At 33.3% G+C, this 69,184-nt stretch overlaps 7 protein-coding genes across 7 annotated transcripts; 1 reads left to right on the top strand and 6 right to left on the bottom strand.

The window, feature by feature from the left end:
- The first annotated feature begins 9,169 nt into the window (after positions 1–9,169).
- Positions 9,170–13,250, top strand: LOC138338653 (uncharacterized). The gene is made up of 4 exons (XM_069289631.1): positions 9,170–12,428; positions 12,528–12,699; positions 12,945–13,122; positions 13,224–13,250. The coding sequence occupies exons 1-4, from the start codon at positions 9,170–9,172 to the stop codon at positions 13,248–13,250; spliced, it is 3,636 nt and encodes a 1,211-aa protein (XP_069145732.1).
- A 13,956-nt stretch (positions 13,251–27,206) lies between these two features.
- Positions 27,207–28,965, bottom strand: LOC101248423 (wound-induced proteinase inhibitor 1-like). The gene is made up of 3 exons (XM_004247611.5): positions 28,770–28,965; positions 28,058–28,144; positions 27,207–27,533 (listed from the first exon to the last, which is right to left on the bottom strand). Exons 1-3 carry the CDS (start codon positions 28,816–28,818, stop codon positions 27,337–27,339), a joined length of 333 nt encoding a protein of 110 aa, XP_004247659.1. The 5' UTR covers positions 28,819–28,965; the 3' UTR covers positions 27,207–27,336.
- A 1,681-nt stretch (positions 28,966–30,646) lies between these two features.
- On the bottom strand, positions 30,647–32,320 carry LOC101247857 (wound-induced proteinase inhibitor 1-like). The gene is made up of 3 exons (XM_004247609.5): positions 32,164–32,320; positions 31,479–31,568; positions 30,647–30,966 (listed from the first exon to the last, which is right to left on the bottom strand). Exons 1-3 carry the CDS (start codon positions 32,210–32,212, stop codon positions 30,770–30,772), a joined length of 336 nt encoding a protein of 111 aa, XP_004247657.1. The 5' UTR covers positions 32,213–32,320; the 3' UTR covers positions 30,647–30,769.
- Positions 32,321–35,322: 3,002 nt separating this feature from the next.
- LOC543954 (wound-induced proteinase inhibitor 1) lies at positions 35,323–36,712 on the bottom strand. Its single transcript, NM_001308941.1, has 3 exons — positions 36,635–36,712; positions 36,100–36,189; positions 35,323–35,695 (listed from the first exon to the last, which is right to left on the bottom strand). The coding sequence occupies exons 1-3, from the start codon at positions 36,681–36,683 to the stop codon at positions 35,499–35,501; spliced, it is 336 nt and encodes a 111-aa protein (NP_001295870.1). The 5' UTR covers positions 36,684–36,712; the 3' UTR covers positions 35,323–35,498.
- A 3,216-nt stretch (positions 36,713–39,928) lies between these two features.
- LOC101247257 (wound-induced proteinase inhibitor 1-like) lies at positions 39,929–41,627 on the bottom strand. The gene is made up of 3 exons (XM_004247607.4): positions 41,471–41,627; positions 40,781–40,870; positions 39,929–40,257 (listed from the first exon to the last, which is right to left on the bottom strand). The coding sequence occupies exons 1-3, from the start codon at positions 41,517–41,519 to the stop codon at positions 40,061–40,063; spliced, it is 336 nt and encodes a 111-aa protein (XP_004247655.1). The 5' UTR covers positions 41,520–41,627; the 3' UTR covers positions 39,929–40,060.
- A 2,780-nt stretch (positions 41,628–44,407) lies between these two features.
- Positions 44,408–46,017, bottom strand: LOC101247557 (proteinase inhibitor I). The gene is made up of 3 exons (NM_001328505.1): positions 45,936–46,017; positions 45,243–45,332; positions 44,408–44,732 (listed from the first exon to the last, which is right to left on the bottom strand). The coding sequence occupies exons 1-3, from the start codon at positions 45,982–45,984 to the stop codon at positions 44,536–44,538; spliced, it is 336 nt and encodes a 111-aa protein (NP_001315434.1). The 5' UTR covers positions 45,985–46,017; the 3' UTR covers positions 44,408–44,535.
- A 9,475-nt stretch (positions 46,018–55,492) lies between these two features.
- LOC101248138 (wound-induced proteinase inhibitor 1) lies at positions 55,493–56,853 on the bottom strand. Its single transcript, XM_004247610.5, has 3 exons — positions 56,696–56,853; positions 56,209–56,298; positions 55,493–55,823 (listed from the first exon to the last, which is right to left on the bottom strand). The coding sequence occupies exons 1-3, from the start codon at positions 56,742–56,744 to the stop codon at positions 55,627–55,629; spliced, it is 336 nt and encodes a 111-aa protein (XP_004247658.1). The 5' UTR covers positions 56,745–56,853; the 3' UTR covers positions 55,493–55,626.
- Positions 56,854–69,184: the final 12,331 nt, after the last annotated feature.

The following is a 69,184-nucleotide window of genomic DNA, read 5'->3' as shown; positions in this document are numbered from 1 at the left end:
CCCTGTAATTGATCAAATAGATCATCAATACGAGGTATCGGATACTTATTTCTAATGGTTACCTTGTTCAACTGTCGATAGTCAATACACATACGCATAGATCCATCCTTTTTCTTCACAAATAATACTGGAGCACCCCAAGGAGATACACTTGGTCTAATAAAACCTTTGCTCAACAAATCCTGCAATTGCACCTTCAACTCTTTCAATTCAGCCGGTGCCATACGATAAGGAGGAATAGAAATAGGCCGAGTGCCTGGCTCCACATCGATACAAAAATCAATATCACGATCTGGTGGAAGACCTGGCAAATCGGTCGGGAATACCTCTGAAAATTCACTCACCACTGGAATAGACTCAAGCATAGGAGTCTCAATACTAGTATCTCGAATATGGGCCAAGTAAGCCAAACATCCTCTCTGTACCAACTGACGAGCCTTAAGGAATGATATCACACCCTTAGAAGGATGACTAAGAGTACCTCTCCATTCTACTATAGGAATTCCAGGCATAGCTAAAGTGATGGTCTTGGCATGACAATTTAAAATTGCGTGGTAAGAAGATAACCAATCCATACCAAGAATCACATCAAAATCTATCATTTCTAAGACCTTTAGATCTGCATGAGTGTCATACCCCATCAAAGTAATAGTACATAAACGATACACTTGATCTACAACTACAGAATCCCCGACAGGAGTAGAAACAAGTATCGGCAAATCAAGAGACTCACACAATATATCCAGACTAGGAGCAAAATATGTGGACACATAAGAATAAGTAGAGCCTGGATCAAATAATATAGTAGCTGGTCGATGACAAACCAGAATAATACCTGTGATAACAGCGTCTGAGGCTTCAGCCTCTGGCCTACCTGGAAAAGCATAACAGTGAGAACGACTTCCATCAGATTGTGGACCTCCACGACCACCACCTCGACCAGAAGGAGAACCACCTCTACCTGAATGAGAACCACCTCTACCATTCTGTGCACCACCCCTAGCTGGAGGTTGTGCAGCCCTGGAAGTCGAAACCTGAGAACCCTGATGTAAGCCACCACGTCTGGTCCTAGGGCAGTCTCTCACAAAGTGTCCCATATCACCACACTCAAAGCAACCCCTACGAGACGCCGGCTGATGAGAGGAACCGGAATGTCCAGAATGCCCTCCACGAACTACAGGTCTAGAAGATGAACCCTGCGAAGTATGTACCGAGCTCGAAGAGTTATGCCCAGCGTAACCAGCCTCAGACGCTGGTATGGCAGCATGAATGGGTCTGCTAGACTGAGGGTGATAACCTCTGCCCGAGTAACCCCGACTCCTAGACGGAGCACCACCATAATCACCTGAATAACGAGTCCTCTTGCCCTCTCGCTGCTCAAATCCCTCACGTCGAATCATCTCCAACTCCTTAGCAGCATCTACCACTTTCTGGAATGTAACACCAGAAGCAGCAACCTGAGACACTCCTAGACGAATTGGAATAATCAGCCCCTTAACAAACCTCCTCACTCTCTCAGCCTCTGTGGGAAGTATCATCGAAGCATGCCTAGCCAAGGCATGGAATTTACCCTCATACTCTGCAACTGACATACCATTTTGCTGCAAACCCTCAAACTCGGCCCTCTTGCGCTCCCTCTCACTGCGTGGAACAAAATCCATCAAAATCTGAAGAAATAAATAAATGAACTAGTCGAAGGGATTCAAAATTTACCATACAACAGCATATCCATATGATAAGATTCCTCTATTCTTAATTAGTAATATCGAATTTGAGCCTTAAATATACAAAAATCATATTAGGACGGCTTGCCGGTTAAATAAACCTTACTAATCAGTAAAAAATTAAAGTAATCGGATCAAAAGAGAATTAAGGGGCTAATTACATATGTGATGCAAGAAGGGGTTGGTGAATTTAATAGTAAATATTATGATATGTATCGAGTAACTCAGACATCAATAATTGATGGTATATAATTTCAAAAGATTTATTTTTTTAAAAAGAAAATGTAAAGGTAATTTTTAGCTGGTGAAAAGTGGGGAAATTTCAGAAAAATGAAATGACACGTTTTATTTATGTTTTCAAAGTCTTTCTCAATGCATTAGATATACATTGCATTAGGTATAGTGACAATATAAAATGAAATATAAAAAGATTTACTAGCAAAAGTAGAGATGCTATGGTCCCTAGTTATGATATGTTCCTATTGATGAATCATTTGGTGTATTAGAATTTAAATATAATAATTTTAAATTTTACTATAATGAATTTAAGTAATGATACATGAATTTCAAATGTAAATTTAAATATATGTATTTTCAAAATAAATATAAGATTTATGATAAATCTATTAAATTATATTTTGGGTAAAAAAGATAAAAGTTGGTTAAATTATTGAGATGAAGCCACATGTACATTAGTTAGTTTTAAGGGTATACTGAATCCAAAAATTAACGATAAGAGTGTATAGAAATTTTTAAGTATAACAGAAAATATTAACATATTATTTGTGATAGTTTAGAGATCTATTTATTATTTTTCGTTAAAAATATAATATGAAAAATTATTCTTAATTCTTTTTACATGCAACACTAATAATCCTCATTTATTTTTTTTCAAAGTTGGTGCACTTCTGTCCCCAGGCTTTTTGTTATTTTACTCACGGAAAAATTATCTAGAGAGTTGTTGACACCCAATTTTGACCCGCGTCGGTATGAGTTAGTTAGTTTTATAAACCTTGCGAAAATAAATATATGTACATATATACATATATGTATATGTGTATATCTTAAACCCATTCCTTTACCCCAGGCCCAGCCCCTCTTAATCTTCAGCCCCAACATTAATTCCCAGGCCCAATTACCTCAACCCAACCCAATTCAAACCCAAAAACCACCCAAAAAACCCGACCCAACACCTGACCCAACCCCAATAACCCGTTTCCCCCCCCCTTTCTTCTTCAGCACATTCAATCTGTTCCCAACAGAAAACCAGAACAAAATAGAAACCCAGAACAACAAACGAAACTCGGAAAACCCCGCGTCTCCCCCACGCTCTCGTCTCCCTCACGCGTCTCTCCCCACGCGACCTCCCTCTTCTTCTTTCCCTTCTCCCATCTTCCCCACGTCTGTTTTCAGAAAACAGAAATACACCAAATTCCCAAGAAACAGACGCGCGACAGCCCCAAATCGGAAATCTCTCCAAAATGCTCCGCGTCTCTCCCTCACGCTCTCTCCCTTTCTCTCCCCATCCCATCGCAGCCTGTAAAAAATGCAGAAAACAGCAGCCCCACCCGCGTTTCTCACGCGACCTCTCTCCCTCGCGCGTCCCTCTCTCCTCGCCAGTACGCCTCGCAGCAGACCTGCTTTCGGCGGTGGCAGACCTGTTTTCGGCTGTAGCAGACACGCTAGCCATCCCTTCCCCTTTTTTCCGTTTCCGCAAAGGACGAACCTTTTCAGAAGGGATGGTGCACCATTAATGGAAGAGATTTCAAATTTTGAAATCAAAGGTCACGTCCCCGCCCTCCCTCTTCCGCAACCTTTTCCCTTTCTATTTAAACCCCTCTTCTCCTTCAGAAAAGGGGTTGGAATTTTCGGAATTGAAGAATCGTTAAACATTTAGAGATTTTTATCAAAATTTCAGAGGGGTTAGAATTTTGAGCGCTAGAAATTTTGGGAGTTGAAAAATTGTTAGATATTTGAGATTTTTGAAAAGAAAAGGAAAACACAGAAAAAGACATCATAGCGCAGTCTCCCTGCTTTCCGTCGCCTCTGTGCTGCTTGTTGGAACTCTTAAACTCGCGTCGTGGTGGAAGTTGCTGTCGTCTTGCTCGCGCCGTCCCAGTCGCTGCTCCTCAACAGGTAATATCTCTTCCGTTTTGGATATGTTTTGTTGCGAATGTATTTAGCCATTTGGCCTCTCCCGAATCCGACGCATAGGGTGATTTCTCGTGTGGTTTTGCTGTTCGTCAACTGTTGTTCCTATGCTTTCATCTCTGTTTCTCCTCATGTCAAGCTTGTTTAATTGTTGTTTGCTTAATCTGCTGGCCATGTTTTTTTTTGTTTGTTTATAAATTCGATTCTGTTGACGAGTATTGCTTGTTATTTAGGGTCATCATAGGTGTTGTTTCGTCCTTTTAAATTAAATGTTCGCTGTATCCTCACGTCATCCATGCCCGCTGGTTATTCTGTAGCTCTCTCAGGATTTGGTTTCTTTAAGAGATTCAGTGGCATCGATATTTTATTGATGGTATTGTTGAGTTATGTTATAGTTTCTTTACTCCAAGTATTTTGTTGCTCCCAAGCTGTTAAGTGTGTTGCTTTCGAGGTGGAATTGTATCTTAGAATTGCATCAGTTTTTTTTCTTTCGTGAGATTTGATTAAGTGTGATAGCTTTGTTGGGGTCCGTTTGTTCAATAAGACTGTTGCTCATTTTTGTTAAATAGTGGTGGTATAATCTCTGTATATGACAAGTGCATCAGTATGTGTGTGTGCACGACATGTCACCATTTGTTTCATGTCTCGGTTCTTTGGAAATTATGTTTAAGTTTTCTGTTTCTCTTAATTTTTGACTTCGTAATAGTCTGTTTTTTTTATCTCCGTTTATTCAAGATGCGTGTTATTAGTCCATCTTTCGCATACTAATTCGTTTCTACTTTGTTGCATGGGAAACTTCTTCTCGAGTCCATTTTGGGACTCCCCTTTATCCGTCCTCCTCCGTGCATCTCGGAAGGGCCTTAAAGGCTAAAATTCCCTTCATTCGAGTCATATATAATCAAGCGTAGCGGAGATTGAAGAAATCAAAGAAAGCGAAATTGGATTTTTATTTACTTTCTTTTGTATTCTGTTTGTAATGGGCATAAGCCCTTGTTGCTTTCTTTTCTCGTATTTATTTTATATGTTTAGATTAGGACAGGTTGAAACGGGTTAAAACCCAAAAGCAGGTGGGTCCAAAATTCGGTCAAGGCGAACAGAATCCGAATTTGGACCCAAAAATTTCTCTCTCCCTCTCTCTCTCTATCTCTCTTTGCTACTTGTTTACGTTTTATTTTGAATGTCGTTAGCTTAAGATTAGAAAACTCCAAACCCCCTTCGAAGCGCCTTCTATTTTATCAAATCTCAAAACTAAAATGGAATCTCAAAACGATAAATATTTCAACTCGTAAGTTGTTTAAAACTCTAACATGTTCAAAATTCAAATTCTAAGTTAGTTTGAATTTAAAGAGCTTTAAAATCTGAAAATTCGCCTAAGTAAATTTCTCATAAGTTTAATGATTTCAAAATTGCAAAGTTAAAATAAATAATAGTCAAATAAGTTAATCGCTGGAAAACCGTAATTAGCGGAGTGTCTTAGGTGCCTTTAACACCTTCCTAAGACACTAATATGAATCCCGAACCCTTAAAAGTTTTCAAACAATTTTCTGTTTAATTATTTGAAAACAAGTTTTCTTAATTTTCGCAAAATTAAGTGGCGACTCCTAAAAGTCAAAAATACCCTCTTTCGAAAATCACCTCTTTTCGATAAAACAGAAATGGCGACTCCGCTGGGGAATATTTGGAGGATTCTAACCTTAAGACTAACTTGTTTGACTAATTGTGATAATTGTTCACTTGCTTAAATACTTTAGTTTTCGAATAATTGCATTTCATGGCATAACTTCCGCCAAACGGCAAATAGACTGCATTAGGAAACGGAAGTTACGCGGCTTACCGCGACTTCTCTCAGAAATACCTCAAGAAATCATTTGGGAGTATCGAATAAATAGTTGGAATGCGGTCATCCGACGTTATTCGATAGCTTCACCCCGATGTTTGTCCGACTCGGGTAACCGTCTATTTGAAAACAATTCTAGAAAAGCCTAAGTTAAAGCGAAACCAAAACCAAAATTAGGCATTAGCCTAGGATGACTTAATACCCAAGGCGTATTAAGTCCATTTTAGTAGAAAACCACCAAAACCGCGTCTAAGGTCTTCGACCTCACGACGCATCATGTTATTTGACATTCGAAAGTGTATGTGTGAAAACCAACTTGGGGGTAGGGGAAAGTCTAACGAGTTTTTGTTTTGCAGGTATGGACCGCTTCCCCAAATTCAACATGGTCATCTCAGCGCCACCCCAACTAACAATGTGGCACAACGACTTAGACGGAGATCATAGGCGGACTCTCAACAAGTATGTAGGGGCCTTGACCGAGCTAATCAACATGAATGGTTAGCCAGAGTTGATAGAGGTACTCACGGGGTATTGGGACAGCCAAAGAATGGTCTTCCATTTTGGAACGGCCGAAATCACCCCTACATTAGAAGAGATAAGGGATTGCATAGACACCGTGGGAACGGGCCTAGAAAGAAGAGCCCGAAAACAAGAGGACGTGTTTATTCCCAACAAACCTTCCGTTGAGGACATCTCGGATTGGTTAGGACTAAGAAAAGATTTCACTTATTGGTGTCAAGATTCCCACATAATGTTCAGAGATCTATACGTTAGATTTGGACACGCGAGTTTCTATGCCGCGTATAATTGGGAATTTAGAATTTCCTACAGGGAATGGAACGAGCTCCGCCCATTGGCGTTTGCCATAGCCTTGTTGGGAACAATGGTCTTCCCGCACGGCCCGAGCCTGAGTATCAACACTAGAGTCATAACACTCGTCCAGACGCTATTCAAAGGGTACGAGAATCAAGGAACGACAAAGTACTACTCCGTAGCCCCAGTCATATTATCAGACATATATCGCGCTTTGGGTAAGTGCAAAGAGGGACATCGGTACTTCCAGGGCTGTAATCTGCTCCTCCAATGGTGGATTCTCAGCCACTTGGCGAAGCGTGCCGGAACTCGAGAGCTGCACACTCTCGACAACAAGAACACCCTCAAGGACTTGAACGACTTGTTATTCTGGGCAAACATGAACAATCGGAAGACGAGAGGGAAATGGGCCCAAATTTTCTCCGAGTTGAGAGAAGAGGACCTCCAATGGATGCTCGACCGCTTCATATCCAAAGAGGTTGTCGTAGAAAGTCGAAGATGTGTCGTGCTTCCTTTACCTGGTATCCGAGGGATCCGCCCTTACGCGCCGTTTCGAGTCTTGCGACAGTTCGGAAGAGAGCAGACTGTGCCTAGAGAAGCGTATTATGGTGCTTATGTATATGACATTGGGGACGACAGGGTGGACGATGCTACAGAGATGCTCAGAGAATGGAAGAATGCCAAGCGCATGGGCAAAGACAGTATCGCCCCTGACCGATTCAACGCTGGATGTGACGAAGGCTACAAAGCATGGTTGAAGAGGGATATACAAAACATCTTCTTTCAAATTCCGCGTAGCTTTCGTAGTGTGACAGACAAAGAGGCGAAAGCAGAGGCCGAATTACGAGAATTAAAGGAAGAAGCTAATGAGGTCTACGCCAAATTTGTAGAGAATCAAGACGCACTCGAGAGGGCAACTCGAGAGATCGAGAGACTGAAGCAAGGGTATGAAGAGTTCGACAACTGGATCCAGCAGAAAATTGAGAGGATGCGATACGAGAGCCTGGAAGACAAAGGGCGTCTGGGCGAAGGCTTTCTGTTGATGCTGAGGTACATGTTCCAACAGCACAAAAACCAGAAAAACGACGACGGAGCGGGATCGTCCGGAGCAGCATAGTGGATATCGCCCCTACGCGGGTTTTTCCTTGTTGTATTCGCATTGCTTTAGCCCCTGCGTGGGCCCAATATTATCGCACTTTCTAAATAGCCCCTGCGTGGGTTTGTTTATTTCCCTTTTAAAACATTTCACTCATTGTTAAATATTATTCTGGGGGGAATCATTTGACTGGTTTAAACTCACACGTACATCATTCGAATGCGTTAGGCCTACCCTTGGCACAAAAGGGTCCCCATGCATGATTAGGACGCGTTACCTATGTGCACTTAAATGCTTATGTGTTACGTTGCTTTGAATGAAGATATTGTAAACCCACTCCAAGCCCAAAACTCCAAAGAGTATACAGAAGCCACTATTAAAATGTCCGACCAAAATTTCCGAGTCTCTAGTTTCTCACGCAAAATCCATCTCCCACCACAAATCCTAAATACCGCTCTATCATCCCAGGGAAGTTGAATCACCGCTATGGACAAAGGCAAGAACATCCAGACGGAGCTCACTGAGGAGGAACTACGAAGAAAGATCGAACGAATCACTCGAGAGATTCAGAGGGTTGAAGAAGAGGGACTCAAAGTAGACGTGACCACAGCGATCTACAAAGCTGCGGTCTCAACCTTGGATGAAGATCTGGCGTCACAGATAAAGAGAAAGAAGGAGGTTGAGATGGAAACCGAAAGCCTAAGGAAAAGGTTGAACCTGCTTCGTTTGGAGATACACGAAGGAAAGGCGAGAGAAGCGAAAATAGATATCGAGACTGCCGTGTCGTTGGCCAGAAGTGCGGCACTCGACGAAGAATTGGCAACCCATAACCACTTAAAAGGCGGAAGACATCCCGCCCGTGAACAGGGAACAGATAACAGTAGCCCCGTCTATGAAGTAATTGAGCAGGACGTTGAAGAAGAAATCGTCTACAAGCCTCCGTTTCCGACTGTCTGAAAGGAAAGGAAAGACGCCACCACAAGACAAGAAATTGCCAAATGTTGTTTTCCAGAAATTTCAATGTTGTTTTCCAATTCCCTTGTAATCATAATGAAAGAATGAATGGAAAATTTTCATCCTAAATTCGAACTACGTTGGGCCTGAATTCTCCTCGTGAGATACGTAGGCAGCCTTTCCCGGCCCGGCCCCTATCACCAAAAATTTTCATTCTCCTCCGTGTTTCGGAGATACGAAGATAAGATCAACGGACGACGAAAAGCAGCTGCAAGAAAACCATAGCTCAACGTGATTCAGCTTTCCCGAGATGACGTCAAAACAAACAAATTCCTGTTTGTTCAAAATATATTTCCGTCCTCATTCGCGGGTTAAGATGTCCTCAAACAAAGTGACTTGTGTGTTTATCTGTTTTATGTGCGATATTATGCATTTTGTACTCCGGATATGCACTGACAAATTTGCCTTTGAGTTGTTTTTTTCATCACAGGTACCTCTTACTGATCTGTGTCGATAAAGCTGGCAGATCACCACTACTTCACCAGATCAAAAGGTCGCGCAGATTCCTTCCCCAGATCAAACGCAAATACAGACATGGGCGACAACAATGAACAAATCAGCCTCACAGATGTCGTGGTGGCTCAGCCAACTGTGGCAGAGCAGAATGAGCTTATTGCGCAGTTGATGCAGCAAATAGCTGACATGAGGGTAGAGATGCAACGGAGGCAAGACACCCCTCCGCCCGGATTCGGCCCCAACTTTCTCGACGCAAGACCCCCTACATACTTCCCCTCGTCCAGCTCGGATCCTACTCAGCAACGTCCATCGACACCCGTGTATAACCCCTCCAGAATAGATATAACCACCCAAAACCCCCAATACGCGTCAGTCTCCTATCAGACTCCCTCACCACCCCCAGACAATCCTCCACAAATACCACCACACCCCCAAAGCATTCCAATAGCCCCATTACCCCAAAATCAAACCCAAAATCCCGCCGCCTTCAATTCCCAAACACCGCATCCCCACTTTAACCAAAATACCAATCCACAAAATTTCCCGCAAAATTATCAAACCGCACAGAACGTTCCAAGCCCTTCCATAGCTCCACCCCTCCCCAAAAGAACCACTTTTCAAGTCCCAATCCCAGTCGAGCATGAGGTGCACGGCTCCGAGTTGGACCACTATGAGGAGCAAGAAAGAGAGTGGAGGTCGAGGGAAGAAGCAAAGGTAGACATAAAGGAGGAGATCCGGAAGGCAATGAGGGAATTGCAATGTACTCCAGACGTCGCCGGGTTAAGCTACGCAGAACTATGCATCCACCCAGACTTGAACCTGTCTGAAGGGTTCAAGATCCCGAAGTTTGATACCTTCGGTGGGGCGGGCAACCCCATGGCACACCTCAGAGCGTACTGTGACCAACTCGTGGGAGTTGGCAAAGATGAAGCCTTGCTAATGAGGTTATTCAGCCGGAGCCTATGCGGTGAAGCCCTGGAGTGGTTCACGTCACATGAGACTCGACAGTGGCCCAGTTGGAGTGCACTGGCTAAGGAGTTCATCGACAGATTCGCGTACAACGTCGAAATAGTCCCTGATCGGTACTCCTTGGAGAAGATGAAGCAGAAGCCCACAGAAAGCTATCGCGAGTTCGCGTACAGATGGAGGAAGGAGGCAGCGAGGGTGAGGCCTCCAATGACCGAGAAGGAGATTGTGGAGGTGTTCGTGCGGGTGCAGGAGCCCGAGTATTATGACAGAGTCATCTTATTAATCGGCGCCAAGTTCGCCGAGATAGTCAAGGTGGGTGAGACTATTGAAGATGGCCTGAAGTTGGGGAAGATAGCCCGAGTGTCTGCATCACCTGGGTCTTCCGGACTGGTAAGGAAGAAAAGAGAAGAGGTTAACGCTATCTCACACGGGGGAAGAAAGGCCCCTAGAAACTTACCACGTCCCCAAGGCCGCCCTTACCCTCCATCACAGCCTCATCAAGCCTACCGTCCAAACTCAAATCATTCCAGCCACTACAATGCCGGCCCCACTTATCCAGAAGCCCATATTGCGTCGTATCAGAATCCACCCCCGATTCCCCAAAATTTTCCAAACTACCCCCAAGCCTATCAAGTCCCTCTCCACTACCAGAATGTCGCTCCCAGCTGCGCTAATGTACAGCCAAACTATCAAGCGCCATTCCCCGCATATCAAATACAAACCCCAGCATATCAAAGCCCCCATCCAAATTACCAAGCCCCAAGGCCAAACCACCAAACAAATCCCTACCCCAGAACCCAAGCTCCACAACCAAACGCCCGCAATTACCAACAAGTCCCTCCCCCACAGCAGGGCGGGTATGATCCCCCTCGCCCCAGGTCTGAGAAGAAGCCCTCCAGAAGCTTCACCGTGTTGGCTGAAAGTAGAACTAAATTGTTCGAAAGGTTATCCGCGGCCGGATACATCCACCCTGTGGGCCCCAAGCCCGTGGATGTCCATTCCAGATTCTACAGACCGGAGCAGAGATGTGCTTACCATTCCAACAGTGTTGGACATGATACAGAAGATTGTATCAATCTCAAGCACAAGATCCAGGACTTGATTGACCAGGAAGTGGTCTCTCTTCAGCCCGCGGCGCCAAACGTCAACACGAATCCGTTGCCAAATCATGGGGGTGGAAACATCAACATGATAGAAATTGACGATGATAAGCGTGAAGCCAAGAGAATTACTCCTATTGTTCAGGAAGACTTGGAGAGGGCTGTCGCTTCTTTGAGCGTCAGGGAGAAAGGAGAGTTTGTCATTCTGACACCTGCAAAGGCTGTTGCCTTGGTGCCCTCAAGGACTCTCCCCAAACCCAAGTTTGTGATAGAAACGGCCGTGGCTCAAGGCATGACTAGGTCCGGAAGGTGCTACACCCCTTATGAGCTTGCTCTCGGAGGACAGAAGAAGGACCATGCTAAGAGGCCGATAAGCGAGGGGGAAGCAGAAGAGTTCTGGAGAAGGATGCAGCCGAAGGACTATTCCATCGTCAAACATTTAGAGAAGACTCCAGCTCAGATATCTGTATGGGCCCTGCTGATGAGCTCTCAGTCCCACAGGCAGGCCTTAATGAAAGCTCTTGATGATACATACGTGCCCTCAGGCACAAGCAGCGACAATGTAGCTGCTATGATTCACCGAGTCATTCAGGGACACCGTATCAACTTCTGCGATGATGAGTTGCCATCCGAAGGGAGAGCCCACAACAAAGCTCTACACATCACCGTGGTATGCCGCGGAAAGATCGTCAACCGTGTTTTGGTAGACGACGGATCGGGCCTAGACATATGCCCCTTGTCCACGCTGAAGCAGCTGAGGTTTGACCTCGGAAAGTTGGAGAAAAACCAGGTCAATGTGAGAGCATTTGATGGTGTGCAGAGAGAGACGTTAGGGGCGGTGAACTTGATCATCCAAATGGGCCCCGCGGAGTTCGAGGCAAAATTCCAGGTGTTGGATATCGACACCAGCTATAACCTCCTTTTGGGAAGGCCATTTATTCATATGGCTGGAGCCATCCCTTCCACTCTTCACCAAGTGATGAAACTAGTATGGAGAAATGAAGAACTAGTTATTCACGGGGAAAGGAGCCATTCGGGTAAGCAGGTGCCGATCTTGGACGAGACGCCGCAAACTTCGGATTTCTACACAGTGGAGTTGGTAAATGCCACCGATGAGGGCCTGGCACCACAGACTCCCATGCCGGCCGTGTACAAAATGATCGCCACGGTAATGCTGCAGAGCGGATTCGAACCAGGTTTCGGATTAGGAAGGAATGCGCAAGGGATCATCGAGCCAGTTCCGGTCCTTGCTACAGGATCAAGGTATGGTTTGGGGTTCATCCCCACAGATGATGATATGAAGATGAAGAGGAAAAGGGATCAAGGGTTGACTAAGCCGATCCCGCATCTCTATTAATCCTTTCCAGTCCGGGAGCGTGCCGAGTCTGCAGACGATGGGGAAGGAATCTGTGACCTGTTCAAGGAGATCAACGCCGTCATCGAGGAGGAGGCTGAGCCTGCAGGCATTCGTGATACTGAACCAGGGGAGATGCTGCAAAATTGGACGTCCACGCCGATCCTGATGCCCCGAACTCTGTGGTAGAATGGAGTTATTTTGTGCATGCCAAAATCGGTGGTCGTTCGGAAGAGGCCCGAGACCCACCATTTCTGCATTTTCTTGATTTTGAATTTTGTTATGATTGTTTAAAGGGCGACGTGGCCTCGTGCCATGACCCAACTTTGCATCTTGATTCAATTTAAATGAAAGCCTCCTTATTTTGACTTTGTTTATTCGATTGCTTGTTATATTTTGCTTTTCTAATTTTGTCTGTTTATGATTTCAGTAACGTAAGTTACAAACCTGCCAACGTCATGTCATGTCATGAGCTAAACGAACAAAATGAGGCAAATGACGATGAGGCTGACGACTACGACGAAGAAAGTGGGGAACCAGACTATGTAGTAGAAGAGTTTCGACAGTTCGAGAATCAACATAAACCGAATCTGGAGGAAACAGAGACGGTAAATTTGGGAGATTCAGAATGTGTCAAAGAGGTTAAGATCAGCACTCACCTGAATAAAACTCAGAAGGAGAGCCTGATTCATTTGCTTGCCGAATACAGCGATGTGTTTGTTTGGGAGGTCAGTGATATGCAGGGGCTGAGTACCGATGTCGTATCTCATAAGCTGCCTATCAACCCAGGGTTCGAGCCAGTGAAGCAAAAGACTTGGAAATTCAAGCCTGAGTTGAGTTTGAAGATTAAGGAGGAAATCACCAAGCAGATAGAGTCCCGGTTGGTAGAAGTAATGCAATATCCCACCTGGTTGGCGAATGTCGTTCCGGTCGCCAAGAAAGATGGAAAAATCAGGATTTGCGTTGATTACAGAGATCTCAACAAGGCTAGTCCAAAGGATAATTTCCCGTTGCCAAATATCCATATTCTGATTGATAACTGTGCCAAACATGAGATGCAGTCATTCGTGGATTGTTACGCGGGTTATCACCAGATTCTGATGGATGAAGAAGACGCGGAGAAAACGGCCTTCATCACGCCTTGGGGGGTATATCACTACAGGGTGATGCCGTTTGGGCTCAAAAACGCCGGTGCCACTTACATGAGAGCCATGACGACTATCTTCCACGACATGATTCACAAGGAAATTGAAGTGTACGTGGACGACGTCATAATTAAATCCCGCGAGAGTTCGGATCATTTGACACACCTGCGAAAATTCTTTGAACGTTTGCGTAGGTACAACTTGAAGCTAAATCCCGCCAAGTGTGCTTTTGGAGTCCCAGCTGGGAAATTGTTAGGGTTTATAGTCAGCAGAAGAGGTATTGAGCTCGACCCTTCCAAGATTAAAGCAATTCAGGAGTTACCTCCGCCGAAGACGAGAAAAGAGGTGATGAGCTTCTTAGGGAGATTAAACTATATCAGCCGGTTTATAGCACAGTCGACGGTGGTATGTGAGCCTATCTTCAGGTTGCTGAAGAAAGATGCCCCAACTAAGTGGACTGAGGAGTGCCAGACCGCTTTCGACGCTATCAAGAGCTACTTGTCTAATCCACCAGTATTGGTTCCTCCGCGAGAAGGGAGTCCTTTTTTGCTGTATTTGTCTGTTTCAGATAACGCCTTTGGATGTGTACTGGGTCAACATGACGAGACAGGAAAGAAGGAAAGGGCAATCTACTACATCAGCAAGAAATTTACTCCGTACGAGTCTCGTTACACTCTGCTGGAAAGAACATGTTGTGCTCTGACGTGGCTTGCCCAGAAGCTGAGGCACTATTTGTCGTCGTACACTACATATCTTATCTCCAGAATGGATCCATTGAAGTATATTTTCCAGAAAGCGATGCCGACCGGGAAGTTAGCTAAATGGCAAATGCTGTTGAGTGAGTTTGACATCGTGTACGTGACTCAGAAGGCAATAAAAGCACAAGCTTTGGCTGATCATCTTGCGGAAAATCCCGTTGATGAAGAGTATGAACCTCTCAAGACATATTTTCACGATGAAGTAGTGTAATTTGTGGGTGAAGATATCTCTGAAGCTTATCCAGGTTGGAGATTATTCTTCGATGGAGCGGTGAACCACCAGGGTAAAGGTGTTGGAGCAGTCTTGGTATCAGAATCTGGTCAGCACTATCCTATAGCGGCTAAACTACGATTCAACTGCACAAACAACATGGCTGAGTATGAAGCTTGCATTCTCGGTTTGAAAATGGCCGTTGACATGAATGTATACGAGTTACTGGTTATTGGAGATTCAGACCTCTTGATTCATCAGGTTCAGGGAGAATGGGCTGTGAAGAACCCGAAGATTGTACCTTACGTACAATATGTGCAAAATCTGTGTAAAAGGTTTCGCCAGATCGAGTTCAGACATACTCCCAGAATACAGAATGAATTAGCTGATGCTCTTGCCACCATCGCGTCAATGATCAAACATCCGGATACTGATTACATCGACCCGTTGGATATAGACTTGAAGGAACATCCAGTCCATTGTTCACATGTTGAATCAGAACCAGATGGTTTGCCCTGGTATTTCGACATAAAGAGGTACTTGGAGTCTGGGACATATCCAGAAGACGCCGCATCTAATCAAAAGAAGTCGATACGTCGTATGGCTCTCAATTTCTTTTTGAATGGAGAAGTCCTTTACAGGAGGACTCTAGATTTGGGCCTTTTGAGATGCGTGGATGCTACTGAAGCCGTGAGGCTTATTGAACAGATACATGCTGGAGTCTGTGGCACACATATGAACGGGCTTACCTTGGCAAGAAAAGTCCTTCGAGCCGGTTATTTCTGGATGACTATGGAGCATGACTGCTGCAAATTCGTGCAAAAATGCCACAAATGTCAAGTGCACGGCGATCCGATACGGGTGCCACCTCACGAACTTAATGCTATGAGTTCGCCTTGGCCATTTGTAGCTTGGGGAATGGATGTCATCGGTCCTATAGAGCCAGCCGCTTCTAATGGACACAGATTCATTTTGGTTGCCATCGATTATTTCACCAAGTGGGTGGAAGCAGCCTCTTACAAATCGGTAACCAAGAAAGTGGTGGCCGACTTTGTCCGCAACAATCTGATATGCCGATTTGGAGTTCCAGAATCCATCATCACGGATAACGGTGCAAATCTCAACAGTCATCTGATGAAAGAGATATGTGAACAATTTAAGATTGTTCACCGAAGGTCCACTGCTTATCGCCCTCAAATGAACGGAGCTGTAGAGGCCGCCAACAAGAACATCAAGAAGATTCTGAGGAAAATGATTGACAAGCAGCGGGGTTGGCATGAAATGTTGCCATATGCTCTACTGGGTTATCGAACGACGGTCAGAACATCAACTGGAGCTACTCCATACTTGCTAGTATACGGAACAGAAGCAGTCGTACCTGTTGAAGTCGAGATACCGTCACTGAGGATCATCCAAGAAGCTGAGCTAAGTAATGCTGAGTGGGTTAGCAAACGGATTGACCAACTAGCTTTGATTGATGAGAAGAGGATGGTTGCTGTTTGCCATGGCCAGTTGTATAGACAAAGAATGACTCGCGCTTTTCACAAAAGAGTAAGAGCCAGAAATTTTGAAGTTGGTCAGTTGGTTCTTAAGCGTATTTTTCCTCATCAAGACGAGCACAAAGGAAAGTTCGCACCGAACTGGCAAGGTCCTTACATGGTTCGCAAAGTACTATCTGGAGGTGCTTTAGTCTTGTCAGAGATGGATGGCGCTGTATGGCCCAAGCCTATCAATTCAGATGCTGTCAAGAGATATTACGCGTGAAGTTCGTTTTGCATTTTCCATCATTTACTTGTAATCTTCTGTTTGCTTGTATTTGTTCGAATTTGAATTCTTATCCCTCTTGTAACGAACTACGTCTGACCTGAATTCTCGAGAACGAGATACGTAGGCGGCCCATGTCGGCTTCGGTCACCCCATTTATCCCCTTTAATCATTTCTTTGCACCTGAACTACGTTCGACCTGAATTCTCAAGAATGAGATACGTAGGCGGCCTTTGTCGGCTTCGGTCGGTTTCTTTGTAGATTTTATTCTTGTTAACCTTTAAGGGGAACTACGTTTGACCTGATTCCTGCCTCAACGGGATACGTAGGCGCCACAAGGGCTCGGTCATATATCTCGTAAATTTTATTCCCCCCTTCTACAATAGAAACTGGGACAGAATTTTTTTTTAGAGGGACTCAAAAAATTCTCCAGAAGGAACCTTCTCTTTAGCGGATCAAACTAAAGACATTTCGAATTTGCGACTGGGACAGAATTTTTGAGAAGATCTCAAAAATTCCGAGATCTGTGCGATTACAATGGAAAGAGGAGCAAGATACTAAACTGGGACAGAAATTTTGAGGATAGCCTCAAAATTTTGTCATGGGACTTCCCTACAAGTCCGGAATGCCTCTGAAATTCATTCGACAAGCGACGGACTCAAAGAAGCTCGTTAAGCCTGACATGACATGACTTGGCATTGACTTTTCGAGATACTATTTCCTAAAAATTTCTTGCTTCTCTTAAAAATTTTCCTTTTATATTTCATCTGTTTTGGCATAAGATATTTTCTTATCTATCAAGAGTCGGGAAATCAACCGGAGACATCAAGACAAGGAGCAAACAACCGAAGGGATCGACACAGATCAGTATGTTTAAAACTGACAATTTTTCTGTGGATGCAGGTTTATAGCTTCGCTTCAAAATCGGCCGAATTCTTCCGACTTATGAATACGGAGAAGGAGAAAACTATCTCCAAAACCAGTGATTTTATTGAAAGCGGGAATATCGTTTGCGTCAGGATGCTTATGAATGTGTTTGTTTATTTCAAACCATTCTCAACAATGGGAAATTTACAAAATATCCAGTCAGATTCAAAGGTGAATCAAACGGAAATCATGCATCGCGAGTCAATAATTATGCATGACGAGAAGATTTCATGTCTCGTCAAAATTTATCATCGCGAGAAGAATTTATGCCTCGCAGGAATTCATGCATCGCGGAATCATGCATCGCGGAAATCATGCATCGCGAGTCAATAATCATGCATGACGAGAAGATTTCATGCCTCGTCAAAATTTATACATCGCGAGAAGAATTTATGCCTCGCAGGAATTCACGCATCGCGGAATCATGCATCGCGAGTCAATAATTATGCATGACGAGAAGATTTCATGCCTCGTCAAAGTTTATACATCGCGAGAAGAATTTATGCCTCGCAGGAATTCATGCATCGCGGAATCATGCATCGCGGAAATCATGCATCGCGAGTCAATAATTATGCATGACGAGAAGATTTCATGTCTCGTCAAAATTTATACATCGCGAGAAGAATTTATGCCTCGCAGGAATTCATGCATCGCGGAATCATGCATCACGGAAATCATGCATCGCGAGTCAATAATTATGCATGACGAGAAGATTTCATGCCTCGTCAAAATTTATACATCGCGAGAAGAATTTATGCCTCGCAGGAATTCATGCATCGCGGAAATCATGCATCGCGAGTCAATAATTATGCATGACGAGAAGATTTCATGCCTCGTCAAAATTTATACGTCGCGAGAAGAATTTATGCCTCGCTGGAATTCATGCATAGCAAAAATCATGCATCGCGGAAGTCATGCATCGTGAGTCATTAATTATGCACAACGAGAAGATTTCATGCCTCGTCAAAATTTAGGCACGACGAGAAGAATTCATGCCTCGTCAAAATTTGCATATCGCAAGAAGATTTTATTCTTCGCTGAAAGTTATGCATCGCGAGAAGATTCATATCTCGCAGGAATTTATGTAGCGCGGGAAGATATTCATGACCCGCAAGAAGACGTACTTGGATAAAGAAAGAGCAATACTTATCCATTGGCTTCGACTGCATTATGTTATTTCTTATAAAAACAAACATCATGGAGAGCATCGAAGATGACAACAAAAGAAACATCAATATCGCATCAGCATTTATTTATTTATTTCGACATCAAGTATGGAATACATTGAAGATGATATTGCAAAACGCAAGGCATAAGCTTTATTTGCTGGACGTCAGACCGATCGAGTCGACGTCGAACATGGAGGAGAACAATGAAGTGTCGACATGGTAAAAGACACTGTCTCCCATCCTAATTGCATTTTTAAGCTGACGAGTTTTATCTCAGTCTTTGTCGAGAGCATCCGAAAGGATGAATTCTCCAAAACCACAAGTGCGGACGACATCAAAAAGGATGCAGCACAACGTGGAACTTTTTCTTAGCAGCGAACTGGGACACAGTCCAAAGAGGAGTGTCAAACTCTTAGGACGCGAGCAGGGAAGCGACTTCAACCACAATCGAACCACCCTCTCGAGGCTTACGGGTTTTCTCTAGTTCTGTCAGTTTCTGTCTCGCTTCCGAAAGTTTTGTTTTATCGGAAGCAAGTTCCCAATCTGAGTGACAATACGCCAAAAGATTTGGAAATTATGTCCGTGTAAGTTCTTAATTATGGGTGTGAAGCGCGCCACATTCATGGCTAAGAGGTTACAAGCCTCTTTTTCATACTCGTTTAATGTGTCACTCGTCCAAAACCGAAGGTTAGCTAGCATAATAGTTTTCCTTTTCCAACGATCGAGTCGAACTACACACAGCCTGATTCCGAAGGTTTAAGGGTATGTAGGCGGATTCAATGTTGAAAACTCGGCTGTATTCCAACATTCGCTCTCGAATTCTATTCTCGAGCATTTCAATACCTTCATAATCCGGTATCGAAGTGGCTTTGATTCTTTCAAAATCGTGCGATAAATCAATCTATTTGAACTACAAGTGGCCTGAATTCTCATATAGCCTGAGACATGTAGGAGACCCGTTTGCAAGGGTTCGTCTATAATTCCTAAACCCTGTGTCGAATCCTTCCTGTAAAACGATTGGGTTTGATCAAAATTGGTTGGTCAATTTCATCTTCCTCGAGTTGCTTGCGTCAACCCGAGTAAAATGAGGGACAGTTGTTGACACCCAATTTTGACCCGCGTCGGTATGAGTTAGTTAGTTTTATAAACCTTGCGAAAATAAATATATGTACATATATACATATATGTATATACATATATGTATATGTATATGTGTATATCTTAAACCCATTCCTTTACCCCAGGCCCAGCCCCTCTTAATCTTCAGCCCCAACATTAATTCCCAGGCCCAATTACCTCAACCCAACCCAATTCAAACCCAAAAACCACCCAAAAAACCCGACCCAACACCTGACCCAACCCCAATAACCCGTTTCCCCCCCCCCCCCTTTCTTCTTCAGCACATTCAATCTGTTCCCAACAGAAAACCAGAACAAAATAGAAACCCAGAACAACAAACGAAACCCGGAAAACCCCGCGTCTCCCCCACGCTCTCGTCTCCCTCACGCGTCTCTCCCCACGCGACCTCCCTCTTCTTCTTTCCCTTCTCCCATCTTCCCCACGTCTGTTTTCAGAAAACAGAAATACACCAAATTCCCAAGAAACAGACGCGCGACAGCCCCAAATCGGAAATCTCTCCAAAATGCTCCGCGTCTCTCCCTCACGCTCTCTCCCTTTCTCTCCCCATCCCATCGCAGCCTGTAAAAAACGCAGAAAAACAGAAGCCCCACCCGCGTTTCTCACGCGACCTCTCTCCCTCGCGCGTCCCTCTCTCCTCGCCAGTACGCCTCGCAGCAGACCTGCTTTCGGCGGTGGCAGACCTGTTTTCGGCTGTAGCAGACACGACTGCCATCCCTTCCCCTTTTTTCCGTTTCCGCAAAGGACGAACCTTTTCAGAAGGGATGGTGCACCATTAATGGAAGAGATTTCAAATTTTGAAATCAAAGGTCACGTCCCCGCCCTCCCTCTTCCGCAACCTTTTCCCTTTCTATTTAAACCCCTCTTCTCCTTCAGAAAAGGGGTTGGAATTTTCGGAATTGAAGAATCGTTAAACATTTAGAGATTTTTATCAAAATTTCAGAGGGGTTAGAATTTTGAGCGCTAGAAATTTTGGGAGTTGAAAAATTGTTAGATATTTGAGATTTTTGAAAAGAAAAGGAAAACACAGAAAAAGACATCATAGCGCAGTCTCCCTGCTTTCCGTCGCCTCTGTGCTGCTTGTTGGAACTCTTAAACTCGCGTCGTGGTGGAAGTTGCTGTCGTCTTGCTCGCGCCGTCCCAGTCGCTGCTCCTCAACAGGTAATATCTCTTCCGTTTTGGATATGTTTTGTTGCGAATGTATTTAGCCATTTGGCCTCTCCCGAATCCGACGCATAGGGTGATTTCTCGTGTGGTTTTGCTGTTCGTCAACTGTTGTTCCTATGCTTTCATCTCTGTTTCTCCTCATGTCAAGCTTGTTTAATTGTTGTTTGCTTAATCTGCTGGCCATGTTTTTTTTTTGTTTGTTTATAAATTCGATTCTGTTGACGAGTATTGCTTGTTATTTAGGGTCATCATAGGTGTTGTTTCGTCCTTTTAAATTAAATGTTCGCTGTATCCTCACGTCATCCATGCCCGCTGGTTATTCTGTAGCTCTCTCAGGATTTGGTTTCTTTAAGAGATTCAGTGGCATCGATATTTTATTGATGGTATTGTTGAGTTATGTTATAGTTTCTTTACTCCAAGTATTTTGTTGCTCCCAAGCTGTTAAGTGTGTTGCTTTCGAGGTGGAATTGTATCTTAGAATTGCATCAGTTTTTTTTCTTTCGTGAGATTTGATTAAGTGTGATAGCTTTGTTGGGGTCCGTTTGTTCAATAAGACTGTTGCTCATTTTTGTTAAATAGTGGTGGTATAATCTCTGTATATGACAAGTGCATCAGTATGTGTGTGTGCACGACATGTCACCATTTGTTTCATGTCTCGGTTCTTTGGAAATTATGTTTAAGTTTTCTGTTTCTCTTAATTTTTGACTTCGTAATAGTCTGTTTTTTTTTTATCTCCGTTTATTCAAGATGCGTGTTATTAGTCCATCTTTCGCATACTAATTCGTTTCTACTTTGTTGCATGGGAAACTTCTTCTCGAGTCCATTTTGGGACTCCCCTTTATCCGTCCTCCTCCGTGCATCTCGGAAGGGCCTTAAAGGCTAAAATTCCCTTCATTCGAGTCATATATAATCAAGCGTAGCGGAGATTGAAGAAATCAAAGAAAGCGAAATTGGATTTTTATTTACTTTCTTTTGTATTCTGTTTGTAATGGGCATAAGCCCTTGTTGCTTTCTTTTCTCGTATTTATTTTATATGTTTAGATTAGGACAGGTTGAAACGGGTTAAAACCCAAAAGCAGGTGGGTCCAAAATTCGGTCAAGGCGAACAGAATCCGAATTTGGACCCAAAAATTTCTCTCTCCCTCTCTCTCTCTATCTCTCTTTGCTACTTGTTTACGTTTTATTTTGAATGTCGTTAGCTTAAGATTAGAAAACTCCAAACCCCCTTCGAAGCGCCTTCTATTTTATCAAATCTCAAAACTAAAATGGAATCTCAAAACGATAAATATTTCAACTCGTAAGTTGTTTAAAACTCTAACATGTTCAAAATTCAAATTCTAAGTTAGTTTGAATTTAAAGAGCTTTAAAATCTGAAAATTCGCCTAAGTAAATTTCTCATAAGTTTAATGATTTCAAAATTGCAAAGTTAAAATAAATAATAGTCAAATAAGTTAATCGCTGGAAAACCGTAATTAGCGGAGTGTCTTAGGTGCCTTTAACACCTTCCTAAGACACTAATATGAATCCCGAACCCTTAAAAGTTTTCAAACAATTTTCTGTTTAATTATTTGAAAACAAGTTTTCTTAATTTTCGCAAAATTAAGTGGCGACTCCTAAAAGTCAAAAATACCCTCTTTCGAAAATCACCTCTTTTCGATAAAACAAGAGTAGCTTGAAAAAATAGAAAAAGAAAGGGATATTAATTCGTTGAATTTAAATATTAAATTCATTATTATTTTTATTTTTTTAAATTTACACACGAAACGTAATATGTGGGGAAACCCATTAATAAAACTATTTTGTAAATTATGAATTTAACAAGAATGAAACGGAAGATTTGAATTTACTTACAAATATTTTCTAGTTATATAAAAAAAAATTATGGGTGTATTAAAAAATAAGAAGATCTTGATTATTCTTAATGAATAAAATTTATTCAAAAAATAAATAAATATTTTTTGGAAACCATTTTCCTCGTTAGAATTTGAAAATATAAAAGTTGGAGCATCATGCCGGGTTTTATAATTATTTTTTAATGATTCTGTTTATTATGAAATTTTGGATTTAAATGAAAGGAAAATCCATTTAAAGTAGTTGAAAATTCTAAGAGGAACATCTTTCATTTTTGAATAATCAATAAAATAGGGGATACAAAAGAAACTTAATTAATTTATGAGATAAGTATAAAAAATATATTTAATTTTTTTTTTTTAGTTTCACATCTAGATTATTTCTTATTAATTTGAGAAGCACATTTAAATGATGTGTGTATTACATTATTTTTTATTTGAATTTTTTTTGTCATATGACATTCTACCTTAATAAAATATTTCACCTTAAAAAAATAAAAAAATAAAATAAAAGTACCGCAATGATTTATTATTTTAATCTCTCCGCACTATTATTTTATTTCAAATCTAAAATTTATAAAATATTTTCAAAAATTTCATACTTTAAAACAACCCCCACCCCACCCCACCCACTCATACAAAAAATATATGGGGAAATTTCATATATGACAAACATATTTTATGAAATTACATTTTGTGGGTATAGTTTAAATAATTACATTCCATGGATATAGTTTAGTTTGTTAAGTGACTTCAAATTTGTATAAAAAAAATTTTTAATTAAATTTATACAAATTTTTTTTTTAATAAATGGTAACAGTAGCACAAAAGATGGTAACAATAAATTCACATAATTTCCATGATTTAAGCAAAACATTCAAAATCAAATATTTTTCCAAAAAAAGAATTCTAAAGCTATAGAAAGACAATACCAGTTCAAAGTCAAATATTTTCTCAATTTCTTTTAGGAATTTGTAGAATGTACAATAATTTTGATATATATATTACAGTTATAGATGTGCATCTGTGATTTCAAGTTTTCTTTTAAAAAAAATATTAATGATTAAATTGATTGTATAATATTCATTTGTTAATCGTATATATAGTAAGCTTGAAATCTGTTTTTACATTTGAGTGTGTAACGTTTATATATACAATATTTTATTAAGGTTCATAATTTTTTGTATATATCGACGAATTTGTATAATGTATTATAATTTTGTATATGTATTATAGAGTGATTTTAACAAATTTCTTCTATAGAAAATTAAATAATTGTATACAAATAGATATTGCCTCATAAGACTTTGTATACATTACCCTAATATTCAACCCACTATATACTTAACTTTAGTAATTGATATACAACTAATAAAATATACAATTAAGACCTGTTTCATAATACTTTGTATATATTACCTTAATATACAACCCCCTGTATACTTTATAATTTGTCTAAACGACTTTGTATATACTACATTAATATACAAACTTGATATATACTTAACTCCAGTATTTTGTATATAACTACTAAAATATAAAATTATAATATACAATTATAAATTAGGCATATTCCTATAACAAAATACAATTGTTTTTTTGTATATATATACAAAAACAAAAACAAAAAGGAGCCTTTAAGATACAATTCACTACTATCCCCTATTAACTTAGTATACTAGTCTTTATATACATAAATTAAAGAATCTGTATAAACTAATCGAATATACAGATCCGTACAATAACTAATGGAATATACATATAACTAAGGGAAGATACATATAACTAAACATGTGTGTATTAAACATGCAATATACTATATACAATTATGTGAATATACAAACATTACTTAAACAAACAATTTTTGTATATCGACACATAAGTAACAAAATATTCTATCTAAAATTGTGTTTTAAGCCACTACCTCATCCTCTGAATCACTGGTTAGTTTTTTCTTCTTTGTTCTTTCTTCGACAATTTTAATACCTCTAGCTATGACATTGTTAACAACTTTTTGAATTGCTATTGGGTCATTTTTTTTTGGATCTCAATTCTTCCTTTGATTTTTTATCTTGAACTTGTTTGGATTTGCCATAGACGCTACATCAACCCCAAAATCTTGAGTTAAATCTATTAAAAACGATCGTCAACAATATTGACATGCAATGAAATACCTCTGGTAATTCTCATAGATGAAGATGATTCATCCATTTCGATTTTGAAAAATTTATAATTTAATAAGAATTATTGATTATTTCAACAAAAAAATATGAAAAAGGTAAGAAACAAAATACATATACAATTGTTGAATAATGAAAAAATAAAAACAATTGATACACGCATAGATTTTAGGGGTTACCTGCTAAAGTTGAATTGAGAAAGTGATTTTTTTTGTTTGAAATTCAAAATTGGATAGAAGGAGTGATTATAGGAGAAAGGGGTGGAATATAAATAGGAGAGATAATATTGATTTGTATAAAATTATATATAAAATCAAAATAAAGATTTTTTACGGTTGATTTAGGAATAGGTGATGGATCCCATTAATTATGGCAAAAAAAAGAAACTATAATCATAGAAAGTAAATAAATTAAACTATATCCTTATTATATAATTACTTAAGGATGTTTGCCATCCTATGTAATTTTCCCAAAAATATATACATTATTTTATTTTTTAAAAAAACTAATAAATTCTACCCCACCAAATATAACTGTAACCCTCGCTCCCAATTGATTTATTTATTGACATTTTCCTCATTTTTTGTTACATATATACATATATTTTTAGAAATATTTTTCTTATATTTACTTACCGAATATAACATTAATAAAAAAAGTTAATTTTTAAAAAATCTTGCAGCACGTTACCAAAATTTTCCTAAAAATCATCTAACACAAAACGAGAAAAAAAATTTAGAAACGGAGTGTTAAAAATTTATTTAATTTTTGTCAAAGTAAGATGTTTTGTCCAAGTAGAGTGTGATGTATTATTTTTAAAAATAAAAAAATAAAAGAGAGAGTGTGTTTTTCAAACTAATATGCAATAGTTTAGGTATGAATTTCACACTCCCATAGTTTGAATATGAAACTAAAAAAAATGAAACATTAGGCGTATTTTTTACACTTATCTCTTAATTTATCGATAACTTGACTACTTTATATTATAACAAAGGGTAGGTAGATTTCATATTCTTATCAATTGCGTGTCATTATTTTTACTTAGTTTTTGTTTTGGTGTTTGATATCGGAATTCAATTCAAATAAATTTATGTGAGAAGTTCTTTGTGGTCAAACCTAAAACCTCTGACCAAAGTAGATAGTATACTTTTTTTTGCACACTATGGTGATAATTTTTCTTACTACTGGCCCCTCAAATACATTGTCACGTTTAATTTTTATTTTTAAAGTGTGACGGGTGGGAGACAAGTTTGCTAATTGCGATTCAAATCATAGCTATCACACATTAATTTTATCTATGATCCCAAAGATGTTTTAAGTCTAAAGAAAGATATAGAGCGATTGATTTTTGAATTCACTTGAACGCAATACTTTTAAAGATAGATCTTTTTTTTTTATGTTTATACATTTCACCGATAAGAGAGCACAAATACAAACAGACAAAATAACAAGGAAAAACAAAAGAAACTGAAAAAGAGTAATAACAAGGAGTTCTCAATACTCTTTATTTAGAAAATTATAGTTTATATACGATAAAATAGTACTTGTTATTGATAAATAATAGACTTTGAAAATGATTAAACATCTTTTTAAAATTTCTGACTTTGTCATCGAAAGACTCTAAGGAGAGTTAGTCATTTGATCATGAGATTATTCAATTAAGACAAACGGCTAACAAATACTCTTTCCAATTTAATCTGTTTGTGTTACTTTACTACTAAGTTTGTTTTAAAATACCTTTGACAACTCTTTAGTTTTAAAAATCATATCTTAAAATGACATATATTTAGGTTGTAAATCATATCATACTTTCTTTTATGTTTTAAAGTCATAAATGCATAATAAATCATACAAATCATGTTAAATCAGTACAATAAGGTTCTTAAAATCAAATTGAAATAATGAAAATAGAAATTTATGAAGAAAGACCAAATTTCATAAAAATCCCCACCTTTACTTCTAACAATCTTGTGAGATTCTTGAGAATCGGTTACTTTAGGTATGAGAGTCGCGGGATACTCTCATTGAAGTCTTACATACTTTGAATCAGTCTTATTGAAACCCTAACTTAGAAAAGGAATCCAAAGTCCCTTTTGAACTTTAGAATGAGTTCTTATTTTCGGTAGACACGGGAGAGAGATTTGATGTTAGAATCTTATATAAAATTCGTCACTAGAGATTGAGATTATTTAGAAATACTATAGATACATGAGATCAACATATCTTGGTGTCGAAGATGAATGATAAGAGAGGATTTGGGAGAAAAATAGCCCTAGGTCATCTCGAATCGTTGCTTACATGCAGAGCATAACAAAATCAGATAAACAAATTAAAACAAAAGAAGTAATACACAATATATTAAAATGAATTAATAAGGAGAGCACTTAATTAAGCCACACTTATTTATTTCATTATATATAGTAAGAGTACATGGAGGCATTATAATGAACATACATGAACCCTAATTATTTTTTCACGTATTGTGGCTGCTTAATTACTTCAATGATCCATTAATTAACTAACCACAGGAATTACTACAACATCACCCAAAATGTTATCAAAAAGACGAACTCTATTACAACGATAATCTAATGGGACTGGAGTTCCACTCAATACTATTGGAACATCATTAATGAATGGATTTTCCTTCTCAATTATTTTCTTAGCAAGCTTTGTTGGTACACCAATAAGTTCTGGCCAGATTAGTTTTCCTACATATAGAAAGAATTGATTATAATTTGAGAAGGCTAGCCATTAGAGAAAGGAAAAACAAGAATAATACACTCTATATGTAATATAATAATATCTAACATGGAGTTAATATTAAAGTGCGTAACCAGCAAGTCTGCTCGCTCTGATACCATATTATAGTGTATAATTTTTTTTTATCTAAAATCTTAAGTTGTTAAAGAGAACACGCTTTTTATTACTTAATTATATTTACTTTTAGAAAAAGTTGGGAGTTGGGGAAGGAAAAAAAATTAGGGAAAGAGATTTCAAGGTGACAATCAAAAACTTATGACCAATAATGTAAAAGTTTTAGTAATCGCAACTGAATTATTGAAATTTCTCAAGAATTAAATGATTTACATCTTGTCTAGCCAAGTTTCAATGACTTTTTTTTTAAAGCATTGAAGTATTTGGCCAAGCTTTAAGAAAAAACAATCATTTTTAGCAGTAGCAAAAATTGTTTTTTGAGAAATTAAAAAAAAGTAATTCTTTAAAAAAAATTTACCTTTGCAGAAAGATTCAGATTCCAATTTCTTAAGATTTATGACTTCTGATCCATCACTTTCTTTTCGTGCCATGAAAGTATCAAAAGCTGTAAAAAATAATATTTAAATAGCAATCAATAAGAATAATATCGTTATACATTTAACTAAATATTATCCTTTATATTTTAACATGTTATAAATATAATGAATCCTTAATAATATTTTAGCTTATTAATCTATCTTCATGAATGATTGTTTATACTTGTGTTTAATTAGTATCATGCTAGTAGTGTAACAATTCTTCCACTTTGTTATTTATAGTGTATTTATATGCTTAAAAATCTACGACACAAGCAATGGTAGAATTAAGGAGATTCATCTAAACTAAGACGGATCTAACATTTTTTCTAAGTCAGTATATTAAAATAATGTAATTTATCTAGCAAAGGAATATCGATAGACAAGCCATTGAACAAGTTGCTCATTCAAACCTCCTTTGCCGGTTAGTCACATTAAATTTACAAGATCATAACTCTTCTTTAATGTACATATAATATATGGTGAACTCTCTATAAAAATTCTTCTCCCTCACCCACCCATACGACACACGTAATATAAATCATTTACAACTCTAACAATATTCTTGCAAATGTGTATATGATATATATATATATATATATATATATATATATAGAGAGAGAGAGAGAGAGAGAGAGAGAGAGAGGTACTAACAAGTTGCAAGAAGAAAGAAAACAATGATGTGAGCAAACTTTGAATCCATTTTCTTTGTGGTTCTAATGAGTAGAAGGAATTGAGTGAATTTGTATAAGTTGTATCACATTAATTTATAGGCAGAGGTTGCCTTCATTGTAGAGAGGTGCTAGTGGTGTATAACAACCACATGTTTAACAATTTGAAGATAAGGAAAAAGTTGTTATGTTTTAATATTTTTTAAAATTATATAGAAGAATTGAGGGGAGATCGAAAGTGAAAATTGAATTCACGTGTAATATGGTTTATAATTATAGTTACTTGATATTGATATAATGTATCTAATTATTATGCATTTTAACGATGCATTTACATACTCTTTATATATGGTTACAATTTTCGCTCAACTATTTTCTTCACTCCATAAAAAAGTATTATTTAAGTTAATATCATGTTTATTCTTCGAATGTAAATTAAAATTCACATAATTTGAATATTGAATAGCTAACTATTACTTGAGACAGAAAGCGTATTTGATATCTTGCGACAATTAGCTCTCATTTTATCTAATAATGATAAATTATCATAAGAAATATTTATTTTGAGCTATTTAATGACAAATTTATAATAATTTGGTAGCTAATTTTTTGTTATTATTGTGATGGAAGGAAGGAAACATAAAGAAAAAACTAAAAAGGAAATGATACCAAAAGTAAAATTGTTATGGTCCCCTAATGACATGTTCTAATTTATGAGTTATTTTGTCGGTATATAAAACACATAAAAAATGTGTTACAATTGTAAATATTTTTATATTGATTTATTGTTCCCAAGTATTCTGCCTTTCAATTTATTTAGCTGCATGTGAATCCAATATACCAATCATGCATTTACTCTTTAGATATCTTTGAAATTTTATTTTGTAACTAAAAAAAATTGTTTCTCCTTTTGTATTTTTATAATAATTAATAAGACGATTTTTTTAAACCAAAAAAAAAGGATTTTGGGTTAAAAAAATATTATATTTTTATATATACAAGGACTAGAATAGAACAACCCTCAAACTTAATGTCACCATTTGAGTTAAAAAAATAATTAGACTTTATAAATTATATTCGAGATTTTTTTGGTACAGACCAAAACTGGGCATGTTTTGTAAAATTTGTAAGGAAATGGAAGAAGCAACAAATATATCTTTTTTATATAGAAAAGTTTTCGACTCTATTATTGGCTAAGGACGCCAACTCCTATTTGGAGATTTTATCCACCTTTTTTTAAAAAACACAACCAAATTAAATAGTATTATTTAATTTCTTTATTTATTTTTATTTGTCCACCTATATTCGTCTTTATTTATTTTTATTTGTTCACCCATATTCATTGATACATTAAAATTATTTTTGAATGATATGTACATCGATCAAATCGATTTTCTCAATATTGTATTCATTGATATATGTTTGACAATACGCAGATAAGGGGCAAAAGTGGGTTTTTCCCTTAAATCCACTAAGTAGGAAAAAACTTTTTTTTTAGTTTATTATTTGATATTTAATATATGTTTTGAATTCAATTAATAAAAAAGTCTTTTTATATTTATGTTCAAATCTTAAACCTCTAATTAAAGATGAATACTTACTTATCTTTCCTCACCTATAATGATTTTTTTGTTTACAAAGAGATTATAACACATTGTCACGTTTCATTTTTATTTTTGGGGTATAGTGGGGGTGGGGATTAGTTTAACAATTGCAATTCAAGAACCCTATATTTTAAGGATGTTTTATGAGAATCCGATAATTTTATTTTATGATATAAAGTTAAAATCAATCAAACAAATCGAAACAGATATAGTAATAAACAATATGTAAAAAGGAATTAATTAATGAGAGAACATATAACTAAGCCACACTTATTTATTCCATTATATATAGTAAGAGTACATGGAGACATTATAATCAACATGAACCCTAATTATTTTTTAATATGTGGCTGCTTAATTACTTCAATAATCCATTATATTAAGCCACCCTAGGAATTTGTACAACAACACCCAAAATGTTGTCAATAAGACGAACACGAGTACATCTAAAATCAGCTGGGACTGGAGAGCCATTCAATACTATTGGAAATTCATTTATGGATGGATTTTCCTTCCCAATTATTTCTTTAGCAAGCTTTGTTGGTACACCAATAAGTTCTGGCCAGAATTGTTTTCCTACACATACACAAAATAATTGATTATAATGAGAAAAAAAATATACTCTATATGTGTTATAATAATAGCAAATATGGAGTTGATAATAAAGTTCGTAACCAAGAGGTTTGTCGGCTCTGATACCATATTGAAGTGTATAAACGTTTCATCTAAAAATTTAAATTGTTAGAGAGAGCACACTTTTTATTAATTAATTATATTTACTTCTTATAAAAGTTGGCAGTAGGGGAAGGAAAAAATTTGGGGAAAAGAGATATCAAGGTGGAGAATCGCATCCTTGTTACCAATAACCTAAAGTTTAGCTAATCAACCAACTGAACTACTAAAATTTCTGAAGAATTTAATGATCTACATCTTGTTTTGCCAAGTTTCTAAAAAGTCAAGAATGACTTCTTATTTTATTTTATTTTTTAAAAATTATTTTAAAGCATTGAATCATTTGATCAAGTAGCAGTAAAAATTGATTTTTGAGAAGCTAAAAAAAAAGAAGTAATCCTTTAAAGGAATTTTACCTTTGCACCAAGATTCGGATTCAAATTCCTTTAGAAGTTTTATGACTTCTGGCCCATCACTTTCTTTTCGTGCCATGAGAGTTTCAAAAGCTGTAAAAAAAATAATAACATTTCAATAGCAATTCGTCATATTTTAACATGTTATAATATAGTGTACTCCTGAATAATTTTAGCTTATTGATCTATTTTTTAACGAATGATTGTTTTTAGTTGCTCTTTTCATTATCATGCTAATAGTGCAACAATTTTTTAGTGTTATTATTTATAGTGCATTTCTCATTTCAAGGTAGATTGTCAAAAAATTATGATACGGTTAAAAATATCTGGCACAAGCAAAGATAAAAGGAGATTCATTTGAACTGAGAAGGATCTAACATTTTTTCTAAGAGAACCAATATATATATATATATATATATATATATATATATATATAATGAATTTTTTCAGCAAAGAAGTGTCAATAGACAAGTCGCTCATTTTGAACCTCCTTTTTCACTCGATTACATTACATTTACAAGATCATAACTTTTTTTTTATAATATAATATAGTATATAGTGAACCCTTTCTAAAAGTTTTTTCTCCCTCACCGGCCCACCCACTCATACCGCAAAAGAAATATAAATCAATTACAACTCTTGAATGTGTGTATATAATATGTGGAGAGAGAAAGAGAGAGGTACTAACAAAATGCAAGAAGAAAGAAAAGAATGATATGAGCAAACTTTGCCTCCATTTTCTTTTAGTTGTAAAGAGTAGAAGGAATTGAGTGATCTTTTATGAGTTGTATCACATAAATTTATAGGCAAAGGTTGTCTTCATCAGAGGCAGAGTCGGGATTTTCAATAAAGGATTTAAAATATGTAAAAATAAACACATGAAGTAATTGAAAAAAAATTTGACATTTACTAAATATGCATATAAAATTATTTTAACAATATATAAATAATATAATTTTCTGTCAAAAAAGATTTACACCAGATATCTCTGTCACCGTCCTTCATTGTAGTGAAGTACTGCATACTAGTGGTGTCTAACAACCACATGTTGAACAATTGGATAAGAGTGATGCGACATTTAATTTTATAGTTATTTATAAAAGAGGAACAATTTTATGAGCTTTTGGGTTATCCAACTAAAGTAGCTCGAAATTTTAAAAGAGATACTTTTTTCATTAAAATATCAATAAAATTGTCTCAAAATATATGGGGAAACAAAAGAAAATTCATTAATTTATTTTGTAATTTGGCTTCTTTATTTTATCACAAGGCTAGCTAGACTTTGTAATCTTCTCAATTGTGTACCATTATTTTTATTGATGTATAAGAAAATTTCATATACGTTTTTGGAGTTTAATTTATATAAATATATATATATATATATATATATATATAAATTTTATCTAGCAAAAAATGGGGAAATTTCAGAAAATGACATGACACGTTTTATTTATGTTCTCAAAGTCTTTTTCAATGACAAGGAAATAACAATATAAAATGAAAATTAAAAAGATTTACAAGCAAAAATAGAGATGCTATGGTCCCTAGCTATGAATTCATGAATCATTTTGTAAGTAATAAGGACATGATTTAGGAGTTAAATGTTATAATTCTAAATTTTACGACAACGAATTCAAATAATAATACATAAGTTTCAAATTTTACTTTAAACATATACATTTATTGAATTTCAAGATAAATATAAGATTTATGATAAATCTATTAAATTTGACTTCGATTAAATTTTTTAAATAAAATCAGGTAAAATATTGAGAAGAAGTCATATGTCCATAAGTTAATTTTAACTTTATACAAAACTCGAAAAATTAAAGATAAAAGTGTATACAATCTTTAAAGTATAAAGGAGGGTTTAACATATCATTTGTAATAGTTCGAAAGTATATTTATCATTTCTTCATTAAAAATATAATAAACAAAATCATTCTTATTGTTTTTACAGCACTAATAAGTCTCATTGTTTATCAAGTTTGTGCTTGAAATAAGAAAAACAAAAGGAGAAAAAGAAAGGGATGCTTTTTTTTTATATATAAAAGAAAAAAACTATGGTCCCTATAGAATGGTTTTATTCATTTGTCATTTTGTGAGAATATAAAACATATAAAAATGTGGTTTATAATTATAGTTACTTGATATATTGTTTCTAATTATTATACCTTTCGACCATGCATGCATTTACGTATATTCTTTATGTTCACAATTTTCGCTCATCTAGATTCAATCGTACTATTTTCTTTGCTAAAAAATAAGTATTATTTAAGTAAAAATCATACTTATTAAAAAATTAATAAATATAATATATAGTTTACTACTTCCTCTAGCCTTTTTAAAAAAAAAATTAAAAAGTATTTATAATGCAATTCTTTTCATGTCTATATAATAAATGAATATTCTTGAAAATGTAGTTAAATTCACATAATTTGAATCTCGAACAGCTAAAATCACTTGAGACGGAGAGCGTATTTAATATCTTTATCACAATTATTTTATCTAATTACAAATTATCATAAGAACTATTTAATAACAAATTAATAATAATATCATTGCTAAATTTTTACATTTTTACTGTGATGGAAAGAAGGAAACATAAAGAAAAAAAGATGATACAAAAAGTAAAATTGCTATGGTCCCCCGATTAGAGGCGGGCCCACCTTGGTACAAGGGTTCATTCGAACACTCTTCGATAGAAAATTATACTATTTATATATGGTTAAAATAATATTTTATGTATACATAGTAGATGTTGAATCCTGTCGACTACTCCGTATGCTTATTTTTACGAATTTTGAACCCCTGATTAAAATTTTGACTTCACCACTGCACCGATGACTATGAGTTATTTTGTCGGTATTTAAAACACATAAAAAATGTGTTATAATTGTAAGTATTTATTATATCCATATATTGCTCCAAATTATTGTGCCTTCCAATTTATTAAATTGCATGTGAATCGCATATACCAACCACGCATTTACTCTTTAGATATGTTTGATGTTTTATTAGTTACGTAATTGACGAAATTGTATCTTCTTTAGTATTTTTATAAGAAACTAATATGATGATTTTCTTAAAACCAAAAAAAATGATGATGAATTTGGGTAAAATTTTTTTTATATATGTACAAGGACTAGAATGGAGCAACCCTCAAACATAATGATCAAACATTTGTGTGAAAAAACATATAGTATTTAGATTTTATGAATTATATTTTAGATTTTTTTGAAATCGATCATTGTGAATTTATTTTGAAAACTTTGTAAGGAAATGGAAAAGGTCATATTTATCTCTATTTTATATAGAGTAATTTTATCCTTCGTTTGAAAAAGTTATGACTTATAACTCCATCGTTGGTGTAATGTTTCAAACGTAATATGTGGGATTGTTTACAAATATCTTCTAGAATTATGAATTTTTTTTTAATGGAGACTATTAAAAAATAACATAGAAGATCTTGTTATGCTTTACTTTTTTTTAGTTTTTTATTTGATATTCAATATCCACTTTAGAGTAGATCAATTAATAGATAACCTTTTTTTATATATATTTATGTTCAAATTCAAAACTTCTAATTAAAGATAAATACATATTTATCTTTCCACACATATTTTTTGTTTACTTGATCCCTTAACCTTCTTAATTTATTCCAAAAAATTATAACACATTGTCACGTTTTATTTTTATTTTTGGGGTGTAGTGGGGTTGGGGGACTAATTTGTCAATTACAATTCAAATCTTAGCTATCGCACATTAATTAAATATATGGTCCCAAAGATGTTATAGTCAAAATCAGACAAATAAATTAAAATAATCAAAATAACGTAGTACCACATGTAAAAAGGAATTAATTAAGGAGAGGAGTACATGTAATTAAGCCACACTTATTTTTTCCATTATATATAGTAAGAGTACATGAAGAGATGCATTATAATGAACATACATGAACCCTAATTATTATTTTTTGACATATTGTGGCTGCTTAATTACTTCAATAATAAGGTCCATTAATTAAGTCACCACAGGCATTTGTACAACAAAGCCCAAGATGTTATCAAAAAGACGAACTCGATCACATAGATAATCTAATGTAATTGGAGAACCACTCAATAATATTGGAATATTAGTTATGGATGGATTTTCCTTCTCAATTATTTCCTTAGCAAGCTTTGTTGGTACACCAATAAGTTCTGGCCACATTTGTTTTCCTACATATACACATAATTAATTAATTATAATTAGAGAGAATAACATACTCTATATATGATATAATAATAGCAAATATCGAGTTGAATTGTGATATTTATTTTTTTTTAAAAATGGGAGTTGCAGAAGAGATTTTAAGGAAAAGAATCGAATGGTTATCAATAATGTAATATTTTGAATAATTAACTAAGTGAATTAATAAAAATTTCCAGAATTGAATAATTTACATCTTGTTTGGTCAAATCTTTAAAAAGTCAATAATGAGTTCTTATTTTAAAAAAAGAATATTCCAGAGAATTGAAGTGTTTAATCAAGCAATCAAAGAAAAAACAACAACTGTTTTAAATAGTAGAAAAACTGTTTTTTTGAGAAGCTAAAAAAACAAATTCCTTTAAAAGAACTTTACCTTCGCACATCAAGTTAGAGTCAAATTCCTTTAGAAGTTCTATGACTTCTGGCCCATCAATTTCTTTTCGTGCCATGAGAGTTTCAAAGGCTGTCAAAAAAAAATTCAATAGCAATTAGTGTATTTATCATTTCAAGCTAGATTATTAGAAAATTATAGTGCCTAAAAATCTCTGGCTCTAAGTAAGGGTAATCTAAACTGCGGCAGAGTCAATATTTTCACTAAGAGAGTCAATGTATACATTTTCACTAAGATAGTCAATATTTTCACTAAATAATGTAATTTTCTAGTAAAGGGATGTCAATCTACAACTCATTGAACAAGTCGCTCTTCTGAACTTGCTTTGAGTTAGTCGCACTATATTTACAAGATCAAACAATTTTTTTTTATGTATATATAATATAAGGTAAATTCTTTGTGGAAGTCCCCCACCCCCACCCCCACCCCATATCACAAAATAAATATAAATCATTTACAATTCTAATAATATTCTTACAATGTTTTTATATATAGAGAGAGAAAGAGAGGTACTAACAAGTTGCAAGAAGAAAGAAAACAATGATGTGAGCAAACTTTGACTCCATTTTGTTTTAGTTGTAAAGAGTAGAAGGAATTGAGTGAATTTGTAAGAGTGCACCACACAAATTTATAGGCAAAGGTTGCCTTCATTGTAGTGAGATACTACGTACTAGTGGTGTCTAACAACCACACGTTGAACAATTTGAAGATAAAGGAAAAAAAATATCATGTTTTGATATACGAGAAGTGAGAGGGACAATGAAAATTGAATGGACGTGTAATGTGTGTGGAGGACACATATTACTACCATTAATCTCTATATTATGAATTGGATAAGGGCGAAGCGGGAGATTTGATTTTATAGTCGTTTATAAATATTTTTTTTTAGTTTTATAGGTTTTTTATAATTTTATTTTGTGTGATATTGTTAGAAAATAACATAGAAGATTTATAAATATATAAAATACTTGTAGGATTTGTAAGCTCATTTTTTTAAGAAAATTGAAGATATAAGTGGATTTAGATAGGGGTATGTATCAGTCGATTCAGTTTGATTTTATGTATTATCAATTTGAATTATTAATTTTTTATTTTTAAATATGTTAAATCAACAAGACATTTTTTATCGATTTTTGATCTATTGATCGGTTTTGGTCTTAAACTATTCAGTTTTTTGTCCTTCATTGTAGTGAGGTACTACATATTAATTGTGTCTAACAACCAGATGTTGAACAATTTGAAGATAAGGAAAAAAAATATGTTTATGTTTTGAAGTGAATTCACGTGCAGTTTCAAAGAAAGTACAGAAATTGTTCATGTTTTATGGTCTCGAAGATGTTAAAGTCTCAAAGAGGAAGATATCGAGTGGTTGATTTCCAAATTCATATGAACTCAGTACTTTAAGGATAGCTCTCATCCGAACATATATACATTTTACCAGTAAGAAAGAACAAATACAGATTGGTAAAATAACAAGAAGAAGAAAAAAGATATAGAGAAGTAGTAATTATACAAACTAGTTTTCAAATCGTATAGATTCTTGATATTTTTGTGCAAAAGGAACATATATATATATATATATATATATATATAGAGATAGATATAGATATAGATATATATGTATGTATTTATATATATATGTATATATGTATGTGTGTATATATATATATATATATAAATTTTGTTTTTTACTTGATTTTCATGCTCTATGATTTTTGTATGCTAATTTAAAGGTAAATAGTATTTCATTTATCTCAATGTGTTTATGTGGCAACATTAGATATAAATATTTAATTTTTTAAAATGATATTTATATATTTTGAAAACTACAACAACGAAAAAGTAGTATGATTCATCAGAAATTCATTTCCTCATAAGACAATACGAATCTAATGCCGCAAAATTTAAGCTAATACAACCTCCACAAATTTGTTTCCTTTGCCAAATGCCAACCAAAGATTATTTTACTCTCTCATCTCATTTTCTAAATTGAGATTTAAATAAAATTTTAATTTAATTGTAATTCTTTTATATACTTTTTGAAATATTTAGAATTATTAATTATAGGGTATTATATTTATTCCGATAATTTTGAATTATTAAAAAATTCATGGGCTTTTTAAATTAAGAAACTTATAGAAATTTCACTAGTTAGGAGCTCATTACTTAGATACACGTTAGTTTGTAATATTAAGAATTTTATCGAGTTTCGGTGCTTCTAATTCTGTATCTCGAATACATGAGTTGGAATATTATCTTTATACATTCAACTAAATATTATCCTTTATATTTTAACATGTTATAATTATACTAAAGCCCTTAATAGTATTTTAGCTTACTAATCTAGCTATCTTTATGAATGATTGTTAGTTGTCTTTTAAATATCATGCTTATAGTGTAACAATTCTTCTGTGTTGTTATTTATAGTTTATTTCTCATTTCAAGTTAGATCGTCATATACGATATGCTTAAAAATCTCTAATACAAGCAATAGTAGAATTAAGGAGATTCGTCTCAACTGAGGCGTAGCTAATTACATGTTGCAAGAGAGAAAGAAAAGAATGATGTGAGCAAGCTTTGAATCCATTTTCTTTTTGGTTCTAATGAGTAGAAGGAATTCACAAACACATGTTATGTTTTGATATATATTTTTTAATCGTATACGAGAAGTGAGGGGAGACAGTAAAAATTGAATTCCCGTATAATGTAGTTTATATTAATAGGTGCTTGATATGGATATATTGTGTACCTTATTATTATGCCTTTCAACTATGCATGCATTTACATACTCTATATATATGTTTACAATTTTCGCTCAATTATTTTCTTCTCTCCAAAATAAGTATTATTTAAGTAAAATTCATGTTTATTCTTCAAAATGCAAGTTAAAGTTTGTATAATTTGAATTTCGAAATATAACTTGATACGGAAAACATATTTGGTAACTTACGACAATTAATGATCACCATTTGAGTTAAAACATATTTAGAATTTATAAATTATATTTGCGATTTTTTGATCAATTAAAAGTGGGCCTATTTTGTAAAATTTATAAGGAAATAAAAAAGGATCAAATATATCTCTATTTTATTTAAAAAGTTTTGGACTCATAACTCTATCGTACTCAAATAATTCAAATATGAAATTATTGGCTAACGACCCCAATTCCCTTTTGGAGATTTTATTCTCCTTTTCGAAAAAAACACAACTAAATTAAATAGTACTATTTAATTTTACGTATTTATTTTTATTCGCTCTTCCATATTCGTTGATACATTGAAATAATTTTTAAATAATATATACATCGATGATATTGATTTTCTCAAAATTATATTCATTGATACATGTTTGACAATTTACAGATAAGGGACAAAATGTTTTTGTTCCTTTAAAGCCACAAATTAGGAAAATACTTTTTTTTAGTTTATTATTCGATATTTAATATATGTTTTGAAGTTTAATTAATAAAGAATTTTTTTTATATTTATTTCAAATCTTAAAGCTTTAATTAAAAATGGATACCTACTTTATCTTTCCTCACCAATAATGATATTTTTGTTTACTATTAATCCCCCAACCTTCTTAATTTGTTCCAAAGAGATTATAATTGTCACGTTTCATTTTTATTTTTGGGGTATAATGGGGGTGGGCATTAGTTTAACAATTGCAAAAACCCTATATTTTAAGGATGTTTTATGAGAATCCGATAATTTGATTTAATAATATCAAGTTAAAACCAATCAAACAAACTAAAACAGAAAAAGTAATAAACAATATGTAAAAAGGAATTAATTAAGGAGAGGAGTACATATAATTAAGCAACACTTATTTATTCCATTATATATATAGTAAGAGTACATGGAGATATTATAATCAACATGGACCCTAATTATTATTTTTTAACATGTGGCTGCTTAATTACTTCAATAATAAGGTCCATTAATTAAGTCACTGTAGGAATTTGTACAACATAACCCAAAATGTTATCAAAAAGACGAACTCGATCACATCGAAAATCCATTGTGACTGGAGAACCATTCAATAATATTGGAATATCAGATATGGATGGATTTTCCTTCTCAATTATTTCCTTAGCAAGCTTTGCTGGAACACCAATAAGTTCTGGCCAGAATTGTTTTCCTATACATACACAAAATAATTGATTATAATGAGAAAAAGAATAATATACTCTATATGTGTTATAACAATAACAAATATGGAGTTGATATTAAAGTTCGTAACCAAGAGGTCTGTCTGCTCTGATACCATATTAAAGTGTATAAACATTTCATTTAAAAGTTTAAGTTATTAGAGAGAGAGAGCACACCTTTTGTTAATTAGATCATATTTACTTTTAATAAAAGTTGGGAGTAGGGGAAGGAAAAAATTTCGGGAAGAGATTTCAAGATAGAGAATCGAATCTTTATTACAAATAACATAAAATTTAGGTAATCAACCAACTAAACTATTAAAATTTCTCGAGAATTGAATTATCTACATCTTGTTTTGCCATTCTTATTTCTTTTTTTTAAAAAAAAAATATTTTGAAGCATTGAATCATTTGATCAAGCATATAAGCAAAAAAACAAGCATTTTTAATAGTAGCAAAAGTTGATTATTTTTTAGAAGCTAAAAAAAAAGTAATCCTTTAAAGGAATTTTACCTTTGCACCAAAATTCGGATTCAAATTCTTTTAGAAGTTTTATGACTTCTGGTCCATCACTTTCTTTTCGTGCCATGAGAGTTTTAAAAGCTGTCAGAAAAAAACATTTCAATAGCAATTAGTGAGAATATTATCTTTATAAATTCAACTAAATATTATTCGTTATATTTTAACAAGTTATAATTATAGTGAACTCTTTAATAATTTTAGCTTATTAATCTATCTTTTACGAATGATTGTTTTTAGTTACTCTTTTAAGTATCATGCTAATAGTGTAACGTTTTTTTACCTTATTAATTATAGTGCATTTTCTCATTTCAAGTTAGATCGTCAAAAATTTACGATACACTTAGAAATATCTGGGCACAAGCAAAGGTAAAAGAAGATTCATCAGAACTGAGGAGGATCTTATATTTTCTCTAAGAGAGTCAATATATGTAATGAATTTTTTCCAGCAAAGGATTCTCAATAGACAAGTCATTGAACAAGTCGCTCATTTGAACCTCCTTTTCCGCTAAATTACATTATATTTACAAGATCATAATTTTTTTATAATGTATATATAGTATACGATCAACCCTTTGTAAAAGTTCTTTCTCCCTCACCGCAAAAGAAATATAAATCATTTACAACTCTTGTATGTGTGTATATGTATATAATATGTAGAGAGAGAAAGAGAGAGGTACTAACAAGTTGCAAGAAGAAAGAAAACAATGATGTGAGCAAGCTTTGAATCCATTTTCTTTTTAGTTCTAATGAGTAGAAGGAATTTAGTGAATTTGTATAAGTTGTATCACATTAATTTATAGGCAGAGGTTGCCTTCATTGTAGTGAGGTGCTAGTGGTGTATAACAACCACATGTTATGTTTTGATATATATTTTTTAATCATATACAAGAAGTGAGGGGAGACTGTGAAAATTGAATTTTCGTATAATGTAGTTTATAATAATAGGTACTTGATATTGATAGATTGTGTACCTAATTATTATGTCTTTCAATAATGCATGTATTTACATACTCTTTATATATGTTTACAATTTTCGCTCAATTATTTTCTTCTCTCCAAAATAAGTATTATTTAAGTAAAAATCATGTTTATTCTTCAAAATGCAAGTTAAAGTTTGTATAATTTGAATTTCGAATAGCTAAATATCACTTGAGACGGAAAGCACAATTAGCTCTTATTTCATCTAATGATGAATTATAATAAGAAATATTTATTATGAGCTATTTATTAAAAAATTTATAATAATTTCACAGCTAATTTTTATTATCATTGTGATGGAAGGAAGGAAACATAAAGAAAAAACTAAAATAGAAATGATACCAAAAGTAAAATTGTTATGGTCCCTTAATGACATGTTTTAATTTATGAGTTAATTTGTCAGTATATAAAACACTTAAAAAATGTGTTACAATTGTAAGTATTTTTTATATTGATTTATTGCTCCCAAGTATTCTGCCTTTCAATTTATTTAGCTGCATGTGAATCCAATATACCAACCATGCATTTATTCTGCAGATATCTATGAAATTTTATCACGGAAAAAGGCCTAAAATATCCTTACAGTGTTAGAAATGGTATAAAATTATCTTTCATTCACTTATTGGCTCTAATATACTCTTTTCACCCACCTATTGACTCCAAATTACCATTGTCATCCACCTTTAGGTTCAAAATTGACCAATTGTTTAACGATTTTAAATTTAAAATATTTAAATATTTTTAAAAATACTTAACGCTCAACTACATGATATAATTTAATTTATTAATATCATTTATAAACCAACCCACTACCCATTACAAATTAAGCCCCACCCAATTAATAAACCATTTTTAATATCTAAATCGGCCTAAACACTACTAAAGCACGACGAAATTACCGATTTCTTAAAATAACATTCAAAATTATTTGAGTACGAATCAAAGCCCCAATTAAATTTAGGTTGAACCGCTTATTTAGGAGGACTCTTGAATTCAAAATTTATGATTAAAGGTAAAAAAGTAGCACCTCTCGAATTAATTCATGGACTTCTTTTAATATAATTTAATAAATATTTATTCTTTATTTTTATATATTAAAACTTCAATATATTCTTTTTTTTTAAAAAGGGTTTCTATTAAGTAACAACATCACATAATTGAGGCGAATAAATAATTAAGATGAACATAATCACACTTTTATGTCTATCGGTAATTTTTATTTAGGCACTTGAATTATAATATGTTTTGATTGAGGACTTGATTGTATGATAATTCATTTCTATAGACATTTTCGACTTAAATTTTTAGAAACACTCATTGGTAGTAGCTTTCCTGTTGTGCATTAGTAATGAGATGAATCTATTAATTGGGTGTTGTTTTGAGTAATGGGTGGGTGGTAGATTAGTTAATAAATTATATTAAAAAGTTAAATTACAACAAATAGTTAAATGCCGTGCATTAAAAAAAATATTTACATAGTTTAAATTTAAAATAGTTAAATAAGTGGTTAATTTTGAAACCAAAGGTGGATGAGAATGGGTATTTTGGAGCCAATAGGTGTATGAGAAGGGTATTTTGGAGCCAATAGGTGAATGAGAAGGGTATTTTGGAGCTAATAGGTGGATGGAGGGTAATTTTATACTATTTCTGATACTTTAGGAGTATTTTAAGCCATTTTCCAATTTTATTATGTAACTGAAAAAATTATTTCTTCTTTTGTATTTTTATAATAAATTAATAAGAGGAATTTTTTTTAAACCAAAAAAATAAAAAGGAATTTGGTAAAAAATATATTTGTATTTTTATATATACAAGGACTAGAATAGAACAATCCTCAAACTTAATGTTACCATTTGAGTTAAAAAATAATTAGAATTTATAAATTATATTCTAGATTTTTTTGGTACCGACCAAAACTAGGCATGTTTTGTAAAATTTTAACGACCCCAATTCCTATTTGGAGGTTTATTCTCCTTTTTTTTAAAAACACAACCAAATTAAATAGTATCATTTAATTTCTCTATTTATTTTTATTTGTTTATCCATATCCGTTGATACATTGAAATAATTTTTGAATGATACATACATCGATGAAATTGATTTTCTCAATATTGTATTAATTGATACATATTTGACAACATGCAGATAAGGGACAAAATGGTTTTTTTCCTTTCAAGCCACTAATTAGGACAAGACTTTTTTTTTAAAGTTTATTATTCGATATTTAATATATGTTTTGAAGTTCAATTAATAATGAAGTTTTTTTTTATATTTAGCTCTAATTAAAGATGGATACATACTTATCTTTTCTCACCTTTAATGATATTTTTGTTTACTATTAATCCACCAACCTTAATTTGTTCCAAAGAGATTATAACACATTGTCACGTTTCATTTTTATTTTTAGGGTATAGTGGGGGTGAGGGACTAGTTTAATAATTGCAATTCAATTCCCAGCTACCACGCATTAATTGAATATATGGTCCCAAAGATGTTAAAAGTCTTAAAGAGAGATGTATAGCGATTGCTTTTTAATTTGAAATGATGAGAACCCTATATTGTAAGGATGTTTATGAGAATCTGATAATTTGATTTTATGATATCAAGTTAAAATCAAATAAATATACGTTAGATCTGCCTGAGTTATTAAGCCACGTTTTATTTATTCCATTATATATATAGTAAGAGTACATGGAGACATTATAATCAACATGAACCCTAATTATTTTTAATATGTGGCTGCTTAATTACTTCAATAATCCAATAATTTAAGTCACTCTGGGAATTTGTACAACATCACCCAAAATGTTAACAAAAAGACGAACTCGATCACATCGAAAATCCTTTGTGACTGGAGAACCATTCAATAATATTGGAATATTAGCTATGGATGGATTTTCCTTCTCAATTATTCCCTTAGCATATTGTGCTGGTACACCAATAAGTTCTGGCCAAAATTGTTTTCCTACACATATACATAATAATTGATTATAATGAGAAAAAGAATAATATATACTCTATATGTGTTATAATAATAGCAAATATGGAGTTGATATTAAGTTCGTAACCAAGAGGTATGCCTGCTCTGATACCATATTCAAGTGTATAAACATTTCATCTAAAAGTTTAAGTTATTAGAGAGAGCACCTTTTATTAATTAATCATATTTACTTTTAATAAAAGTTGGGAGTAGGGGAAGGAAAAATAATTTGGGGGAAGAGATTTCAAGGTGGAGAATCACATCCTTATTATCAATAACGTAAAATTTAGATAATCAACCAACTAGACTATTGAAATTTCTCAAGAATTTAATGATCTACGTCTTGTTTTTCCATTGTTATTTTAAAATTTTTTATTTTAATGCATTGAATCATTTGATCAAGCATTTAAGCAAAAAAAACAAGCATTTTTAAAAGTAGCAAAAATTGATAATTTTTGAGAAGCTAAAAAAAGTAATCCTTTAAAGGAATTTTACCTTTGCACCAAGATGCGGATTCAAATTCTTTTAGAAGTTTTATGACTTCTGGTCCATCACTTTCTTTTCGTGCCATGAGAGTTTCAAAAGCTGTCAGAAAAAAACATTTCAATAGCAGTTAGTAAAATATCATCTTTATAAATTCAACTAAATATTATTCATTATATTTTAACATGTTATAATTATAGTGAACTCCTTAATAATTTTAGCTTATTAATCTATCTTTTACGAATGATTGTTTTTAGTTGCTCTTTTTGAGTATCGTGCTAATAATGTAATATTTTTTTACCTTATTATTTATAGTGCATTTTCTCATTTCAATTTAGATCGTCAAAAAATTACGATACATTTAGAAATATCTGGGCACAAGCAAAGGTAAAGTCAATATATATAATGAATTTTTTCCGGCAAAGGAGTGTCAATAGACAAGTCATTGAACAAGTCGCTCATTTAAACCTCCTTTTCCGCTCAGTTACATTATATTTACAAGATCATAACTTTTTTATAATGTAAAATATAGATCATAACTTTTTTATAATGTAAAATATAGTATACGATCAAACCCTTTGTAAAGTTTTCTCCCTCACCGGCCCACCCACTCATACCGCAAAAGAAATATAAATCATTTACAACTCTAATAATATTCTTGTATGTGTGTGTATAATATGTAGAGAGAGAAAGAGAGGTACTAACAAAATGCAAGAAGAAAGAACAGAATGATGTGAGCAAACTTTGCCTCCATTTTGTTTTAGTTGTAAAGAGTAGAAGGAATTGAGTGAATTTGTATAAGTTGTATCACATTAATTTATAGGCATGTGGTGCCTTCATTGTAGTGAGGTGCTAGTGTATAACAACCACATGTTGAACAATTCGAAGATATGGAAAAAATTGTAATTTATTGTACTTTTTATATAGTTTTAGGATATCTATTTTTTTGTTTAAAATATCGAATTAATGTGATTTAATTTATCTTTAAAAATTAATTAAATTAATTTTCGATAAGCGCAACATAACAAACAATTACGAATGGAGGGAGTATATTTTTTTAAAGTTATATACGAAAAGTGAGGGGAGACCATGAAAATTGAACTTCATGTAATGTCGTTCATAATTATAGGTACTTGATATTGATATATTGTGTACCTAATTATTATGCTTTTCAACCATGCATGCATTTACATACTCTATATATGTTTACAATTTTTCTCAATTATTTTCTTCTCCCCAAAATAAGTATTATTTAAGTAAAATCATGTTTAAACTTCAAAATGCAAGTTAAAGTTTGCATAATTTGATTCTCGAATAGCTAAATATCACTTGAGACGGAAAGCACAACTAGCTCTTATTTCATCTAATGATGAATTATCATAAGAAATATTTATTCTGAGCTATTTAATGACAAATTTATAATAATTTCATAGCTGATTTTTTTATTATTTTTGTGATGGAAGGAAGGAAACATAAAGAAAAAAATAACTATTATACTATGTTCTAATTTATAAGGAAACATAAAGAAAATTGTTATGCTCTCCTAATTACATGTTCTAATTTATAAGTTATATTGCCAGTATATAAAACACATAAAAAAATATGTGTTACAATTGTAAGTGTCTTTTTTTTATTGATTTATTGCTTCCAAGTATTCTGCCTTTCAATTTATTTAGTTGCATGTGAATCCAATATACTAATTATGCATTTATTCTGTAAATATCTATGAAATTTTATTATGTAACTGAAAAAAATATTTCTTTCTTTTTGTATTTTTATAATAAATTTATAAGAGGAATTTTATAATGAGCAATATTTACGTATAGCAAATACAAAATTATATTTGTACACTTTAGTTATAGTTTGCAAAATTGTTCTTCATAGCAAATTTTGCTATGCTATTTTTGTGTAATGACCCGAATTGTAATTTTTGAAAATTTGAATTATTCTATAACTATGGTTATTTAGTTATTGGATATTTATTTATTAAATAATTTTTTTTATTATTTAATGGTTAATGAATCTAAGTCCATATTACATTTAATATCCTTACTACTAAGTCCATGTATTAAAAATAAGTTAGTGGATGGTCAGTTTAAACAAACAATTAAAATTAGAAAAGAATATATTTATATTTGGTAATATATAGAATGATAATTAATGGAAGTCATATTGTATTCACTAATGATAATTATTATTTAATGGATAAAGTGGAAAGAATGGATGTAATATTAGATAAGTTGAGGTTATATATTGTTGATGCTACGTGAATGTGGGGGGAGCAAACCTTGACTTCGATCATTAGTAATAATTACCAAGTGATTGAGGTAATAATTGAGATTATAAAGTGATAGTACAATGACTAAAAGGTAGGATGAATTAAATATTATATGAAAGATATTAAGGTTGTAATCTTAACCTTAGACTTGAGTTAAAGAAATACGAGAGTATGAAATATTAATTGGCGTCAACATTAGGAACGTGATTATAGATTTGAGTGAGTTTTTGGATATAGATTAGACGATTAATAATATGGGTGTTGCAGGTTTTGAAATGTTATTGTGGTCATTTGTTTGAGTAGATTGCTTGAGTTGGAAGTTAAACGAATTGGGGTGGCTCAAGTTCCAGAGTGATCATTCGATTATTTGAGGCAAGTGGATTTCTAAACCCTTGTTAAGTGTATGAAATTCGTGTATTTCTTTGTGATATATGTTTGGGTGTAATGAGACTTAGTGAAGGATTGACTTATCTACCTTGATTAATTCTAATGATGAAAAAGAAGATAATTTTAGTTGTGAATCACAAATATAACTTGATAAGTAATTTAATTTATTTCTAAAAATATTGTTATATTTTAGGTGTTTTGATGATCTTCACTAATGCAGGGACCTGGTCCCTGGCAGAGTTCTCTCATCCAGATATAAATGGGGTGCAGTCGTAAAAGTTGTCATGTCAGGTGGTAGGTGAAAAGTGCAGTGACCTACACCAATAAGAAGAGCGGATGAGATTGTATGTTTCAGTATCTCACAAATGCCGGGACCTGGTCTCAGGCAGAGTTCTCAATGCCTTTGGTAAGTACCGGGTTACTAACACTATGTTTGGATTATTGTTATATATCGTACTATTGTATCGTTACTATATCTACAATGTTTGTTTTGGTTGTTACTTAAAATGTATTGTACTGTATTGTTAAATTTCGTTGTTACGTAACAATGAAAATCTCTATTTTATTAAACTACCATTGGTGTGTTTCTAATGTTACTTAATTTCTTTTTTCAATAATATTTTTACATAATATTTCAAAATACTATTTTACCCTTTACTTTTCTAATCAAATCTCCCACCCTAGAATAATTAAGGATACATAGTAAATTTATAAATTACAATACAATACGATACAATCAAATCAAACAATTAAAATGTTATTAAACAACAACAAGCAACACTATCTATCCAAACATTATATTTATCATACAATACAATATAATACAATACAATACAATATACTATACTATACTATACTATACTATAATATACTATAATATAATATAATATAATATAATACATTAGGAAATAATAGGTAACAACAATGCAAACAAAGCGTAAGTAATCAATAATTTTATACATGATAGGTATAGAGATGCTAAGTCATCAATAATTGGTAGTATATTCACAACAAATCTAACTAATAAAAATTGAAAGTGGGGGAAATTCAGAAAATGACATAACACGTTTTATTTGTGTTTTCAAAGTCTTTCTCAATGCATTAGATCGATATACACTGAATTAGCTATAATGACAAGGAAAAAACAATATAATATGAAATTTTAAAATAATTACTAGAAAAAGTAGAGATATTGTGGTCCCTAGCTATATATGAAATGTTTATATTGATTAGCGGTGTCAAAAGTAAATCCAAACATAGATAATTCGTTTAATTTGTCCAGAATTTTAAGGTTTGGGCTCAAGATAATTTTAAATTTAGCTCAATTTCAATCCATTCAAGCATAACTCATTTTAAGAAAATCTTTATCTGATCGCAAATCAATCTCCAATTTCAACCCGTTTTAAAACTTTTTATTAAGATATGTTTCTATGTTAAAGGTATAAATTATTATCTATTTAACATCTTTTAGGGTTTATCTATCCATTTGTTACTTTTTTATATAAATAATTTTGAGATACAACTCAAATTGTGATTATAAAAGTTAAATATCAATATGTTAAATTATTGAGATTAATCGGGTCAAATTGGGCAGGTCAAGACGCAACCCGTTTTTAAGCCCATTTAAGTCCAACCCATATGAGCCCAAAGTAATTTTGGGCGGGTCAAGACCCAACCCAACTTCTATCTCAATCCATTTTTATATTTTCAATTTCAGCCCAACCCGCCCATTTGACACCCCTAATATTGATGAATGATTTTGTAAGTAATAGAGACAGATTTAAGAGTTAAATGTTATAATTTTATATTGACGATAACAGTTTTTTAAATAATAATACATGAGTTTAAAATTTTAATTTAAATATATATATATATATATATTTAATGAATTTTAAAATAAATATAAAATTTAGGGATAATGCACAAGTACCCTCTCAACCTATGTCCGAAATCTGAAAGACACACTTAAACTATACTAAGATCTTACTACCCCTCCTGAACTTATTTTACTAATAATTTTCTACCCCTTTTCGTCCTACGTGACACTATCTTGTGGCCCAACGCTGGTTGACTTTTTTTTCCAAGCTAGTGCCACGTAGGCTGAAAAGGGGTAAAAAATTACTTATAAAGTAAGTTCATAGGGGTAATAGAACTTTAGTATAGTATAAGTGTATCTCTGAAATTTCGGGCATGAGTTGAGGGGATACTAGTGCATTTTCCCTAAAATTTATGATAAATCTATTGAATTTGATTTTTTTTTTTAAATTGAATAAATCATGCACACTATTGAAACGAAATCATGCATCCATCTATTAGTTTTAAAAAACGATAAGATATATACAAACCTTAAAGTATATATCATAGGGCATTAATATATCATTTATAATAATTTGCGAATATATTTATTATTTTTTCATTAAAAATATAATAAACAAAATCATTCTTATTTTTTTTTACAACACTGATAATTCTCACTGTTTATCAAGTTGGTGCCTGAAAAAAGAAAAACAAATGGAGAAAAAGAAAGAGATGTGTTTTTATATAAAAAAAACTATAGTCCCCTATAAAATGTTTTTATTTACTAGTTGCTTTGTCAGTATATATAAAATATACAAAAATGTCGTTTATAATTATAGATACTTGATATTGATATATTATATCTAATTATTACACCTTTCAACCATGCATGTATTTACACTTATTCTTTATGTTTTTAATTTTCGCTCGTCGATATTCATTGTACTATTTTATTTGCTTCAGAATAATAGTACTTATTTAAGTAAAAATCATATTTATTAAAAAAATAATAAATACAATGTGTAGTTTATTATTACTTCCCCTAGCCTTTTGTTAATATTAAAAAAAAGTATTATATAATTCAATTCTTCTTATGTCAATATAAGTAACGTTTCATAATTTGCATTTTAAATAGCTAAATTTCATTTGAGACAGAACGCGTATTTGATATCTTATAAAAATTATTTTATAATAACAAATTATCATAAGAAATATTTATTATGAGCTATGGAAGGAAGGAAACATAAAAGAAAAAATTAAAAAAATAGAGATGATACGAAACGTGAAATTACTATTGTGCCCTAATGACTTGTTCTTATTCGTGAGTTATTTTGTCAGTATATAAAACACATAAAGAATGTGTTATAACTATTTGTATTTTATATATCGATATATCCTCTTAATTATTCTGCCTTTCAATTTACTTAGTTGCGTGTGAATTCAATATACCAATCATGCTTTTACTCTTAAGATAATCTCTGATATTTTATTACGTAATTGACAAAATTATTTCTTCTTTTATATTTTTATAATAAATTGGTAGTAGGAATTTCTTTTAAACCAAAACCAAAAAAAAAAACAAAAAAAAAGAGGAATTTAGGTTTAAAAAAAATTAATGATCACCATTTGAGTGAAAAATATTTTGATTTTATGAACTATATTCGAATCTTTTGATACCGATCGAAAGTGGACTTATTTTATCATCTTTTGTAAAGAAATGAAAAAAGAATCAAATATATCTCTATTTATATAGAGTAATTTTATCTTTTACTTTAGAAAGTTTTAGACTAATAACTCTATTGCTAAATCATTTCAAACAATTCAAATATGCAATTATTGACTAACAACCCCAATTACCTTTTGGACATTTTATTCTACTTTTCGAAAAAATACAACTAAATCAACGTTTAATTTCTCAATTTACTTTATTTGTTCATCTAAACTGGTTGATATATTGGAATAATTTCTTGTCACGATTCAAAAATAGACGTGATGGAATTCCTTTTTTTTTCCACCAAAATGAGCCAGCCTAATACTCAATCATCCCAATAAAGTGTAGAAAATAAACTATAATTAAGAGTCTCATACTTTATATTAATGCGGATATTCATAACACTTAAATGTTCCCCAAGACCTAGTTGTCACGCGTACAAGCCTTTAAAATATTGTAATTAAAGCTAAAGAAAATTACAAGTCTCATATGGCGTTGTTTCTAGAATAGAACAAGATCATAAACAAGAGTAAGAAGGTCTGCTGAGATGACAAACAACTACCTCATAAATCTACAAGAAGCCTCAGAAAAGAAGAGAATATATCACAAAGTTCGAGACTAGTAACCTACAAAAAATTGTAGAAGCAAGGGGTGAGTACCAAACCACACGGCACTCAGCAAGTAAACTCCTAAACACAAGCTAAGAAAATAAAATACGGGTACTCCTTACTACCCTAACCAAACCTCCACAACTACAACTTGCATAAAAATCAACCCAACCTAACAATTCACAATTTACAAAGTATATAGCTCAACAACAACACTCTTAACAATTTCATATCCTGAACAACAATACTCTAACAATTTCATATCCTTAACGACACTCTTACAATTGCATATCTTCAAGAATAACACTCAAACAGTTTCATATCCTCCATAACAACACTCTAACAATTGCATATTTTCAACAACAGGCTCAATATTCATCACTCACAAGTTCCACAGAAAGGCACTCACAAGATCAACAACACACAAGATCAAGTTCACCAATAATAAAGAAGTGCAATGCAATGTTAAGTATAGTGATGCATGTTTGACCAAATGATACACATCCGCTGTTTCTCAGTCCGGGACCCATGGGGAACACATCTGTCCATGCATGTATCGCGGTGTGTGATACGATCCTCAATAATAGTGACCATCACGGCGCACCATATGTCACTCGAAATATAGTATCCATCGCAACGCGAAATATGACCTTCAAAATGGTACATCCTCTTTAATTTTTTATTCTTTTGCATCTCACATAACACTTATCACAACTATGTCTTAGAACATTGCAAATGACATGTTCACATAAATGAGGAGAGTGACCATTTTCATAACATTACACAATTCATGAAAACACAAATATGATATCCAATCAACAATGATTCAACAAGCCTTCAAACCTTTTCTCAACACATCACACATAAACAATTAATCACAATGCCTTTTGTTACCATTTTTTCATCATTAGAATTAATCAATGTCGACAAGTCAACTCATCACCAAGTCTCATTAGTCCTAAACATATACCACAAGGAAAAACACATATTTCATACACTTAACATAGGTTGAGAAATCCACTTGCCTCAAACAAACGAACAATCACTCCTAGACTTGAGTTTTCCCCTTTCGTTGAGCTTCATAACCAATGCAATCTACTCAAGTACATAGTCGCAATAAAATTTTGACACTAACAACACTCATGTTATATAGGTTTAGCTTAGACCCAAAAGCTTACCCAAATTTATAATTAAGTTTCTAAGTCTGGATGACCATTAACTTGTCAATTCTCATATTTTTCAAATTTCAAGTCTACATAATTAAATTATAATTTCTTCAAACACTACAACCCTAATAACTTTGTTATAATATAGTACACTCGATATTAAATTACATATATTAGTATATCAAACTTGAATCTTAATATGAAAACTATAAGAAAAATTCAAAAATCAATTACATAGAGATTTCCAGAACCCTCGAACTAAGCCAAAACCATTTGCACCCACAATCTCCCTTGAATTCACTTATTCACTTATTACCATATTATATTCTTGATGAGACAAACATTAGTTACCATTGCCTCATCATTGGCCACATACAATTTGATTGCTTCAACTTTCAGCCATTAATCACAATCCACCTAATCAATTCATATAATATTAATGCTAATGGTATCACCAATCAACAACAAATTTGGGTAAACAACATTAAAAAAATTGATATAACCTATATTGTCGTGATTAACTTAGTGATGCAGCACAACCGCTCCTCCTTTTTTTTCTTCTTTTTTTGAAAGTGTTAAACTCCACTAACCTTCTTTTGACACATGGCCCTTAGGGTATTAATTTAATATTTGGACTTTGGCCTATTAAACCTCAACTAAATAAATAATTATTTTTTTAATATATACTCATCAATCAAATAAAGATGGTTATTGAATAGTTTAAAATTCTCAAATCAACTTTATTGATTGATCATAAAATTACTCGGGACAAATATCAAGAGAGTAATACTATAACTTTACGAAAATTATCAAAATTAACATCACGAGTCATTACATTTATGAATGATGAATACATCAAATGACATCGATTTTCTTCATGGATACACGTTTGACAATTTGTAGATAAGGAATAAAATGTTCTTTACCTTAAAGTCACTAATTAGGACAAAACTATATAATTTTTATTTGTTTAATACACATAATGTGAAGAAGGACACGAAAAATTGAATTCAAACTTAGTATGTGGGGACATCCACTATCGATTGATACTACTATTTTGTAAATTATGAATTCGAAAAATGAAATGGGAGAACTAATTTTATAGTCATTTATAAATATTTTTTTAGTTTAATTTATGGTTTTTGTAATGGGAGACTAGTAAAAAGATAACATAGAAGATCTTGATTATGGTTAATGAAAAAAAATCTTCTTCACCCCAAAAAAGAAGGCTTAGGAAATTGTTACGCTGGGTTTTTTTATTGTCTTTCAAATAAACTTGTGGATTGAAATGAAGTAAAATTTGTTTAAAGTATTTCCTTTGTTCATTTTTAATTGTCATATTTTGACTTGTCACAGTCATTAAAAAAATAATTATTGATAAAGGTATTTAATCAAACTTTAAAATGATGTCTTGAAAAATCATTTGAAAAAAATATTTAACGCGGAAGGTAAAATACAATAAAAAATATATTTTTTTCATATGTCAAAAATAACAAATAAAAATAAAAAATTATTTTAAAAATAAGTGGCAAGTAAAAATGAACGGAAGAAATAGTTAAAAATTCTAAAAAATTGAAAAACTTCTTTCATTTTAAAAAAGAAAATCAATAAAATTGCCTCAAAATATGGGGAAACCAAAAAAACTTCTTGATTTATTGGTAATTTGACTTCTATATTTTCTAAAAACAAGGCTAGTTATATTTCGTATTTTTATTTCGGTATTTAATATCGATTTGGAGTTGAATCAATAGAAGTTTATACTGAGGAGCTTTTTTTTTAAAAAAATAATGTTCAAATTCAAAATTTTCAATTAAAAATGAATACATATTTATCTTTTCACACGTATAATAATGTTTTTATTTGCTATTGATCTCTCAACCTTCTTAATTTGTTTCAAAGAAAGTATAACATACTGTCACGTTTTATTATTAATTTTTGGGGTGGGGAGAGAGAGGGTGGACTAGCTTGATAATTATAATTCAAATCCTAGCTACCACACATTAATTAGAGATCCAGAGCGATTGATTTTTGAATTTATGAAAACACAATATTATAAGAATAAATTTTATCTGAAAATATACACGTTATCAACAAGAAAAAACAAATACAAACTGACAAAATAACAATAGTGAAGGAATAACGCCTAACAAATACTCTTAATTGAAAAATTATAATTTATATACACGATAATATATTAGTTGTTATCGATAAATAATAAACTTCCAATATCTCTGAAGAAAGACTTCATGAACTTGTTCAATTAAGACAAACAACTAACATCATACGAACAAAGTAATGCAAAATATGTAAAAGGATTTAATAAAGCCACACTAATTTATTCCATTACGTATAGTAAGAGTACATGGAGACATTATAATGAACAAACATGAACCCTACTTATTATTTTTTGACATGTGGCTGCTTAATTACTTCAATAATAATTCATTAATTAACCAACCACTGGAATTGATACAGCAACATTTAAAATGTTTACAACAATACGAACTCGAAAACACCTAAAATCAGCTGTGACTGGAGAACCATTCAATACTATTTGAACATCAGTTACGAATGGATTTTCCTTCTGAATTATTCCCTTAGCATATTGTGCTGGTACACCAATAAGTTCTGGCCAACTTAATTTTCCTACATATACACATAATTGATTAATCTGTAAGTGTTATAATAATAGCATATATCGAGTTGAATCATGATGTTTACTTTTAAAAAAATGAATATAGCGAAAGAGATTTTAAGGTGGAGAATTGAATCGTTATCAATAATGTAATATTTTAGGTAATTAACCAATTGAATTAATAAATTTTTCAAGAATTAAATAATATATATCTTGTTTGGCCAAATATTTAAAAAGTCAATAATGTGTTCTTATTTTTCTTTAAAAAAAAGAGTATATTTTAGAGAATTGAAGTGTTTTATCAAGAATTTAAGAAAAAAAATAAGTGTTTTTAATAGTAGAAAAAACTGCTTTTTGAGAAGTTAAAAAAAGAAAATTCCTTTAAAAGAACTTTACCTTTGCACATCAAGTCGGATTCAAATTCCTTTAGAAGTTCTGTGACTTCTAGTCTATCAATTTCTTTTCGTGCCATGAGAGTTTCAAAGGCTGTAAAAAAAAATATTTCAATAGCAATTAGTATATTTCTTATTTCAAGTTAGATTATCAGAAAATTATGATGCCTAAAAATCTCTGGCACAAGCAAAGCCAACATTTTCACTAAAAATTAAAAGTCAATATATACATTTCATTAAGAGAGTCAACATTTTCATTAAATAATGCAATTTCAACAAGTCACTCTTTCGAACCTACTTTGTCAGTTAGTCACATTATATTTACAAGATCAAACTATTTCTTATGTATATATAATATAAAGTAAATCTTTTGTGAAAGTCCCCTCCCCCTCCTTCCACACTCAAGCCCCATATCGCAAAAGAAAATATAAATTCTTTACAGCTCTAATAATACTATTGATAGATAGATAGATAGATAGGGGGGAACTAACAAGTTGCAAGAAGAAAGAAAACAATAATGTGAGCAAACTTTGACTCCATTTTCTTTTAGTTGTAATGTAAAGAGTAGAAGGAATTGAGTGATTTTTTATGAGTGTATCACATAAATTTATAGGCAGAGGTTGCCTTCATTGAAGTGAGGTACTACATATGAGTGATGCCTAACAACCACACGTTTAATAATTTGAAGATAAAAGAAAAAATAATTATGTTTTGATATTTTTCTTAAATTATATATGAGAAGTGAAGGAGGACAGTGAAAATTGAATTTACGTATAGAGTGTAGGGGACACATCATATACACTGATACCACTAATCGATATATTATGAATTGGATAAGGATGAAACGGGAGATCTGATATTAAAATCGTTTATAATTTTTTTTAATTATTTAGGTTTTTTAATTTAATTTAGAAGAGATTGTTATGAAATAATGTAGAAGATCTATAAATATATAAAATGCATGTTGGATTCAATTTTTTAAGAAAATTTAAATTGTAAGTGAATTTAGGAGATCACTTTCCTCCACAGAAATTGAAAATATAATTCTTTTAATTATTATGTTTTAAAAGGGGAATAATTTTATGAACTTTTGGATTTAAACGAAGGATTGTCCATTTAGAGCAGTTGAAAATTTTAAAAGAGATACTTCTTTCATCAAAAATATCAATAAAATTATCTCAAAATAAAGAGGGAAACAAAACAAATTTAATTAATTTATTGGTAATTTGGCTTCTTTATTTTATCACAAGGCTAGCTTGACTATGTATATGTTTGGGTTATCGGTTGATTAGGGTGTCATGTAGAAGTTTATGATTATAAATTATATGGACGATAAATCAGACGATAAAAACTTATACAAAAAACATAATATATATTATATAAAAAATAATATAAAAGAAAAATATTATAAATTATTGAGAAAATACATCTCTCTATAAACTAAACTTTTAAACGTCTACATTGTATAAGTTTTTGTGTTCTGCTATGAGAATAGAGATATTCAATTTCTAGATCTCCAAACTTTTCCTTTAAGGAAAGAATAAATCAAATCTGAAAAAATATGATATTTTTCTTTCAAGAAAAGTAAAAAACATTTATGATTTAATTTTTCTTTTTGGAAAAAATACACTTCAAATAAGATTACATAAATTAGAGCAAAACTCCAACAATATTCTTCTCAATTGCGTATCATTATTTTTGTTTATGTTTTTTAGTTTCTTATTCAATATTTGATCTCCTCTTTGAAATTCAATTTAATATATAGAGAGAGAAAAACATTTTTATATCCAAGACTCAAATTCAATATTTTTAAAATTTTATATACTTCTTTCTCAATGCCTTTGGCATATATATAAAACACTGCCTTAGCCAAGAAATGAAGGAATAAAATGTTATACAATAATATACAAACACTGCCTTAGCCAAGAAACACTGCCTAGCTATGGATTGTTTTTATTGATGAATTATTTTGTAAGTAAATTGAGACGAATTTAGGAGTTAAATATTATGATTTTAAATTTACGATAATGGATTCAAATAATAATAATATATGAGTTTAAAATTTCAATTTGAACATATATATTTAATGAATTTCAAAATAAATATAAAATTTATGATAAATCCATTGAATTTAATTTTAGGTAAAAATTTGAATAAAATCGGTAAATTATCAAAACGAAATCACGTGTCCATCTGTTAATTTTAAAAAATGATAAGAGATATATAAACCTTAAAGGCTTAAAGTATATCATAGGGCATTAGTATATCATATATGATAGTTTGAAAATATTATTTTTCATTAAACATATAATAAACAAAATCATTCTTATTTTTTTACAACACTGACAATTCTCATTATTTATCAAGTTGATGCTTAAAAATAGAAAAACAAAAGGAGAAAAGAAAGGGCTATTTCATATATATAAAAAAAACTATGGTCCCTAGAAAATGATTTTATTCACTAGTCATTTTGTCAATATATATATATAGAACATACAAAAACATGATTGATAATTATTGGTACTTGATATTGATATATTGTTTCTAATTATTAGACCTTTCAACCATACGTGTATTTACACGTGTTGTTTACGTTTATGATTTTCGCTCGTAGATATTCAATTGTATAATTTTTTTTCTTCAAAATAAGTGTACTTATTTACTAAAAATCATGTCTATTAAAAATCTAACAAATATAATGTATAGTTTATTACTTCTCCTAGCCTTTTTATAATGTTAAAAAGATTATTATATAATGCAATTTTTTTCATGTCAGTATAACTAAAATTTCCATGATTTGCATTTCAAATAGCTAAATTTCACTTGAGACGGCGAACGTATTTGATATCTCATAACAATTATTTTATCTAACGATAAATTATCATAAGAAATATTTATAATAATAATTTCACTGCTAATTTTTTTATATTTTTATTGCGATGGAAAGAAGGAAACATAAAGAAAAAACTAAAAAAAAGAGATGATACCAAACGTAAAATTGCTATGGTCCCTTAATGACATGTTCTTATTTATGAGTTTTTTATCAGTATATAGAACACATAAACAATGTGTTATAATTACATGTATTTTTTTATATTGATATATTGCTCCTAATTATTCTGCTTTTTAATTTATTTAGTTGTGTGTGAATCCAATATATCAACCATGCATTTACTCTTTAGATATATATAATATTTTATTATGTAATTGACAAAATTATTTCTTCTTTCATATTTTTTATAATAAATTAGTAAGAGGAATTTCTTTTAAACCAAAAAAAAAAATTGGGTTAAAAAAAGTTATATTTTTTTTATATATACAAGGTCTAGAATAGAGCAAACCCTCAAAAACTTAATGATTACCATTTGAGTGAAAATATTTTGATTTTATGAATTATATTTGAAATTTTTTTGTATCGATTGAAAGTGGAGTTATTTTGTTAACTTTGTAAGGAAATGGAAAAAGGATCAAACATATATCTATTTTACTTAGAGTAATTTTATCTTTCGTTTAAAAAGTTTCGAATCATAATTCTATCGTTAGTCGATTTAAAATATAACTATTGATATCACTTTGGAGTTCAACCAATAGAAATTTATATTGAGGAGTTTTTTTTTTTTAAAAAAATCAATGGTCAAATTCAAAACGCACACGCACACGCACACGCACGCATGCACACATGCATGTATGCTTGCATTCACGCGCGCCACACACACAATATTTTGAGAATAAATCTTATGTAAAAAATATATACACTTTACCAACAAAAAAAATAGAAATACAAACCGACAAAATATCAATAACAAAAAGAAATGGTGAAGGAAATAAATAATCTTAATTGAAAAATTATAATTTATACACAATAAAATATTAATTGCTATTGATAAATAATAAACTTCGAATATCTTTTAAAAAAGACTCATGAGTTTTAGTTGTTTGGTCATGAGATTATAAGACAAACAACTAACATATATGTCAAATCAAAATCATACCCAACAAACTATTTAATTAAGGAGAGGTGTCACGATCCAAATCCGGGCCGCGATTGGCACCCACACTTACCCTCCTATGTGAGCGAACCAACCAATCTAAACCTTAACATTTCAATATAATATCAACAGAAAGTAATGTGGAAGACTTAAACTCATTAATAAAAACCAATTCAATAACTATTATTTCCCAAAATTTGGAAGTCATCACCACAAGAACATCTACTTCAAACTACTAAATCTAAGAGTTTCTAAGAAGCTAAAAATACATAAAAGCTAGTCCATGCCGGAACTTCAAGGCATCAAGACATGAAGAGGAAGATCCAGTCCAAGCTAGAAGCATTAGCTCACCCTGAATTTCTGATGTAGTAAGACTGGCTTGAATTACTGTTGAGTTGAAGACGATGGCACGTTTGCTGCACTCCACAAATAAACAAGAAGAAAACATAAAAGTAGGGGTCAGTACAAAACACGGGTACTGAGTAGATATCATCGGCCAACTCAAAATAGAAATCAATATATACCAAGTAATATCATAAAATCAACTATGATACTCAACATGTAGCAACAACAAATACTATATCATTAACAATTACCGTCAAGTTCACACATGAGGACTCAAGCCTCCATACCATACTCGTTTGGGAATTATGTTCATTCGATTGAGTATATTAACATCTTTCAAGATTCATTATCTTTATTTCTCTTGTGTCGGTACGTGACACTCCGCTCCCTCATATTCATTAATCCTCTTGTGTCGGTACGTGACACTCCGATCCCCTAAATCTACGTGTCGGTTCGTGACACCCGATCCCCTAAATCTACGTGTCGGTTCGTGACACCCGATCCCCTAAATCTACGTGTCGGTTCGTGACACCCGATCCCCTAAATCTACGTGTCGGTTCGTGACACCCGATCTCCTAAATCTACGTGTCGGTTCGTGACACCCGATCCCCTAATACTACGTGTCGGTTCGTGACACCCGATCCCCTAATACTACGTGTCGGTTCGTGACACCCGATCCCCTAATTCTACGTGTCGGTTTGTGACACCCGATCCCCTAATACTATGTGTCGGTTCGTGACACCCGATCCCCTAATCTCCTTCCATCAATTCATCAAGCCTTCTTTCTTACCAAGGCATCATCAATCTCATTACTTTAGTTCATCAAGCCTTCTCCCTTACCAAGGCATCATCATTAAAAATAGATTAGGTTTTTATCAAGATTTGGGATTCAATAACTTCATCATGCTTAATATAATCACAATTATATAATCACGTTCATGCATGCATACAATTAAGCACATAACAGGGTTTACAATACTACCTATACATATCATTCTCTATTAAGAGTTTACTATGAAAGCATGAAAACCATAACCTACCTCCACCGAAGATTCGTGATCAAGCAAGCAAATTTTCCCAAAGCTTTGTGTTTTTTCCCTTCTCGATCGTCCCTCTCTCTATCGATTCCCTTCTCTCTCTTTCTCTTGTTCTTTCTATTTTCTTTATTCAAACCCTCTTTCTTTTACCCTAATTAGTATATAATTAAGAATAAAAGATGACAATAATAGCTCACTAATTAACTTAAGGTTACCTCTTTTTTCCCCCAAGAAATTGAGTTATTAATATAGACCCCCGAAATATATAATTATATCAGGAATAGTCCAAAACGCCCCTTTAAAACTTAACCAGAATTCCGACTTCAACTGGGATTACGCAACCTGTAACGGCCCGTCGCGCCTGCGACGGTCCGTCATGCAGGTTCGTCAGAGACTTAATTTCCTTAAGGAGTCTGTGACGGCCTGTCGTACCTACGACGGTCCGTCCTGCACTTCCGTCACGACGTTCAGAGAATCGTTCCCTGTATCAAATTCTCAAGAGTTGAAGTGTTTTGAAACGGTGGATCACGACTGTCGCGCCCCATTTTCGCGGAAAACGGGTTTTGTGCGCGACCTAACAACTCTTTTGGGATTTCGAGTTTTTTGGAGTCGCCACCTAACGAATTAAGGCGCGTTAGGGCACCTATCTAACCTAACTAAGTCTAACTAAAGTCAAAGGGCCAGAGATTAGGGTAAGAGTTCAAATTACCTCGAGGGGAAGGTGTTAGGCATCCCTCGAGGTCCACAAGTGTGGGTCCCGGCCGTATCTCATGCAATCTATGTGGGGGTACAAGTAGCAATCAAGGTCGTTTATTAATTTATTTAATCTTACTAAGTGATAACAAATACGAAACAATTAAGACTATTATTCTTATTTATTTATATATGTGAAGCTAGGTGATGACAATAAATAAACAATTAAGCTCATTTTATTTATTTTGACATACGACACTATGTTATAGACAAAATTGGCAAATATTAAGCAATTAGTATGTGCAAAAGTAAAGTTAAAAATTGATAAGTTTATGAATAGGAATTTTTATTTTTAAAAAAATGTTTGTTTCTTTATAGGGATGATGCCACGATATTATTGATCGTGCTCCTCCACCATAGAAACAATTTTGATTTGAGGTCGGTCTAAAAAAGTTATGTTTTAAAAAATGATTTAAAATATTTAGTTCACACGTAGGCACATAAACAATTACATATAAATGCACATAATTCTTTTTGAAATTCATGGGAAGTGGTACTTCCGGGGACGCATCGGTTTTAAAAAAAAATTGGAACTAGACCTCGTAGTTCCTTTGACTTTCCCGCTAACGATAGGTTAGGAGATAGTACTTTATAATTTATTTCAAAATAAAGTAGAGTCATAATCAATCCAAAATTTAAAGAAAGATTGAATTTATGTTACAAGGTTTTGAAATGTTTTTTAAAGCCAAGTTAAATGCATGAAATGATTTAGCATCATAAAAATTTAAGAAAATAACATATTGCAAAAATCTTCATTTTTATGAATATGTTAAGAGTTTATTTACAAGCCTATAGACATGATTTCTAGGTGTAAAAAGTAACACATATATGCATAATTTTGTAAATGGTATGAACAAATTAAACCTTAGACATGGTTTCTACATGATAAGACAAATGAGAATTTATAATATTTTAACATCTAACAACCTACTAGATTTATCAAGATTTGATTTTAACATTTTAAAAATTAATGGATTCTAGTTCTTATTTTTTTTAAGACTTGTTAACAAAACGTCAAGCAAACTGAAAATTGATTAGATTATAACACCTACAAATATCAAATCTATGTGGTTAAAGACAAACCTATAGGCATGATTTCTAAAAAAAATGAGCAAGTAAGCATATAAATTCCCCTCCCCTAGGCGACCCCCAAATAACTTTATTATATGATCTTTAGGGTTACAATTGTTACATCATTCAAATAAATAAAATAGCGAAAAAAATAAAAACATATATATATATGTATATACATTCAAACAAATAAACAAATCCTTCTTCAGTTAATCTTCAACTTGAACCTCAAATATTAAACCTGTCAAAGTAATTAAATAACTACACAAGTAATCACACTTGTTAGTTAAGGTGAGACAATATGCAATCGTTTAATGACGGATTCTATATAAAAACAGACAATGGTTTACACAAATATGTGAATATGAAAATAGTATGAATGTTAAGAATACTAACCTGTTAAACAAAACAAGATGATTCACCTTTTACTCGAACAAAGTAGGAAAATAGCGAAGAAAAAGCACTTGAATATTCACCGAAATATTAATGTTGTTTAAAAGTAACAAAAGAGCAATGAGAGGAGGGAGAGTGATGAGAGAAATTTTTTGGTTGAGAGTGAATGAATGTCTTGAATGAATAAAAGGAGTCTCTTTATATAGTAGAGGAGGGGGGAACAAATAAGGCAAATAAAATTTAAAAGAATCAATTATAATACAATTTTCCTTATTTTAAAGGATATCCTAATCAGAAAAAGTATGTTAATATTTCAATACCAAATATAAACAAGTAAGAAAAATAAAATAAGAAGAGTAATATTTTCCTTAAATAAAGAAGAGCCAAAAATCATTTTACCATATATGAATCAGTTTAAAGCCTTATTACCCAAACAAATCAAATAAGGATATTCAGTATATTAGTAATATACACAAATTGACAGAATTTAAGAAAAGGACTAATTAAGGAATCAATTAAATATTTTTACTTCCAATCAGATTTTTAAAATAGCTAATATTATTCTACAAAATAACATAAGGAAGATAAATAAGGTTGTCATAGATCAAACCAAATATTTATACAAAAGAGGGATTGGTTATATTTCTAAATAAGAGAGCATGAAACAACTATTTTTTAAGTGAATAAATATTTTTTCAAAGACCAAACAAGTAAAAAAAAATTTGCTAATTTTACTGAATGACCTAAAACTTAACTTAAGCTTATTATAACATGTATGAAAAGTGATAGAATAACATACTTACAATTAGCAACATTCATGAAAAATAAAATATCCAAATAAACATTGATCCTTTATCGAATAATCTACAAGCTAGATTTACAAATTAACAAATAAGGGGAACAATAGGCAAGGATCGAAATTAATGGACAGATTCTAAACCAACTTAGTGAACTAGACACTAGAAAATTAACATAAACAACAATTAAATAATTTTCAATACCAAAAATTTAACTATACGGATCAACGCATATTTCAAACGTCATAAGTTATGATAAACATATTAGAAGAATAGCAACATGTGATCAAACCCAGAAAAAAAATAAATTGGATAAACAAAGTAATAATTAATTAAAAAAAAATACCAAAGACTGATCTGTTGAGATCAGTCATATGACCCAAGACCCGGATATCGTCGGAGCTTGCTGTTGGAGCAATTGCCGGAGTTTACTGCCTGCTGGTGGCGGCTCATTGTCGACTGTTGTTGGTCGATGGAAGCTTGCTGTCGGCTGTTGTTAGTCGTTCCCCAAAGGTTGGTAGCTGTTGCTCCTCACCAAAACTCCCTATGGAGAAGAGAGGGGAGGGAGAACGAAAGAAGACGAGAGGCAGGAAGCGGAGGAGAGAGGAGCGTCGCCGCACCAGTTGCTCGCCATGACTACTGGTTAGAGCAGTTGCTGCTGCGACTTGAAGCTGCTGCTGTCGCGCCTCTCCAGGTGCTGCTGTTGCGCGGTGACTGTCGCCGGCCTGCAAAAGAAGAAGGAGAAGAGAAGAGGGGCGAGAGGGAGAAGAGAAGAGGGATGAGGGGGAAACGAAGGAGAGGGAAGGGGAGAGAAGCGAGAAGGTGAGGAGAGGAGAGAGAAGAGCAGCGGTGCTGCTTGGCTTCCGTCCGGCAGTCTCCTCGCCGGGAAAAATGGAAGAGAGGGAGAAAGGCGACTGGAGAGGGGGAGAGAGGGGCGAAGAGAGAGAGAGAGAGGGGGAAGAGGCGGCTGAAAGAGAGGGGGGGAGTAGAAATTTTAGGTTTTGATTTTGTTTTTTTTTTTAGTGTGTTGGAATCAAGAAGAAAAGGGAATTTAATCACAACCGTCGATTAGATAGAGATGGAGGGTTAGGATTAGATCTAGGAATTAATTAAGATGGACGGATGAGATCAAAAGATGATTTCTTGAAATTAGATGAGTTAGATACAGAATGGCTAAAATTGCAATAACATTTGGCTAGAATTGGAATGAAAGAGAGGCTATGATTGTAATAAAACTCTAATTCATGTGGCTAGAATTGAAAGAAATTGGAATATAAATAGGCTAGAATTTAAAATTTAAGGAAAGTGTAGGAATTACTATTTAATTAAAATACTACATATATTAAAATATTTTTTTATGTAATTGAAAATCATTTAAATTTTAACATTTGAAATTCATTAATAATTTAAAATATTTTAATAATATTTACGATAATTTTATAGAATAAAACATACTAATATATAATTTTCAAGCAAAGTCGATTAAAAATTCTAAAATTTAAAATACGTATTTAATCTAATAGTATTCCTAAAAAGGGTCAAAGGTCGGTCAAAATTGGGTGTCAACAGCTGCCCCTTGGTTGATTGAGAATGAAGAATGAATTGTTAGGCAACCAACGTTGACTTAGTAGCCGATTTTGTCCGACCAACGACAGATGTCAGCGGATCAATTGAAGCGAAGTGGAGTTGAAAAAAGGGTACGACCGAGACTTTGGTTTTAAGTCGCCTACATATCTCTGGTTATACGAGAATCAGGTCGTGTGTAGTTCTAGATTCAAGAGCAAATGAAACTCTTAAAAGTTGAAAGAGCGGTAAGGTATTTGGAAGGCACGATATCGGCTTGAATGGATAAGATTAGAGTAGCGAGAAGAGAGAGATTGAGAAGCTAAAAGAGTATGACAGATAAGCGTGAAGAGCATGATAGAGTGGGGTTATCAACATCTGAACAAGGGTTCGGAGTATGAAAGGCGAAGAATTGATAGAGGATAGCGATATAATTGTGATCAAAGGCGATCGATCATATCTGCAAATTCTAGATAAAATGTTAGCTTATAAATAAATAAAGTATGACCAATAATAATAAAATATGAGTTCTAAATAGAAAAGAGGTGATAAAAAGCGTATCTGTTTGAGACGTACTGCAAGCCTTGATTGTCTGTAACTTCTTGAAGGATTGAACCAATCTCTGAAGAATGACGTCAAACTCCAATAGATTTGACACTATAAAGATATATTAATAGACGAAAATATCTAGTTATATGGAGAATCTAAACGTCATTTCAAGGTGGACGAGCCTAAGTGTCGTTTTAAGGCAGACAACCTAGATGTTTTATAAAGCGAACAAAATATCTTATAAGCGGGCGAACCTAAATGTCTTATGAGGCGGACAAGCCTAAATGTCCCTTGTAAGGCGGACGAGCCTAGATGTCACATTGTAAGGCGGACGAACCTAGATGTCGCATTGTAAGGCGGACGAGCCTAGATGTCGCATTGTAAGGCGGACGAACCTAGATGTCGCATTGTAAGGCGGACGAGCCTAGATGTCGCATTGTAAGGCGGACGAACCTAGATGTCGCATTGTAAGGCGGACGAGCCTAGATGTCGCATTGTAAGGCGGACGAACCTAGATGTCGCATTGTAAGGCGGACGAGCCTAGATGTCGCATTGTAAGGCGGACGAGCCTAGATGTCGCATTGTAAGGCGGACGAACCTAGATGTCGCATTGTAAGGCGGACGAACCTAGATGTCGCATTGTAAGGCGGACGAGCCTAGATGTCGCATTGTAAGGCGGACGAACCTAGATGTCGCATTGTAAGGCGGACGAGCCTAGATGTCGCATTGTAAGGCGGACGAGCCTAGATGTCGCATTGTAAGGCGGACGAACCTAGATGTCGCATTGTAAGGCGGACGAGCCTAGATGTCGCATTGTAAGGCGGACGAGCCTAGCTGAAGACATAGAAAGTCACAGTGGCGAGTTGAATCCGAAGATATCTTCATGGTAGCCTGAATGATAGCGAAACAATAGTTCGAGTAGCCAAGAATTTGTTGTAGCCTTTGTGTGTAAGCAAAGGAACAGCCGTTCAGAAGGCGACTTTGTCTGTAATCTGCATAACTGTAACTTGTAGTAGAGTAATTAGAGCAAAATAAGCGGTGAATGTAAACATGATGCAATTTCCCATATAGACCATGAATGTTTGCCTTAAGTCCATGCAAGATGATGTCTTAGGCTATGGTGTCTAGGGCCATGATACGTGAAATGTATCCTCAGGTCATGAAATGTTGTCTGCAGGCCATGAAGATGACGCCTTTAGACTATGACACCTTCGGATTATGATAGGAAGAAATTGAACCCTTACGCCATGATATGATGTCCGCAGGCCATGAGGATGATGCCTTTAGACTATGACGCCTTAGGAACATGATATGCATAAAATAAGTCCTCAGGCCATGACATGAAGTCCGTAGGCTATGAAAGATGATGCCTTTGGAGGATGACGCCCTTGGGATATCAGTAATGAGTAAAGAGAGTGTATCTGTTTTTGACATCTGTTGATACTTATGACTTGATTTGATTCGGGCACATGTAAACTTCGAGCACGATGCAATCTTGAGCTTATGCAAACTTCGGGCACAATGCAGTCTCAGGCACGATGCGATGGTGCATTTCTTCGGGCACATGCAATATCGAGCACATGCAATGATGCATTTCTTTGGGCACATGCAATATCGAGCACAATGCGATGATGCACTTCCTCGAGCACATGCAGTATCGAGCATATGTAATGGTGCATTTCTTCGGGCACATAAAATATCGAGCGCATGCAATAATGCAATTCTTCGAGCATAAGTCAATATTGGGCATATGCGATGATGTGTTTCCTCGGGCACATGAAATATCGAGCACATGCAATGATGCATTTCTTCGGGCACATAAAATATCGAGCGCATGCAATAATGCGGTTCTTCGAGCATAAGTCAATATTGGGCATATGCGATGATGTGTTTCCTCGGGCACATGAAATATCGAGCACATGCAATGATGCATTTCTTCGGGCACATAAAATATCGAGCGCATGCAATAATGCGGTTCTTCGAGCATAAGTCAATATTGGGCATATGCGATGATGTATTTCCTCGGGCATATGATATATCGAGCACGTGCAATAATGTGTTCCTTCGGGCTCATGCGATATCAGGCACATGAAATGATGCATTTCGGCATTCTCGGGCATAACATAATGATGTAGTTCTTTGAGCATAGGGTGATATCAAGCGTAGGTGCGAAATGATGCAATATCGGGCATAACGTAATTTGTCAGCACAGTAGTTGCTTGAGGGCATACAGTAGCTTGGGCGTCCGCCTTATTGGAAGGATCGAGTGTCATATGTCGGGCTCAAATGTTGTGATGTTGATTGTTGCAGTTGCCTTTGTATATGTACCTGTATTTTCTACATTCAAAGAAAAATAGTTAGTTTAAACGGGGGAAGGTTGATCTGTATCCGTAATTTGGCGCAGCGTGCTCCTTTGGCTTGCCATCCACACCTCTTCGGGCGTCTGTTTTTTTTTCATAAAAAGAAAGGGAAAAGGAGAGAAA

This window comes from Solanum lycopersicum, chromosome 9, assembly GCF_036512215.1.
Source record: "Solanum lycopersicum chromosome 9, SLM_r2.1".
Lineage (NCBI taxonomy): Eukaryota > Viridiplantae > Streptophyta > Magnoliopsida > Solanales > Solanaceae > Solanum > Solanum lycopersicum.
Note: the sequence above shows the minus strand (reverse complement) of the source record. Positions and strands in the feature narration are given on the sequence as shown.

What these genes read in the sequence shown, in the direction of transcription:
- LOC138338653 (XM_069289631.1), top strand. Translation starts at nt 9,170, where the DNA reads ATGGGCGACAACAATGAACAAATCAGCCTCACAGATGTCGTGGTGGCT. An exon ending in CTGATGCCCCGAACTCTGTG is followed by an intron (nt 12,700 to 12,944) that starts GTAGAATGGAGT and finishes TTATGATTTCAG; the next exon opens with TAACGTAAGTTACAAACCTG. An exon ending in ATCTGGAGGAAACAGAGACG is followed by an intron (nt 13,123 to 13,223) that starts GTAAATTTGGGA and finishes TGCCGAATACAG; the next exon opens with CGATGTGTTTGTTTGGGAGG.
- LOC101248423 (XM_004247611.5), bottom strand. Translation starts at nt 28,818, where the DNA reads ATGGATTCAAAGTTTGCTCACATCATTGTTTTCTTTCTTCTTGCAACT. An exon ending in TTTCTTTCTTCTTGCAACTT is followed by an intron (nt 28,145 to 28,769) that starts GTTAGTACCTCT and finishes TATTTTTTACAG; the next exon opens with CTTTTGATACTTTCATGGCA. An exon ending in ATCTGAATCTTTCTGCAAAG is followed by an intron (nt 27,534 to 28,057) that starts GTAAATTTTTTT and finishes TTCTATATGTAG; the next exon opens with GAAAACTAATCTGGCCAGAA.
- LOC101247857 (XM_004247609.5), bottom strand. Translation starts at nt 32,212, where the DNA reads ATGGAGGCAAAGTTTGCTCATATCATTCTTTTCTTTCTTCTTGCATTT. An exon ending in TTTCTTTCTTCTTGCATTTT is followed by an intron (nt 31,569 to 32,163) that starts GTTAGTACCTCT and finishes TTTTTTTTACAG; the next exon opens with CTTTTGAAACTCTCATGGCA. An exon ending in ATCCGAATCTTGGTGCAAAG is followed by an intron (nt 30,967 to 31,478) that starts GTAAAATTCCTT and finishes GTGTATGTGTAG; the next exon opens with GAAAACAATTCTGGCCAGAA.
- LOC543954 (NM_001308941.1), bottom strand. Translation starts at nt 36,683, where the DNA reads ATGGAGTCAAAGTTTGCTCACATCATTGTTTTCTTTCTTCTTGCAACT. An exon ending in TTTCTTTCTTCTTGCAACTT is followed by an intron (nt 36,190 to 36,634) that starts GTTAGTACCTCT and finishes TTTTTTTGACAG; the next exon opens with CCTTTGAAACTCTCATGGCA. An exon ending in CTCTAACTTGATGTGCGAAG is followed by an intron (nt 35,696 to 36,099) that starts GTAAAGTTCTTT and finishes GTGTATATGTAG; the next exon opens with GAAAACAAATGTGGCCAGAA.
- LOC101247257 (XM_004247607.4), bottom strand. Translation starts at nt 41,519, where the DNA reads ATGGATTCAAAGCTTGCTCACATCATTGTTTTCTTTCTTCTTGCAACT. An exon ending in TTTCTTTCTTCTTGCAACTT is followed by an intron (nt 40,871 to 41,470) that starts GTTAGTACCTCT and finishes TTTTTCTGACAG; the next exon opens with CTTTTAAAACTCTCATGGCA. An exon ending in ATCCGAATTTTGGTGCAAAG is followed by an intron (nt 40,258 to 40,780) that starts GTAAAATTCCTT and finishes GTGTATGTATAG; the next exon opens with GAAAACAATTCTGGCCAGAA.
- LOC101247557 (NM_001328505.1), bottom strand. Translation starts at nt 45,984, where the DNA reads ATGGAGGCAAAGTTTGCTCACATCATTCTGTTCTTTCTTCTTGCATTT. An exon ending in GTTCTTTCTTCTTGCATTTT is followed by an intron (nt 45,333 to 45,935) that starts GTTAGTACCTCT and finishes TTTTTCTGACAG; the next exon opens with CTTTTGAAACTCTCATGGCA. An exon ending in ATCCGCATCTTGGTGCAAAG is followed by an intron (nt 44,733 to 45,242) that starts GTAAAATTCCTT and finishes GTATATGTGTAG; the next exon opens with GAAAACAATTTTGGCCAGAA.
- LOC101248138 (XM_004247610.5), bottom strand. Translation starts at nt 56,744, where the DNA reads ATGGAGTCAAAGTTTGCTCACATTATTGTTTTCTTTCTTCTTGCAACT. An exon ending in TTTCTTTCTTCTTGCAACTT is followed by an intron (nt 56,299 to 56,695) that starts GTTAGTTCCCCC and finishes TTTTTTTTACAG; the next exon opens with CCTTTGAAACTCTCATGGCA. An exon ending in ATCCGACTTGATGTGCAAAG is followed by an intron (nt 55,824 to 56,208) that starts GTAAAGTTCTTT and finishes GTGTATATGTAG; the next exon opens with GAAAATTAAGTTGGCCAGAA.